We start from the raw sequence: 69225 nt of genomic DNA on the forward strand, positions 1-69225 counted from the left end.
ACCTAAAAATAACCCCAAAATTCCCTTAGGGCCTCTCGTACTAAGGTCATCCTTAATGTTCGTACGAGATTTTTCAAACGTGTTTCTTGCAAATTTTATTTAGAAAAAGTGTTTAGTACCTATTGTGTTATCTGTCCTGCTAAACCGCACTTTGGTACCAGCTGTGGTGGAACACCTCGGATTAACTTAGCTAAAGCACATTTAAGTCGTCTGACATGCGATCATATGCTTTAATTAAGTTAACTCGACGATCCGTCAGATTTCATCCGATGAAACCACTTTACAGGACCGGGTTAGCATAGCTCACACGAAGATGAGTGGTTCCAGAGAAAACAACAGATCATCCAAGTTATACGATTACATTAAGTTCACAACACTGGTTCGGAAATACCAAAGTTTTACAGAGTTCAAGCAGCGGAAAAAGATAAAACAAAACTGCGGAAGCTAGCGCCAGGTCGGATGTCCCTGATGAGGCCGATCAGGACATCAGTGATCCCTTTCCTCACCGTCCGAGAAGGGATCCCACTCGACCGTCCACCCAGGAGGAAGCTGGGGCGTCCAAGTGCCAACAGCAGCATACTCAGAAGCTTCAACTTCACCTGAAAGAGATATCACAACCAAGGCTGAGCTACTAAGCTCAACAAGACTTAACCGACCGGTGGGAAAATCTACTCCACCAACTTCTAGACATGCAAGGCTCTTTGGCTGAGGGGTTTGTTTTGCCAAAAGCGACTACAGTAGATCTTTACTTTCAATATTTTAGCTCAAATTCTAAGTTTGTTAACCAGCCTACATTGGCACTTATGCTAAACAGGCATAGTTTGCAACCAAGATATTTGGAACCAGCATCAAGTTCATATCATCATCAAGTTCCATCTTTACTCAGTGTAGCATAGCGATCAAGCAGTCTCAAACTGTGAGAGCCAGACGAATCAATTCGAGTTTCTTAACCATGCATGGCGAACCTAATCTCACGACATCCGCGCACCACAGAGGGTCGCTTCCTATGTCGGCCGTCCCCATCAATCCCCTGACCCGTGTCGGGCTCACTTCTCTTGGTGCAATGTTCCACAGACCCGGCCTCTGCCGTTCTGTGACCACACTTGCCACCACATGCGGCCGCAAGGGAACTCTGTTCCAGAGACGGTGGATCGAACCGCTCACGTCCAGGTTCAATCAGGTACTAGGCTTACCTATCCCATACTAGGTATGAGATTAGTACTTTCAAACACTTGATCATGAACACCACCACTTTCAGACCTTAATCAGATTCAAGTAGACAGAGAGGGCGATCCACCAACCACCAAAAAGAGTTCACAAGGCCCTGCCCCGTCCATTGTCCTTATAGTTGTAACAAAAAGGAGAACAAGCAACTCCTATAACTCGCGAGTGACAGGGAATCACTCATCTTTTACCGAGTCCTGTTAAGCATTGCAACTACTCGGACTTATCATGCTAGTGTTCAGATCAAGGGAACTGAGTCATGCATCTATGGTTTCAAACAACTCCTATAACGTAAATGCACATACATACAAAAGAAGGCATGCGCAAGTTTAGAAAAGTTGGGTTATGCTCCGGGGCTTGCCTTCGAGCGGGGCAGAGGCAAACTGGTCTTCTGCGGGTTCTGCTTCAGCTCCTGCGGTCGGCAGCTCAGCTACCGCTCCGTCTTCTGGCACCGGATGCAGCTAATAGGTGTCGTCGGCGAGATTTAGTTCTACACGGAAATGCAATGCAGATGTTAAACATTTAGACGGTTCTTTCACAACACTTGCAAGCTTAAGCTCAGAAACTTGTAGCAAAGCTACAGGAAAAGGTGTGGAATTCCAAGCTTCAGTTGATAGAGAACAAGACAAAAGGGTTGGATTGGGAGAAACTTATGATCTGACCCTCAGACCTAAGGAATAACTGTACCGTGGTCCTCAGACTTAACACAGAGAAGTCCTGAAATTTTACACATATACCCTCGGGTCAAAGAAAAAGATACAGTCGAGCCCTCGGGTGAGGCGGACAAGGGTCGGCGAAACAGACAGGGTCGAGCGAGACGTAAAAGGGGTCGGGCGAACTGGACAAAGGTCGGCAACTTACCTGTGGGCCTACTGGTGAAGTCTTGGGATCGGGAAGGAACAGACTCAGGCAGAAAGACTTAAGGCGCTAAGGCTTGGGCGGCGGCGAGGTCCGGCGGTGCTCCGGTGGTGGCGGTGCTTCTTGTCAACAACAAGCAAGCTCTAGCACTGTGCGGAGGACACAAGCGGCTGGTGAGTTGGGAAAAGCGGGTGTTGAGCAGAGAGGGGGAGTTCCTCAAGAGCTGATGCGGTAGCGCTTGAGTGTGAACAGAGGAAGGTGCGGCAAGGCAACAATGGCGAAGGGAACTCCGGTAAAGGCTCTGGTATTCCCTTTTATAGTTGCACGGAAGAGAAGGAGTTCGAGCAGCGCGAGGATAAGGTCGAAGGGGATAAAGTGCTCTGACGTGGTGGCGATTGGTTGACGCCTCCATTGGCCGGCGAAGCGGAGCTTTAGGGATAGGATCTTACAGTCATTGGGCACTGGAGACAGAGCTTATGCAGGCACGGTTTTGCCGAAAGGAAGGATTGGTGAGGGCGAGCGCGGGTCTGGTCACGTCAAGCGGCAGATTGGGGGCGACGGCTCGGCTAGCGTGCGGCAAGAATGAAGGAAGAAGCACTGTAGGTGAGGGCGCTACAGGTGAGGTGACAGGGCGAGCGGCGACGCTAGCAGGCGCAGACCAACAGCTTTACCGGGGCATGCTACTGGCGAGGTGGAAAAAGGAGTTGTCACTACCGGAGCCGTGGTTGGCGAGGGCGGTATCGTCGCGGGGCGCGCGCGCGCGTGGGCAGCGCGACTGAGGGGGGCGACGGAAAAGCTGGAAGGCATTGGGACGCGGCCAGGGATCCGGGTGAGATGATGAGCGCGGGAGGGCGAGGCGGTCTGGCGCGGCAGTGGTCAATCCTTGGTCGCAGCGGTGACAGGGCGTCTGGCGCGGCTGGCGAGGTTGCGGGCGAGATGAGACGAGGCGGAAAGTCTGCAGGGCACTTCTACGCGCGATTGGGAAGGAGGCGCGCTGATCTATCTTGTCGTGGCCGGCGACTGGGCGAGGCGGCGCTCGTCGGGGAGGTTGAGCCACGTGGCAGAGAGGCTCTGAAGCAGGGCGCATGCTGGCTCTGACGCGTTTGACTCAAGAGATCCGTGGGATCTAGTTTTGGGTCCATCTTCCAGTCTCTGGCTCTCCTACAGCTCCAAGATTTGGAGGAACACTGGTTTCGGGACTTAGAGAAAAGCTGTTCTTTGTTGGGTTGGTGCTGTTTTGTTGGGTTTCAGGGGTCGGGCTGATGGAAATTGCAGATTTGGGATTTTTCTTGAGATTAACTCGACTGATTAAACCTGGATCGTTACAACAACACTTAGAGTTGGCTGCATGGACTGAACCTATGGTTCGAAGTATGGATCCTCAAACTTTTTAAATGGGATTTCAGCATGTATGACAAACTCTATCATACGCTCACGACTAAACTGAGGGTCAAACACAAAGTTCTCTATGGGCTTCTTTAAGGTTGCTATGAATCTGTTCCTCTCGGCTTCCCCAATTGCATGACAATATTGAGAAATGTGGGTTCTAAGGCTACTAGTTCTAGATTTGGTGCTTAACTGCATTCGACAATACTTGCAAATAGCTCTAAAACAATTATCCACTTCCACAAGATTTTGCTCAAAATGTTCCCACACCTTGGACCTTTTTGCACGTGTTTTAGTTGAATTAGAGTCATCAGAGCTTTCCGATGTGTTAAGAGACATGTTGAAGAATCCCTAACAATTTTATGGCTTATCAGAACTTAAGTGACAATTTGATATGTAAATATGAACTCTTGAGATAAAGCTAATTCATGATGAATCAAGAATCATTCCACGGCCATAAAGATAACATCATATAATAATTACATAGCATGTTCTATTTAAACAGCCTGGAAACTTAACTTTCACTGTAACACCAACATGGAACTAGAAAACTTTATATTTTGATGAGGTGTCTATTTAGCCTCTGAGCATGTCCACTTGTGACAAGCCTTGTAACTTTTAATTCCTATTCACTTCAATGAAGGAAAAGGAGCACAAGCAAACAGAAATTGTATGTTTACATTTTATACTCCATCTCTTTATTGTGGAAAAAATTACAGTATCACTTGTCAAGAAACAGGAAGCAATGTCAACAGCAACTCACAATGACAAATTGACAACAAGACTTTATAGGATAACTATTTACATTTTCATAACTGATAGTTTTTACTGGTGACAAATGCGAGCTTTGTATCAGGTGATAACTTGCAGCTCAAACCACAACCAAGGCTGCAGCTCAAATGATTACATGAACATATATGGGTGGCAAAAAGCAATTAGTCACAACTCACTTCCTTTTGACCCGTATTAAGGAAGACAAGAACTTGTTCATCAGAAAAGGAGAACATACCACGCGATTCAGGAAGGAGCACGGAGTAGAGAGGCTAGCCGAGGATATCTCGCAGACGATAGAAAGGAGCCTTCGCTGCCGCATCTTGAGAGCTGGAGGAAAGGAGGAGGGAACCGCCGCCGCCACCACCTTCACTGCCTTCACCGCTGTCGCATCTTGAGAGCCTTCACTGCCGGATCTTCCCGAGGTTGGGTGGGAGGCGTGGCCTGGTGCTGTTATGGGTGAGGCGGAGGTGGCGGCGGTGGGATCTCGGGAGGGGGAGGGAGGGAGGCGAGGCGGAGGTGGCGGCGGTGGCCGGTGGGATCTCGGAGAACTGGTGGTGGCCATGAGGGGAACAGCCGAACAGGCGGAGGTGGTAGGATAGGCCGGCGGATTCTTAACGGTTGGAACCCACGGGTACGACCCATTAGAACTCCAATAATAACTATCCCTCACCACACCACACCAAACTGCTAGGGAGGTGGAGCCCAAACCAAGTGAATTTGTTAGCAGCGTTGGCCCATTAGCACCCAAGCTAAGGAAGCCCAAAGTAAAATCCAAACTGTTAAAGTTATTTCAGCCCAAACCATTTGCAGGGTTAAGTATAGGTGTTGCTCAGCATAAGCTTCATGACGTGGTGGAAGGTCATGTACTCTTCCCACTAAACCCAAGAGTGGCCATGGAACCTGGCTACGTCCCCACGAGAAGGAAGCTTGACGCAGAGGACATGGCTAGCTGGCATCGTCATCGGGCATGATCTTACAATTGTACTGTCCCGTCTGCGAGAAAACCGCCGCCACCAGACTGCCGCCTGCGACCCAAGTCCGACCACCGATGAGGTAGGAAGCATATCGGGAGAGAAGGATCAGGAGGAGGTGCCATCCGGCGGCGAAGGCGGGAGCGGGAGCGGAAGCGGAAGCTGGAGCTGAATGTGCATTCGCCACCCTGGCGACCAGTCGGTCGTCGCCGGAGGCGGAGCCATTGGGTGTGGAAATGGCAAGCGCCTATTAGGAGGTTTATTGCAAAAATTTAGATCGCAATTAATGGTCGCGATTCAAATTAGCGTATTTTATGAAACAATTTGGGTCACGATTAATATAGTGACGATCTGAATTAAGATGTTTTATGTAAAATATTAGACCACGATTAATAGTCGCGGTCTAAAGTAGAGGTTTTTTAGAATACAGTTAGATTTTTTCTGAAAAAATCACATCGCCCGCCCCCTCCTCCGCGCACGGCTGCGACCTCGCCGTGGCGTCGATGGCGGCTCTAATCCGGCCACCCACGCCCCGCGGACTGAGGAGGCCGTCTCCGTGCTCAGACCGCATCCACCCCGGGCCCCCAACCTCTGTTCGCCGCCCCGCGCACCCAAACAACGAGAAGCGAAGAAAGTAGGAGACGTGATGGAAGGGGTCCCATGGCGGCGGCGGTGGAGCGGTCTCTAGGCTGGCGTTGTGCCGCGCTCGCGATGAGCAAAGCCCAGCAGCCCAGCGTATACATACATGGTGGGCTGGCACTCGTTTTGGACCCATTTTACTTAACGTGGCAGTGTCCACACTGTCTGTCACCCTAGGGCCTATTCGCTTCAGCTTATAAGCCGGCTGAAAAGTTGAAACGGCTGATTTGTTGTGAGAGGAAAATACTGTTTGGTGGCTGATAAGCCAGCTGAATAAGCTGAAGCGAACAGGCCCCTAGACTCCAGAAACTACGATGTTCGTCGAGAAAACGAACGAGACAAACCAAGATGTCGATGTCACCATGTACTAGCTCCACACCACAGGTATCCACCCAATGGTGATCCGTAGAGGAGAATATCACCACAAGATGATGATAAGCATGCATGTCGGCACGGGATTAGCCCGCACTAACGACAATGATCAGCCGCGAAGGAGGGCGTAAGCATCTTTCTTTCTAATCCCCAGTCCCCCAGATGCGGCGAACTGATCTATCCATCGAAAAGCCAACAATGATGATGATGATGGATTTGTGGATCCTGCCCAAGTGCCCGAGCCAGCGCCTATCTGCGCAGAGGACGCGGATGCCCGCTCCACTCACGCACATGGCACACACACCCGCCTGAAACCACATCCATCTGGAGTTCAGGACGGTGGTGATCTGGATGGGCGCAGGCTTGGCTTGGCTTAGACTTTGCTTTGCTTTGGTCCTGGTTGGATACGTTTCTTCTAGCCACGCTCGATTATAATTTAAGTAAAGATTTTCTCGCTTCTTAATTTTCGCTTCTCATAGTTCAAATATCTGAAGCGGCTTACCACATAAGCGAGAATCGGTAGAAATAAGCTAAGCGTTTGGCGGTATTCTCGCTTATTTCCACCGATAAGCCGCTTATAAACGGAAACAAATGGGGTCTTCCTCCCCTTCCCGAAAGTGAAAGTGCCGAAGAATGAAAGAAATAAATAAAAGAAAAAAGATTTGTTCGCTCGCGTTGCGGTGTTTGCTGATCTCAACGTCTATTGCTTTGCACGTCTGCAGCTTCTCAGCAGAGATTTCGTCATATCTTCTTTCCAGCTTCTACAACTCTACGAGGCAGCACAGCAGCAGAGAATGCCGGTCCATCATATATCAACTCGGCACTAGATAGGATCAAAAGATATGTATAATCATTAATGGGCCTACAACACGACGATGAAGAGCTTGTTTTGTATGCAAGTGCTAACGGATGAAAGTGCTAAAGTTTAGCACCTTTATACATTAGCCTATCCAAACGGGAGGGCTAACGGGAAGGCTAAACTTAGCCCACTCCAAAAAATGCAAAAAACATTAGCTAGTGGAGAGGAGTTAATGGATACTAATGGCTTGTGAAAAGACAAAGGAGGAGAGAAAGAAGGAGGTGAGGAGATAAATGGGCAAAAATGATATTTTATAAAGTTTAGCGCTACCCATTAACTATATTTTCAAACGGGAGTGCTAATAAATGGAAGTGCTAAACTTTAGATGTGAAACTTTAGCGCTAAACTTTAACGATACCATGTCCAAACATGGCCTTACGTTCCTCATTCCTCGATCCCTTTTCGTTCCGCGAAAAGCTTGAAACTACACTACCATGCCACGCACGCGCAGAGAGCATGCTCTGCCGTGCCGTACGTGACGCGGAATGCCAGCCGGGCCGGCGGAGTCACAACACAAAGCTAGGTCCGTCCGCATCGAATTTTAACGGACATGACGTGTGTGGGTGTCCAATCGAGCCACTGCTCCCAGGGCACGCGAAGCACACACAAAGATGACACAGTGGCAAAATGCCCAATAATCTTCCACTTGTGTAGCCTGTCGCCTCAACAAACAATCACCCGGAGGAACGGTCCTCTCCTCTTCTGGCAACCACCCCACCCGGGCGCCGCCAGGCCGGCGTGTGCCCGTATCTGATGCCGGAGCGGCGGTGGAGCCCTTTGCCAAAAAAAGTTTGCGGCGCCCGGCCCGGCCCCGGCCCCTGCTGCAGACTAGTGTTGCCTGTATGAACGCAACCTGTGACCGTGAGGATCGATCAGCTCAGGAGCTGGGGTTGTAGCTAGTGCCGTGCACTGGCGATTGGCGAAGGAACAGTGAACCTGTGCACGCGCACCACCCCGTGCCCGCCCCAGCCGATAAGATGTGGACAGCACAGTACCGCCACTCTCCCGACGGGGCGGCGACCCTGATCGATGGATCGATCAAAGGCGAGCTGGGGGAGCAGCGAATTGCGGCATGTGGTGCATTGCATCGCGTTCGCGCACGCGTCATCTGGAAACGTGCTAGATCTCGGTCTGTCTGCTGCGATAAACAAAAGGCAACCGGGGAACCAGCCATGCAGGTGCCACGAGATTCGACGAGCGCGCGAGCAGAGCAGCAGCATGCCCCCGCAACGGTGCTCACCAACCGCCGGCCTTCTCCTTTCTCCCTTGCGCCGCCTTGCGTGGTGCCCTGGTTGGCAGCACGTCTTGGCTTGGTGGTCGAGCAAAGATGGCGATAACTCCATCAAGAAAGCTTCCCATGCGTGCTTCGTCGTCGTAGCACTGAAATTTAGCGGTAACCTTGTTTTTTAATAAAAAAGAAGAAGTCGTACCAACACAATGCGACGACCACCATGCATTGAACTTGATCGAACAGCGAGTGACCGACCAATCATTGCGCAATGCGTAACGCTCGCTCGGTGGTGTATCTCTTGTAACGAAGAGCGAGCAAGGCTTTTTTTTTTTTTGCGTGATGTAGCGAAGTCGAGATCGATGGACTCGCGTCTAAGCGGGCGTAGGTACATGGACTAGGCCGCCGGCTCATCGTGGTAGTGGTAGTAGGCCATGTTTAGTTACCTCCAACTCCCAACTTTGACACTATGCAAAAAGAAGATTTCCCATCACATCAAACTTGCGGTACATGCATGGAGTACTAAATGTAGACGAAATTAAAAACTAATTGCACAGTTTTGTTGTACTTTGCGAGACGAATCTTTTGAGCCTAATTAGTCATATTTGAACAATAATTCACAAATACAAACGAAATGCTACAGTGCTGGCACAGTAATTTTGCATCTCCCAAATTGGCCAACTAAACAAGGCCGTAGATAGGAAGTACTCCGTACTCCGTAGCTGTTTCTTCCCGGGCCCGTATCTGATGTGCAGCGGCAGCACATGGCTCCCGGGAGAGGCTTCGCTAAAAGCGGCCACCATCATGGCCTCCGCTCTGATAGTCTGATCAGGTAGCCAGGCCCCGGATCGGGGCGCTTTCCTTTTTCTCTATCTGAATCACTTTCCTCCGGCTATGATGGTGATCAACTCATCTCATCTCTTCTCACGTTATATGCTAGCTAGTGGAAGTTGCATTCTGGATCGATCGCCTGTCTTCCCAGAGGCCTGTCTTCTTTCTACGTTATCTGCTACAACATTTTTTTTTTTGGTTTCTAAAGCTGGTCGCCTCCGTCCTTGCTGCGATATCTTCTTCTTTGAACGGGTCTTGATGTGCGATCGTTCATACGGTATGAACAAGGTCCAGAGCCGAAAAATAGAGGAGCAGGCCCACCACCACCAAATGATAAGGAGTGGCCCATCTAACAGCCCAAGTGCACTTTGTAGGGCCCCCTGGACTACCGCCGCCGCCTGTTTCACAGATTCCACTGCCTGCCTGTGCAGTCCCACACTATGATCAGAGTCCATGTGGCTCTTCTCCTCTCCTTTTGCCTTTCTTTCTCTTGTATTGATTGATACGCATCCAACACACTTTTGAAAACCCAAATGCTGTTGCTTCACAGAAAACTAGAGCTACCTCTTGTTTGTTTTTTGATAGGTTCAACATAGGAAAGGAATCAGCCCAACAAAGAAAAACATAGCGCGTTCTTTTTTCGCGTACTATCTTGAATTCTAGGTGCAATTGGCAGTCCTTTTTCCTCCTAATGAAAACTTGTTGCTAAACTTTCATTTCATCAAGTGGCTTCCACTTCATGTTTGTCACTTCTTTGGAACACGTAGGCTTTCCAAGTGGTGCCTTTCTCCACCGGCCTTTTAACTTTTCCATTCGTTTCCAATCATGTAACTAGCGATCTTTTCCCTCTCCAAATGTAAATTTTGTTGCTATGGAAAAAAAAAAGTGCAGCTCCTCCTGGAGACCTAGCCTCGAGTGAAATCCGACGGAGTTTGCAAGCCCTTCCAAAGTGCTGGTTCAAATCAGTTCAAGTGGCTTCTAATTTGTGCCTGTCACTTCTTTCAAACGGGATTGATACACTTTTCCTAAGTTATTCTGTCCTTTGGCTTTTCAAGTGGTGTCTTTTCCACACACCATTACTTTTAGCTTTTCACTCGCTTCCTCGAGGATATGTTTCGCTTCCAAATGATGTTACCTGGGAATTCAGTTGTCTACCCGAAAATGACGACCATTTCAATTCTCGTCCACACCAATCGTGAACTATAACTTCCCTAACAAAGCATAAAATTCTCGTCCAAGTGTTGGGCACACTGATTCTTTTTTCCACACAAACACACACAAGAGACAAAGACAAAAGCCTTTGGGCTGTTTTTACTGTGTGGAAGGAGCCAAACCAACCACAATGACCATTGGAAATGATTCACATCTTTATTAAAAAGAAGAAGAAGAAATGATTCCCATGGCAGCAGCACAGAAACGGAATGCCAGAACGAATCGGAGCTTTCCTCTGTTTCACGGAGGGGTGCTATGGCGCCTACTGTTGGGGTGTGTAGGGTGCGGTAGGGGAAATGATGGTGCTACATTTGGGGTGGCCGGGGTCAAGTTGCGACGACGCAGCCTGAGACGGTAGCCACCCACGCCCCCCCGGCCCCGTCCATCGCCGGTCGCCGTCCAGCCATGTGGGCCCCGAGCTGACAGCGACAGGAAGATGGCAACACGTTTCGTCTCCTCGTTGGCCGCTTCGCTGCCGGGGGTGGGACCCGCCGAGCAGCCTCCCCGTCTCACTCTACTGTCTCCTCTGCACACTGCACTTGGCTAGAGGGCTAGACAGGTTCACAGCAGGGAGCCGCCATGGTTGCCCTCTTCTGACTCAAAATCGATGAAGATAACTCGATTCCAGAGGCTGAGTCTTGAGTTTATCTTCTTCCCTGCAGAATATACATAGGTCTCGCTCGGTTAAAATCAAGATCTTCCCAGTTCTCATGAACCATAGAATCAAGGTGACATGCATAGAAACTGAGCCCTCTGCCATCCAACTGTTGGGGATAGGATAATCCCAACTCACAAGAAAAGAAAAAAAAAGATAATGCATGTATGGGCTGGCAGTTATATTTGGACATGCAGCCAATTGAAGGAGAATTGTGCATACACTCCGTTTAGTTGTTGGATCTTGGAACATATGAAGCAGAGGACTTGTCTAACTTATTTTTGAAAGAAAACAACTATAGTAAGAAATAGAAAGAGCAAATGCAGCCATGGCCAAAACGCATGAGCTTATCTTATCCAACGCCCTCTCCTCTCTCCAACACCGCCATTTTTGTCACATTCACTCGAATGCATCTACTGTGATCACGCGCGGGACCCAGCGGCCACCGAGCTGCCTCATCAGCAACTCATATTCGAGTTGTTCGTGCCAAACAGGACCAAAGGTTAGACAGGTCTTTTGTTACTACTTGCATGTGACAACAAAGCCAACATTTTCCCTCAATTTTCTTCTTTTTTCCAAAACAGATTCTTTATTTTCTTAGAGTGATTCATTTCTTTCTCCACATGTTCTGTTTTTTTAAAAAAAAAACTATTTCATTACTACTCCACGTAAAAGAAAATGAATACAATGTACTTTGCAACCTCAGATATGATCATGTGAAGATCCGTTTGTACCCCCGGTAGGATTCATATAATGCAAAAAGAAAGAACACGGAAGGATAAAGCGATGCCGTCGAGCAGATTCGCTCCACTTTTCCTCCGGTTTATAAGGGCAGCAAGAGAGCAGCACAACACGCTCATCGCACTCCTGGCTCCTGACGCTTGGCAGAGAGGGAGAGTGATCAATTGGCAGGCAACCGTTGCTTGGCGGGGCGGCCAACGACCATCGCCCATCGCTAGCTAGCTGCTTCGTCCTCCTGCCGTCCTGCGTGAGTGCCTGAGTGGGGAGGATCGATGCTCCCGTTTCCCTTCCCGGTGCCTGCTCGCTCCTGCTCCGACCTTGGAATCTTGCCCTGCACTTTAGACCTTGTTCCTCGCCTATCTCTACACCCTACCCTAGCTTCTAGCTACCGTGCAGGCGGCCAGCGAGTCAGCGACCGAGCTGCGAGCTAGAGAGAGAGAGAGGAGCTCTCTTTCCGTGCGAGTGTGCGACTCAGACCTTGCTCACCTGCAGCTTTGAATGCTCAGGGCTCGGTCAGGGCCTGAAAGCACTCGAGCCTTGTCCCTTGCTCGCAAACCCTTGCCGCCTTTTGGTCACCTCGGGCGCCGCGCGGAGCAGCACCTGTGCTCTGCCCTGTCCTCCCCCTGCCCTGTTCACCGCTCTCTTCTTCTCGCTGGCCTGCCAGGCAGGGGGCAGCCTTTCCTCGCCGGTCGCCATCTCCCATTTATAAATCCGCTCCACTCCTGCTTGCCTCTCCTGCTCCGTGCTCTGCTCCTGCTTGTGTGAGTGACCCGTGACCGTGAGCTTCCTTCTGTTGGTGAGCTTGCTCTGCACGGCCTGAGCCCTGAGGTGAGGGAGAGAGATACTAGGGCGGTGACCATGGCATGGCGGGGCCGGCTCGGGGAGACCGCGGACAGCGGCCTCGAGCTCAGCCTTGGCCTCCCGGCCTACTTCGCCAAGACCTCATCAGGTTAGTTTGCCAAGAACTGCTTCTTGTTTCTTCTGTTGCAAATGGCTAGCAGCTCCGTGTTCTGATCTTGACGCCTCTGTTTCCTTGGCGGCCTCAGGGTTGGACGCCGGCGAGGATCCCGGTGACGCTGCTGCTTTTGCTCTCCAGGCCACCAAAGGGAGCGATGGCTCCAAGGCAAGGTTGGCTTCTTCTTCCTGGTCCCAGAGCTTTGATCTCTCTGTTCCCTTTCTGAAAAAAAATGTTAAATTTTGATAATCCGTTGTCAGGGTGAGGCCTGCAGCTGCTGCTCCGGTGGTGGGGTGGCCGCCGGTGCGGTCGTTCAGGAGGAACCTGGCGTCCACCAGGCAGTCGCCGCAGTCGTCGTCGGCTCATCATCAGGACGGCGGAGTTAAGGGAGGCCGCGGCGCCAAGGGAGGCGGCGCCGGCGAGGGCGGGCACAAGGGCGGCGGTCTGTTCGTGAAGATCAACATGGACGGAGTGCCCATCGGGCGGAAGGTGGACCTCACGGCGTACGGCGGCTACGCCGAGCTCTCCGCCGCCGTCGGCAAGCTCTTCCGCGGCCTGCTCGCCGGTACGTACTCCATCGCCGCCTCGTTTGTTCCAAGAACCGTGTATGCGTGCTCGCGTTGTTTGATCATGCGAGAAAAAAAATTCCCTCGATTGCGCAGCCCAGAGGGACCCGCCCGCCGCCGCGGTGGGCCGGCGCTGCGGCGAGGAGGCGGCGGGGGAGGAGGCCGAGGAGCCCGTGATCGGCGGCGAGTACACACTGGTGTACGAGGACGAGGAGGGCGACCGGGTGCTGGTCGGCGACGTCCCCTGGGAGTAAGTCTGAACGGGATCAAAATCAGCTAGCATGTCTGTCCGCATCAGTCACGATGTCGATTTCATGGAATTCTCACGTGCCCAATTGACATCTCTCCTCCGCCGCAGGATGTTCGTGGCCACCGCGAAGAGGCTGCGCGTGCTCAAGAGCTCCGACCTGCCGGCCTCGTCGGTGAGTCCCAAGTGGAACTTCTTGACCCCCACAGCTTCCTGCTTTCGAGTTCATCAGTTCAACCAAACCAGTGAATGAATTGACACGCATATGGTTCTCTTCTTTTTTGCAGCTGAGAGCAGGCGGGGGCAGGAAGAGGGCTGCAGCCGACTGCCGAACAGCTGAACCATGCTCTGCTCCACGCATCACCTGATCACCAGCTTGTAGAGAAGTCACAATCCCAAGTGGAGGATTGGCCTGGCCTGCCTGCCTCTCGGCCTCTGGCCTTTTTTTGATGTCTTTCTGTGTTGCTGCTAATAGTAGTGGGTACTAGTATATGAGAGGGAGGGAACAAAGCCATGACGGTATTAGGGTCATGTAATGCAATATTAGTGCTGCTTGTGCTCCAAACAGCAGCAATGGTAGCAGGACCTGTTCATGAATCTATGGTCTAATTGAATCAATGGCAGGCCATCTCGGTGGGCGGTGGCGCAATGCGAAACTGTATGCGTGCGTCTAATTGTAGCGTCTCGTGCTGGTTGATCCTGAAAGTGGAGTCAGTTCTGAAGATCATAGGTGAAATCTGAATTCTGATGTTCTGAACTTGTATCGTTTGAGTGGAACCGAACATCGCACGAGCTCGGCCTTCGGCCCGTTACGAGGGCAAAATACTATCCCGGCCCAACTAACAGCACGCGGCGAGGGCAGCCCACCCACCGTGCGGCACGAATCTTCGCGATCAATCGCACGGCCCTGGACCGTCACGAGTAGACCCTGTAACCCCCTCGCCTCTGTTTTTCTCTTCTTCCCCAAACTGTGCTGCTGCCGTCGACCCGACCTCGAGACGGGGCCCGAGTTGGTTGCTTCTTCGCTGCACGTCTGATTTGAATCCGTTCTCATGTGCGGTCGCGCGCCATCTCCGTTTCTATACGCGTTTTTTTTTGGCATGTACGGACGGTTCGCATGGCGAGGTAGGGTTTGCCTTGCCCCTGTGCTGTTCCCGCTTCCGTGCTTGGATTCTGTTGCCATTGGCGGAACAAAGCAGGTGAAGGTGCTAGGTTTCCTCGATAGTTAGGTTTCCATTCATCTGATCGATTCGCGTATGTTGAAAGTGCGGTTCTTATGTATGCTCTGGAGGATTTGCCTAAGAAGTTCATAAGATGTCTCCCTTCGTTGTTTTTTTCGATTTTGTTATTATTTTAGATGTTGTTCGATTTTAGATGTTATTATTTTTCGCGTATGTTGTTTGAGTGGTGGTGAGATTGAGTTAAAGACCGCTGCCCATGTAATCTGAGTCTATAAACGGAAAAAACGGAACAGCAAGCATTACTGGAATTTTATTTGCATAGCCTCATTGCTGGAATTGAAGCGAAGTTGTAACGCCATAAGGGAAGCCTAGGATAAGGTTTACTGAAGTGTTTTGGTCGCTGTGCAGGATGGTTGTGTCAATGGATGTCCCTGCCAAGGGAGGCTTCAGCTTTGATCTGTGCCTGAGGAATGGCATGCTGGAGAAGGAGGGCCTCAAGGGTCCTGGTTTCAGAAAGACTGGGACTACTATTGTCGGTCTAGTTTTTGCGGTATGTATGGGATATATCCACTGCTTTCTTGATATCTTCTGAATGCGATTCAAATTATTTTTAAGGGGATATAGTAGGGAGAAGCCCTGCTTCCGGTAAATCAGGTTCCATAAGCCTGAAAGTACTGCATAAGTAATGAAGTAGGAATTTCATCCGTTAATCAATTTACTTTTTTTTTTTGGATAGCGATATGGCAGATTAGTTGATCCTCTCATTATGTGCCGGTAGCAGAGTTGAGTTGTTTTAATAGCCTGCATTCCATTCAGTATTAGTGATTTTTAGATGTCAGGAAAATAGAGCCACCTTCCAGTCTGAGCAACTTCATTGTGAACAAACATCAATGGTTATCATTTTATCTCATCTCTTGATAATGCCATTTAACAATGATATGTGCTTGTGAAGTTGAGCTCCTTAATATATAAGGGCTATCATCCAAGTCACCTTCACTTTAAATCTTAATTCACAGATTAAAGTATTTAACAACTGTTGCTTAGGGTGGAAGGATAGTTAATGCTGTGAATAATCTCCGCGCTCCATTCCAAATACTTCAGCATATTTATCTGTTGCATGTTATAGTTTATGACACGGCATAGCCAGGAAATTAGCTGGTGTAAATTTTTAATTTGATGCACTGGCTGGCAAGTTGGCATGCAGCTGATTGATAGAACTACTCATACGCTTTCTGTTCTTTCCATGTGCATTATGGTTTTACCTTTTAGGCACATATATGCCTTGCGCATTTGTGTGATATATACCTTGGATCATTGTATGTTGTTTTCTAGGATGGTGTTGTTCTTGGGGCAGACACACGGGCAACTGAGGGACCTATAGTTGCTGACAAGAACTGTGAGAAAATTCATTATATGGCACCAAATATCTATTGCTGTGGAGCAGGAACTGCTGCTGATACGGAGGCCGTAACAGGTAGGATTAGTCATACTGCACTTGTTTGTTGCATGTCATCTGTTTCATTGACAAGAAGATAATTATTATACCTTTTTTCCCTAGATATGGTTAGTTCCCAGCTGGAGCTCCACCGATATGCAACTGCTCGTGAATCAAGAGTTGTAACAACTCTTACACTCTTAAAGTCACACCTTTTTAGGTCATCCTCGCTCTCTCACACTCGAAAGTTCTTGTGTATGTTAAGTAGTACTACGATCAATTTCAGTTTGGAGTTGACATCTGACTTGGTATGTTGTTTGATTGAAGATATCAAGGTCATATTAGCGCTGCCCTTGTTCTTGGTGGAGTTGATTGTACTGGACCACATCTACACACAGTGAGTACAATTATTTGCCTGATCCACCACAAAGAAAGATTCAAATATGGCATCGTTGACTTTGTCACGCACAGGTCTATCCACATGGCTCAACAGACACTACCATTTGCCGCAATGGGTTCAGGGTCCCTTGCTGCAATGTCAGTTTCTGAATCAAAGTACAAAGAAGGTCTGACAGTAAGTGCCACAACATTTTAAGCTATGCAGAATATTTTTCTCTTTATATTTCCTTTTTTTTTGTGTCAAACCCTTAGCACTATTGTTTCTCTTGAGTGGAGGCACTTGGTTCTTTTTTATTTGAGAACTTTTGCTTTTTAAAAAATTCTGACTTCTGTTGTCTAATTGGCCAGAGGGAGGAGGGAATACAACTTGTATCAGAAGCAATTCGTGCTGGTATCTACAATGACTTGGGTAGTGGCAGCAATGTCGATGTCTGTGTAATCACCGAGGTATAGGCGTATGGCTATATACGACGAGCTGCATGTGATTAAAATGCCATGTTCTGTAGAGTTTACGAAGGTAGTGATGTGATTGTCCTGCAAGGCCTCAAGAAACAAAGGAAGCAAAATGCTTACGATTAAGGATCAATAGTATCACAGAAAATTTTGATATAGTTTTGTTTGATCAGTGATAACTTGTGTCATGTATGGCCTATGGGGCATGCTTGACGAACACAAATCCTTTACTAGGACTGTTTCACAAGCGCATCGAATGATGGACATAATTCCTTTACTAGGACTGTTTCACAAGCACATTGAATGATTGAATGATGTCTAGATGTGCAAATGTTCGCCAATATCCAGTAGTAGCATCAAAGTGTAAAGGCATACCAGGGAGTCTAGAAGTATTGCCACAATGGTCCAATACAGAGGCTGGGAATGTTTGTGACTCAGCTTGGACTTTATCTGACAAGTGTCTTATTGATGTTTCCAGGGTAAAACTGAATATTTGAGGAACCACGAGCTGCCAAATCCAAGGACTTACGTCAGCTCCAAGGGATACAGCTTTGTCCAGGGACAGACTGGTAAGAACTTGCATCACTTCTTTGGTGTTTCATGTTTTTTTTGGAAATAGTTTTGGTGTTTCATGTTATTAGCACATAAGGCTTTGAGAACTATAGCTCATTCTCTTGTTTGCACTTTGCAGAGGTACTGTCGACGAAGATCACTCCATTGAAACCAAAGGGTGAGGTTACCGCCGGTGATGCTATGGAAGAATGATCAATTGATCATGTATGCTGGCTCTACATCTGTGGCCAGACTATATGTTTATAGGGAACTTAAGCAATGAAGGAATCACTTCTACTTTTTCTTTGTTGCAAGTGCTGGATTAACGCTTAATGGTGCTTTGAGCACATTTTTTAAAGAAAAGCTTGGTGCATTTGCCAGCGTTAACTATTATCCAAAATCCATGCTTGTTACTAGATTTAACATGGGCGTCTTTGTGTAGCTTCGATAAGGATGAGAGAAAAGAAAGTGGAAATCATCTTGTTCAGCAATTTTACAGCCGATGGTTCATGCATAAAATAAATGGTTAAAAGGTCAAAAGTTATGAGATTTCATGATTAGAAAATCTCTGCAACTCCGCTGTTATTGGAACTATGCAAAGTCACTTCGTCAAGCCTCGTTTCGGTTACAGATTGCTTCAGCTCCAGCATTGTGAACTGCACATACTGGACTGTTAAGATGTGGGAAAGAAATTCCAGCTGCTTTGCTAGTTAATCTTCCCTACATGTGTGGCAAATACTTTTGCCAGCTATTGCTATATCACTCAACATTTCTGTACTGAGATTGCGAAGCTGCAATCAGGGCAGCACCTATTCCTGAACCGTCATCTGCATGCTTGACGGCCACTGACTTGGAGGCATACTCTGCAAGCAACTCGCCCAGTGTGATCTCCAAGCATTCGCGGAATTTGGTGTAGTGCTCGAACAGTCCTCCATCAATGGCGATGACTGATCGTTGCTCCTGGGCATTGCCATCTCTCCCAAGCTTCTTGAGGATCCCTGCAAGACCTGCAGCAGCCAGCCGGGCTGCCCTTCTTGCCACGATATCACAAATTTCGACGACCAATTTTCGAGTCTCCAAGGATGTACCTGTTATCTGCACATGAGCACATATTATCTTAACTCTGTTACATCAGGCAAAGGAACAAAACTGTGGCACAGAGATCACCAAGTCAACATACCTCTAGGTTTTCTTCCAGTTTTTCAGCAACAATCTTGAGATCAGGCGTTTCATCATGGTGCATTGCAGAAATATGTGGGGTCCTGTGTGTGAACCACAGAAACCAACATTTATCAGCACAAGTCAAGGTTGAATTGAATTTCAGGGTCTGTTCAATTAGAACATCAAATTTGACGAAGTACCAACAGAAACATGCATTTAAAATCAATGTTTTGCATCCCTAATTCCTGATTATAACATCAGCATAAACTACATAGAAGCCAAGCAGACAACATACCGCAAAAGGAAATGGGTTTTGAGCTTAGTGTGATCAATATTGCCGAAAATTGAGGATTGCAACGACATTTTAAGGAGAACCCTCCTTACAATTTCGCCTAAATACATTCCTGACATTAACTTCTCGTAGATCTGAAAGGAGTCGAAAGCAAGACAGCTACATGAGAAACCAACAGTATGAAAAAAGGACTTCATCTTCTATACGGATAGACCTGCCTGCTCTCCCGGATTTAAGCTCTCCTTATCTAACTCTCGATCATATTCAGTGACAGGAAGATGGGATGAACAGAAGTTACCCCATTCCATGTTGATAACCTGAGACACAGGAAAAGCAGTAAAGAAGTTATTTACAAATTATTTTTTATAAAAAGTAGCACAATCTAACAAAGATGTATTCTCTGGTTACTAATAGTTTAGTGAAAATAATGGCCTCAAAGCTTACCATATCCCCCGAATTGGGCAATTCACCTTCCCATTTTGGAATGGAGTTTGCCTTCTCAACATATGCTGCATTTGTGCCAGTTCCAAATATCACACCAGCAACAACATCTCTGTCATAGTATCTTGCTCCAGCTAGAGTTCCAACAGCATCATTAATCTGCTTCATCAAAAGATCTGTTGAAACCACAAATTGCTTGATTTATTGAAGGCAATCCGATATACAAAATCTGTTGACACTCACCAGTGCAGCCACATGCATGTCGAGACCTTGCTTCTCCATAGCTGTTTGCAATTCAGCCACAACATCTTCACCTACCTGATTTCAGAGAAATTAATGTGATGGAAGGTTTTCAATAAACAACCAAGTTCATAACTTTCACTGCAGATAATTGATCCAACAAACACAGTTACTAAAGCAGCTTCAGAATAGAAAAAATCATTACGATCATAAGGTAGCAGCAAGCCAGCAATGCAGGATCTTTGAGGTGCTTAGTAGACATGATTTTTACAATGAACGAAGACTTGGCTCATGGGCACATGGAGACTTACAGCATCATCAATGGAAAATGCCTTTGTCCACTTGACAAGGGTACCCGAAGCAACTGAACGTTGCTTCACTGGGAATGAAAATGTGAACCCTAGCTCTCGCTTTTTTCCATTTGATAATACGTTAGCGCACTTCTCCTCATCAGCAACAAACTTAGCCAATTCAGAAGCAATGAAACCAAAAAGCTCCTAACATTTTGCAAATGCATATGTCAGATCCAAATCAACCGCGGTAACTGAATCTGAACATCTATACTTACCGAGGAGCTCCCTGACATCAACTGTGGAGGAATACTGACTTCTCTGGACTCACGGTTAACAACATGCTTCTCAATCCCACCCAACTGCACCCTCAAGACACGGAAATTTGTTCCTCCTAGGTCCAATCCATAGAACAAACCTTCCTCTCTCCTGAATTCAGTAGTATAAAAGTAAACAATTGTAATGGCGCACTCAAGACAAGGATAAATTTGCATTGAAATCTGCAATCTTTGCCAACCACCCTTAGATTATACTAACAAAAGCACAAAATTAACCATGCTTCTTCTAGTTTGGCCCCCCTCTGAATTTCTTGCCAAGCTCCGCCACTGGCTGAATCAACGTTTCATGCTAAACAGGAGCGCAGTCAATTGACCATGAGAACGTAATTTCTTTCCTAGTCGTATCAGGGGGCGTTTGGTTCCTTTGCTTATTTTTAGCACGTGTCACATCGAATGTTTGGATACTAATTAGGAGTATTAAACGCAGACTATTTACAAAACTCATTACATAAGTGGAGGCTAAACGGCGAGACGAATCTATTAAGACTAATTAATCCATCATTAGCAAATGTTTACTGTAGCAACACATTGTCAAATCATGGACTAATTAGGCTTAATAGATTCGTCTCGCCGTTTAGCCTCCACTTATGTAATGGGTTTTGTAAATAGTCTACGTTTAATACTCCTAATTAGTATCTAAACATTCGATGTGACGGGTGCTAAAAATAAGTCGGTGGAACCAAATTATATTGTGTTGTACTGCTGTAATTTATTCATATCAAATTTTCACCAAGAAAATCAGATCAAATAACAACTTGGTACTTTGTTCTTGAAATTAGTGGTGACAAGCATGCAAGAATAATATCAGGTGATCCTAGAAACGTTTTATTATCCAGCTATAGCTAAAACCAAACTAGTAGCAGAGCGCCAAAGCTTCCTCTGATCAGACAAGAAAGCAGAGACACTAACCCTGTTGGTAACTTATCGACGTAGGAGAGAAGCATATTGACCCTGCTCCCGCCATCCTTCTCCAGCCCCGCGCCCATCTCGTGGGCCATCGCCGACGCCACCTCGCGCAGCAGCTCCGGCGGCGTCTCACACTTCTCCCGGAGGTCCGCCACCACCTGCTCCGCCATTGCCACGGCCTCGGCTGCCGCCATGACCCCAACTCCCAACTCGCCAATCTAGAATCTTGGATCCGGGAACTCGAACGGGGAGGGAACAGGCAGGAAGGTAGCAAAAGGCGGGATTTTTATACTGGAGAACCGAAGGAAGATGCTCAAGAAACCGGGGAGAAATGGCAGGACATCGAAGAGCTCAGACCAGCTCGATCAGGGGAAAGGCAAGCAACAAGCGAAAGTCAGGATCCTCGGGATTTTCTTGGGGATGAAAATGTGAAAGTGTGGAATATTTGGGGTTCGGAACAGCGATTTATGGATCCTCATCAAAAGACAGCGAGACACGTGAAATTTGGCAAGCTTTTGGCGACTGATTGATCAACTGGAGTGCTGGACGGGGGGAAAAGGCAGGAAAAGGACGGCGGCGCCGCGTGTGCTCCTGTGTGGGTGGGTATGGCCTTGTTTTGTTGCTATACCTTCTCGGGACCTGCAGAGCGACATGCGCAGGGGCGGATCATGCTAGCGCTCTCCGGGAATAGATTCCATCCAGGGGCGAGCCGGTCGGCGGATTGGGTTGGGGATCACATGGAGTCTTCTGCGTCAGGTCGGCGTGGGGGTGAAAGGAGAAGTTGGCCGGGAATGCTCGCCCTCACCGCGGATGTATGTGGCCACTGGCCACCTGACTTGGGATGAGTGGAACTGTGGAGGGGAAAGGCTCTCTGCCACTGTGGCGGTGGTTTCGGTGGCCGTGCCCGTGCGTGCGAGCTCGGCTCGGTGGGTTTGTGGAAGACTTGAGTGCAGCTCGAGTACTCCTCTGATGAGTAGTGAGGTTACTGCTTCGTGGGAGAGAAAAGGGAGAGGGATTTGTGGGCTGTTTCCTGGAGGAGGTGAAACGTGGACAAAGGGCGAGGACACGTGGCACGTAACTTGGCCCCGTGTCCCACTTGGTGGAAACAGGTAGCGAGGGATCGTCGGAGTACAAAAGTACAAAACATGTGTCGTGCACGCCTGCATTGCCAGCCGCTGTCTGTCTACGCACTGCATGTACAGATGTACGTCACGTACTGAAATCAGGGTGGCTCGGGCCGGCAGGGTGGTGATGGGCCGCAGATGTTTTAGGCCCAAAAATGAGCCCACTCAAACCTACCGAACTTTTCAAGCCCAGGAAGAAGAGAAAGGAAGACGCTTTCTAGGGCCTAGCCCACAATTAGAATATGTAATACTCGGCTCGTCTTGCGAGGTCGAACGGCAAACGGCCAGGACGTGTCTGTTCTCGCCTCCACTGTAGGAATCTGAGTAGGAATCTGCCGCCCGCCATCACCTGTTGCCGTACCACATTGCTATCCCTTCCGCTTCGAAAGTTCCAAACCCGACCGTAGCAGCGATGGGGCGCGGGAAGAGGAAGAGGAAGACGCGGGACCGTCATGGAGGAAGAAGGGCCGAGGTTTCCGCAGCTAAGCCCAAGCCAGAAGCACATCCGGGGCCAGAAGAAGCGGAAGTCCCCGACCAGATTGAGATTCCGGATCCCGAAATCGCCGGAGAAATAGACTAAGGAAACCTCACTCGGGAAGGGCAGAAGCGGATCACCGGAGGTGTCTCGCAGGAGAAGGGCGACGGGGAACGGCGGCCGACGGAAGAAACGCACGCCGGCGATGGCTCGGACGAGGGGCGAGGTCCGTCGATCTACCTTGTGGCGTGCTACTGGGACTGGTCTAGGTCTCGCAAGCCCTTCAGCGTGTACGAGATGACAGACGCCGCCGCCTGCGTCGGCTCGGGAGCCTGGAGACTAACGCCGGCGGGAAGGTTTTCACCTCCGTGCGGTCAAGCCGCCGCGCGTGGATCGTCGGCGTCGGGGGCGACCACGGCGACACCGTCATCTTCGACACCGAGACGAAGGTTTCCATCCAGGGCCCGCGCCTCAAGTCATCAGCGAAGTGGTGCCCTGTCCTGACGATCGTGGGGGACAGGGTGTACGCCATGTCCAAGTTCCCGCCCTGGTTCGAGGTGCTCGATCTTTCCAAGTCCAGAGTCGTCACCGTCGGCGGTGGCTGCTCTTACCTTGAGGATTGCTGCTGGAGCGAGGTGCCGATTCCGGCCTGCTTACCTTGGAAGCTCCATCCGATAGAGTACACCATACTGCCTTTTGTGAAACTCTGGTCGTACGCGGTGGTCGGACGCTACATTGTAGTATCGTTCAATCAGCCTTGGGGGACTCATGCGCTTGACACTGATTCGCACGAGTGGCACAAGGTTGACGACGAGAGGCTGCCTTTCATCGGCTGTGCTGTCAGGCACGGGTGCATCTTCCTTGCCATGTCTAAGGAGAATGGGCCCCTTAACGCTTATTCCATCTGCGTCGCGCCTTCTGGCAGGGACGATGCTCTTAAGTTATCTGTCGATGCGCTCCCGGTGAAATAGAAGAGCATGAAGTTGATGCACGGCCATGCTTCTGTTCCCTGGATGACGAACACTTCTGCTCGCTGAGTCTTTGGATTGACACCCACAGCTTTGATTTTAACAGGGACTACAATGAGTGGTTTCCGAGAAAGTTGCTTGTAAAATTGAAAACCTATGAAACTGAGGACACTTCAATCCTGGAAACATCGAAGGAAGCCCTGCTAGCGGTGAAGCAGACGATTGCAGTGTCCAGCCGGCGGGAGGACTTTAAGATTTCCAGTTCATCACATGGGTTCTCTCCCTTTGGCTTCACTCTTCTATCGATATAAGAAAGTCCCATTGGCACCTTTTAACCAATTTCGCAGTAAGTTCCTTATTAAGAACTCATTTAGCTGCAAATTCAAATGCCATATGCCCCTATGCATGCCTGTTTATTTCTCACTGGATGTTTTTCTTGGTTGTATCATTATTTGCCCTGCGGCGTTAATTTCCTATGATGGCTTAAGTTCTTTCTTTGGGCATTCTTTCATTACATGTATTAATCGCTTCAAAAAAATACATTACATGTATTAAGGGATAATTTCAAACTTTCTAACATTGGTCACCAACTCTATTATGCTCTACCACACCCATACTTTATGGAAGCATTTTTGCTGTCATTCTTTATGGAATCAGGGTATGTTCTTTATCTCGGATGCTTGAAAATTGCTTATTGTGTACTCCCCCATCCCAAATTACTATTTATTTTGGTTTTTCTAGATACATCACTTTTACTTATGTATCTAAACATAGTATATATCTAGGTGCATATCAAAAAGTATGTATCTAGAAAAGATAAAATAAATAGTAATTTGGGATGGAGGGAGTACCTTTCAGAAGGCTGAAAAACCTATACCAGTGAAGACATGCTGACGATTGACGGTCGTTGCTACTTTTGGGGTAAACATGGCCTTAAGAGGGTGAAAAACAGCATGCCTTATTGATTGATAGTCTATGTCCTTCACTTTCCCCTGATCCCCTCGTGCTTTATACATTAGGATGCAGATCTCCTTAGACCATTTTGAAATTTCCGGCCCATTTTGCTCCACTACATTCGAAAGTTCGAACCCACCACCACCCACACAAAAGTACAAAACCTGGCGCTAAAATCCAGGAGCACGCGGCTAAATTTCCGGCCCATTTTGCTCCAATACATTCGCATGGCCCAGAGACGACTGTCGGCCTGGCAGCCTTCCACCTTCCGTCCAGCCCACCAGGCACGTACGGATTGCTTCGGCCGTCGTGGTCGTGGAGATGGACTCGTCGTGGTGCACAAGACGAGAGCGCGTCCGTACCCGACGCGCCGGAGTTTCAAGTTTGAACAGCGGCGCACTCGATGAACCGATGGGTCCGCGAGCCCCGCTGATTTCAGCATCGTGGGGGGCGCAGCGCGTGGGCGCGTGGACACGGGAGAGAGAGCGATGGCGTTGCGTGCTCCTGGATTTTAGCCGCGCCGCGCGTCGTCGTGGATTGTGACCGCTAGAGGGAAAAAAGCCGAGCTGCAAAGCTCCTTCAGTGTAGTCCGACACCTGATAGTTGCCATGTAGACACCCTAAGCATCCGACGTCCTGCTACTCGCAGGCTTCCTCCTGCCAAAATTAATCATGCTTGGCTCGTCTCCGACCTCCGAGGCTCCGACTACAGGCAAACGCGGCTCACGACCCTTGGTTCACAGGAGATTGAACTCCCATGTCTGTTACGCAATCTGATGGCCCATCGAACGTCATACTCTCACGATTGCTTCAGGCACGCGTCAGTTAGAGCGAGCAGCCGTCGGTGGTGCGACTCCTCTCCTATCATCCTAGACAACGTAGTCACCATGGTAGGAGTCCATGAGGATGAGATAGCCATCGGGATTACAGTGCCCTCGTCTCATCTGATGTCGTCCTCTACTCTAACATCCGATATGGGAAGACAGTTGTTGGTACCTATTGTGAATAATGATGGTGTGATCGTCGGGGATCCTGAAATCTACGGGAAGCCGATAATACAAGTACATACACCTATTTCTTCTATATTTTGATGGTACATACACTATGCCTAGTACTAATCAGTGAGCACATACTAGGTTGCACAGAATATCGAGTTGATCACTACAGAAGCAATGGCGAATGAAACATCAGATAAGATAATTGAAGCAACTTATAACAATTCAAGTGAGATCATAATATTTCATATTTTTCTAAGGCATTTTTTAATTCTAGGCTCATTATACAACAGGTGGCTGATAAAGTTCGACAAACTTTGATTGTTCCTGAAGGTGGAATGTCTTTCTAATCCGAGCAGAAAGCTTATGATATGTACAACACATATGCAGGCAAGATTGGGTTCAGTATTAGAAAGAGCGATATAAAGTGCCGAGGAGATGACAGTATCTGTCACAGACATATAGTTTGCAATAGTCAAGGTCATCGACAAACGGAGTCATCAAAGGACACTACAAGGATAGGTTGCAATGCTCATGTTCAATTTAGTGTTAGCAATGAGGGGGTTTGGACAGTGTATAAGGTTGTTCTTGATCGCAATCGTTACCTTGCTAGTCCAAATAAAAAGCAGAAGCTGAGGTCCCAACGAAATGTTCAAGAAGCAGACAAGAAACTAATTGACCAAATGAGGGATGGCGGGATGAAGCCAGCCCAGGTGTTTGAGTTTATAGTACAATTTTATGGAGGAACTGACTGTAACAGCCTAGGTGCTTAAACGGTATTTTAATCTTAAGAGCAGGTCCTTTGTGCTTAAAGAAAAGCTTTGGCAACTTTTAGGCACAGTCCAAGCTTTGGGGCTCTCTATTTAGAGGTTTCCAATATCATCTTGAGCTAAGCCCTATACCAAAGTTTTAGAGCTTCGGGACCTTAACAACTTTGCTTTACGTAGCAAGTTCGAAATCTGCCCCGAAAGCCTTCAAAATCCATGTCAAAGTTCCCTAGTTTGGTCAACTCAGCCTCCTTCAGCAACTTCGGCTAAGTCTGGAAATCATCCCGACCTGGCGCCTTAAGGTGGGTTTCTCTTTGGAAAGTTGAACCAAACATCAAGAAACCCCTTTATAGAAGTTGGAGAACTAAGTTCCTACAACAACCTTGCTATTTGGACCTTGGTCCAATTCACCTCCGAGCTTCCCAAATCTGTAGCTCAAATCAGGCCCGACCCCTAAAAACCAGTCAAAACCGCCTCTTTTCTCTAAGTCCTGAAACAGGTGTTCCTCCAAACTTTGGAGCTTTGAATCTCCAAATTCACCGCGTTTTTGAACTCGCTCAAGTTACAAAAGTTGGACCTTAGTCTGCGTACTACAACCCTTGTAAAGCGAGTCAACGTGGCGCAGTTTGAAAATCGGGAGATCAAGAGACTGGGAGATGGGCCCGGCAAAAGATCTCGCGGATCCGTCGGCCAGACAGCGCCAGAGCGCGCATGCGCCGCGCTCCCGAGTGCTGCCGCCGCGTGGCGTGCCCTCGCTAGCGAGCGCCGCCTCGCCCAGTCGCCGACCGCGACAAGATGGGTCGACGCGCCTCGATCCCCAGTCGCGCGCGACGACGACCCGTGCTCCTCCAATCTGTTTTGTCTCATATCGCTCGAGGCCTTGCCGGCCGCGCCAGGCGCACTGCCCGCAGCTCCGCCATCGCCCCGGCCACTCTGCGACCGAAGACCGGTTGCTGCCGCGCCAGTACCGCCTCGCCTCACGCGCGCATCCGCCTCACCCGGATCCCCAGCCACGCGCCCCAACGCCTTCCGGCCCTCCCGTCATACCTCAGTCGCGCTGCCCGCGCGCGCGCCTGGCGACGCTGCCGTCTCCGCCAACCACCGCGCAGGCAGTGACAGCTCCTTCCCCCGCCTCGCTAGTAGCGTGCCCTGGCAAAGCCGCTAGTCCCGCGCATGCTCGCGTCACACCGCTCGCCCTGTCACCTCCCCTGCAGTGCCCTTCCCTCCCTCCTGTCCGCCAATGGCGCCGCCGCCAGTAATGGTCGTGACCACACGCGCACAGACCTAGCAGATCCGCGTGCCCAACAAACCCGCTTTACCCCCAGCCCCAAATCCTTGCTGCCCAACTAGGGCAAGATTGCGTCCGAGCTCGCCAATGGAGACGCCGACCAATCGCCGTCGCGGCAGAGCACTCGTTTTCTCCCTCAATCTTATCCTCTCGCCGCTCGAGCTCATTTCCTTCCTCCGAGCGCTTCTGCGCAACTATAAAAAGGGTACCGAAGCCTCTTACCGGAGTTCCCTTCGCCACCACCACCTTTGCCGCACTACTTGCTTTGTTCTTCTCCACCGCATTCGCCACCGCACACTCCTCTTCTTCGCGCTCAAGCACCGCCGCGTGAGCTCTCTGTGGAGCTCCTCCTTCCGCCCAACACCGAGCCTTGCCTACCCTACCAGTCGCTTTGCCATCCTCTTGCGCAGATCTAAAGCTTGCTTGTTGTCCACCAGAAGCACCGCCGCCGCCGAAACGCCGCCGTTCCTCGTTCCGCCTCGGCCTGTTTCTTCCCAACCCCGAGACCTCGTCAGTAGGACCGGAGGTGAGCTGCCGACCCCCTTCCAGCTCGTCCGACTCGCCCGAGTGTTGTCCGCCTCGCCCGACTCGTCTAAGTGTTGTCCGCCTCGCCCGAGGGCTCGGTTGTGTCTGTTTCTTTTGACCGAGGGTATCTGTGTAAAATTTCGAGGTTTTCTCTGTGTTAAACCTGAGGACCCCGGTGCAGTGATTCCTTAAGTCTAAGGGTCAGATCGTAAGTTTTTCCCGATCCGATTCTTTTAGCTCATTTGGAATCAACAGAAGCTTGGAAATTACATCTTAAATCGAGGAAAAATCAGAAAAATATGAAATCACTTGGGTTGGAATCCTCGTTTTGAGTATAATCCAATAAAGTGGGTTTTCCACCTTTTCCCTATAGTTTTGCTACAATTTTGGGTTTACATCTTTACAAATGCTGTTGAAATCACCGTCTAAGTGTCTCACCCTTGCATTGCATTTCGTGTAGAGCTGAACCTCACCGACTGCACGTACGAGCTGCACCCGGTGCCCGAAGATGAAGTCGTAGCTGAGCATAAATTCCTATGTTTTAATTACTTGCAATGCAATTGCTTGCCTTGTTTGTGCATTTACGTTGCAGGATTTGTTTGAAATCATAGATGCATGAATTAGTTCCCTTTGATCTGAACACTAGTATGATAGGCCGAGTAGTTGCAATGCTTAAACAAGACTCAGTAGAAGTTGAGTGATTTCCTGTCACTCGCGAGTTATAGGAGTTACTTGCTCTCCTTTTTGTTACAACTATAAGGACGATGGACGGGGCAGGGCCTTGTGAATTGTTTTGGTGGTCGGTGGATTGCCCCGTCTGTCTACATGAAATTGGTTTAAGTTCAAAAGGTGATGTTGTTCGTGATCAAGTGTTTGAAAGTACTAATCTCATACCTAGTATGGGATGGGGGAGCCTAGTACCTGAACGAACCAGGACGTGAGCGGTTCGATCCACTGTCTCTGGACTGAAATTCCCTTACGACCGCATGTGGTAACAAACGCGGTCATCGAACAGCACAGGCCGGGTCTGTGGAGCCTTGTACCAAGGAAAGTGGGCCCGACACGAGTCTGGGGATCGATGGGGACGGCCGACAAAGGAAGCGACCCTCAGCGGTGCGCGGATGTCATGAGATTAGGTTCGTCATGCATGGTTAAGAAATTCGAATCGATTCGTCTGCCTCTCACAGTTTGGGACTGCTTAATCGCTATGCTACACTGAGTAAGAATGGAAGATGATGGTGATCTAAATATTGTTGCTTGTTTAATTGATTGGAAACCATTGCTTGCTTAGTATAGCTGCTAACTTAGATTGGTGAAATAAACGTAGAACTTGTGGCTAAAATATTGAAAGTAAGAATCTACTGTAGTCGCTTTTGGCAAAACAAACCACTCAGCCAAAAAAGTCTTGCATGTCTAGAAGTTGGTGGATTAGAACCACCCGTCGGTTAAGTCTTGTTGAGCATAGTTGCTCAGCCTTGCTTGTGGCATATCTTTCAGGTGATGTTGAAGCCCCTGAGTTTGCTGCTTGTTGCACTTGGCCTCCCCAGCTTCCTCTTGGGTGGACGGTTGAGTAGAATCCCTCCTTGGACGACGAGGACAGGGGTCATTGATGTCATGATCGGCCTCATCGTCATGTCCGACTTCGGCGCTAGCTTCCGTTTGTTTATTTCCGCTGCTTAAGAACTCTGCAAACTTTGTTTGAATTTCGAATCTGGTGTTGTAATAAATTAATGTACTGGTTTAATTTGGATGATCTATTATATTCTCTGGAACCACTCACCTTCGTGTGAGCTCTGCTTCTCGGTCCTGTGTAGTGGTTTATCGGATGAAATCCGACGGACTGCCGAGTTAACTTGATTAAAGCATATGATCGCGTGTCAGGCGACTTAATTGTGCTTTAGCTAAGTTAATTAGGGTGGTTCCGCCACACTGACAAAGTGTCATTCTCACGGATGGATTGCAACAATGAGATTGGTCGATAACGCAAGAAATATTTAAGATCCAGTGACGCATAAACATAGAGGATCCATCATTCTTTTATGCTATTGAAATAGATGAGGAAGATGGTAGAATGGCTAATTTCTTTTGGGCAGATGGTTAGTCTATCATGGATTACACATGTTTTGATGATGTCGTGTCTTTTGACACCATGTTTCAGACCAATAAGTTTGAATTGTCTTTTCCTCCACTACTAGGAACCAACCATCACAAGCAGACAATCATTTTTGGGGTTGCATTATTGTTTAATGAGACTATTGAATCTTTTGTTTGGCTACTTAAAACCTTTCTAACAGCAATGTCAGGCAAGCATCCTAGTACAAATTTTATTGATCAAGATGTGGCCATGGCGGACGCAGTAGCTTATGTATTCCCAAACACCAGCCATCATCTTTGTTTATGGCACATTTATTTAAATGCTGCTAAACATCTCAGTCATGTAATTCAAGAGCATATGGAGAAGTTTCTTCCCAATTTTAAGAGATGTGTCTGTGAAGATAGATCAGAATTTTACTTCAAGAAGAAGATGAATTGTTGCGTGAGTACAAACTTGAGGACAATAAATGGATGTTAAACCTATATGATTTGAGAGCAAAGTGGGCTGCTGTGCATCGTGACTCATTTACAGCTGATATGAACTCCACTTAAAGGAGTGAAGGTATGAATAATGTATTCAAGAAAAGATTTCATAGAAAACTGGGTCTTTCGGAGCTCCTTGTAGAATGCGAGAAGGTTTCTATTAGTCTTCGTGAAAATAAGTTGGATGAAGATTTTCAATCACGTCAAAAGAGCCCAGTTACTTGCATCCCTCTATTGAAGACCGCGGCTGATTCATATACAAGGAGGATGTTTAAAGAATTTGAGGAAGAATTTAAGGAAAATTTTCATTTTCTTGTAAATTGTTACCCGGCGAGGGGTCAGTTTTGAAATGTATGGTTACACATATGTACTCTGATTATGGAGCAACAGTTATATTCAACAAAAATAGATTTGACCATTGTATATGCTTGCTGAAAGTACGAATCCATAGGTATGTATACAAGGTTTAAATTGTAATAGTATAATTTTTAATACAAATTGCTGAAATATGATGTTCACATCTTATAGGTATATTGTGCAAGCATGCTGTCAAAGTGTTGAACGATGTTTTCATGTTACCGTCACAATATATACTGAACAAATGGATAAATATGCAAAGAGAGGATTATATATTGAGAAACAAGGATCTGAGAAGGAAAGTTTGAAAACCCAAGTTGCATGTATCTCACGAAAGGCAACAACAGTTGCATTGAAGTGTTCACGGTCAAAAGGACGTCTTGATTATTTGGAGAATGCAATAGCTAATTTGGATTTGGAAGCATATAATTCTCTAAGCAAGATGCAAGAAAAAATAATGAGGTTCCTCCAACTTCAATTGACTATGCTATAGACACGTTCAGAGGTAAAATATCATTTAGAATTCCTCGGGTGGTAAAAGACCCAAAGAGTAAACGAGGGACCATCTTCCTTGAAAAGAATAAAGGGAAGAAAAATAAAAGTGGTAAAGAGAAAGGTATTGATCCTACCCATTCTACGATGTTTTTCCCTTTTTGATGTGTGTGTAGTTAACTTCATATGTTTGAATATAGAGTAAGATTCAATAAATGCAGCAAATAATAGATATGAAGGATATGAACGTGCTGACCTAGAGCAATTTATCGTAAGTCATATGACTTGGACTATATTCACTTTTTATATTTGATTTGCTTACATGCAACTTTTTATGAACAGTTTCATATTCTGTGATACAGGATCTTAACGATGGTAGCATTGATACTAGCAGCACAATGCCAAACTTTGCAAATGATGTGTATGGCCCATCTTCATCCATGGTCGCTCTTTTGAATCAAGAAGAATATGCTAATGCTATGATGCCACACTTTAATATGTATGGCAGTTCTTCTACCATGGATGCTCCTTATATCCAAGGAGGATATACAAATCTCTTACTGGGAGTTGATCGAACCGCCGCATTACAGCCAGCTATTAAGAAATTAAATTTTGATGGAGTGCCAAATCAAGATGATGGAGTGCCAAATCAAGATGATGGAGTGCCAAATATAGAAAACATGTAACCTTTTTGTGAAAATATATCATCATTCCATATTTGTATTTTTGTTAGATTGCAGACATATTCCTATTGAGGACATTCAGGCTTGTATTACAGTCTCATTCTTAGAGCACATCCAAACTTCTGTTTTAGAACCTTCCAATTATATTTATATGTTCCGATGTTCAGCCTTTGTAGTTTAAAACCTCCAAATGAGATATACAAACTCAATTTCACAATATGCATCTATATTGTATTTCACATCCTCCAAATGAGAGACGCAAACTCAATTCTTCGGAACATCCATATTTATTTCATAACAATCTCTTTTTTTAACACACCCATATATTGAAGAATTTCATAACTACCCTGTACATCGGAATACAACAGCATCAACAAACTCTTTATAAACTCTTTATGTTTAGCACATCCATACATTTTACTTTTTGAAACTACACTATGCATCCGAATAGAACAACATCATAATCTTATCGTGGTCCTTCCAGAACTGCAACATATTGCTTCACTGCACACCATCTTCACCTCTGAAATAATTCATCACTCGTCTCATCCGCATCTGAATCTTGTACTACTAAATTTGTACTTTCATTTTCCTGTGAGAGATGAAACACAAACAAGAAAGACTCATGTCTGTGAAAGATTGCTCACGGTACGGACAATAGTCATATGAAGATTCAAAATAGCAACAAGTTAGGAAACATGAATAGGACCTGCATTAATTTGGATGCACAAGTATGTACAGAAAGCTTGTCTAATGGAATCAAACATTCATCAGGGTACTCAAATACCACGACTGTGAGACAATAGGACATACATAGGGACTGAAATACCATGACTATGAGACCTGTTATTTTTAGCATCTACAATGGACAGAGATGTATGCGGAAAGTAAAATTCACGAATAACTGATGGGAAAAAACAAGTACCTCTGTGGGTACAATTGGTCCATCCACCTGTGTGGTCTGCATCAACTAAACAACATCAATTGCTCATCCTGATGTGCCACATAGAACAAATCAAAAGGTACTAAAATTAGTTTAGATTGAAGCATATAACCTTCTATGACCCAGGTGTAGGTTGAGGTGCCTGCTGATGTGGTTGCGAGAGGGGAGCCAGTGGGCGAGGTGATTGTGGCGGCGGACGGCGAACCAGGGAGTAGAGGTGCCTCTTCAAGCGGTCGGACGAGAGGGTCACCGGTGGGCGAGGCGACTGCGTTGGCAGCGGAGGACGACGGAGGATGACGGAGGCCACGGTAGCGGAGGATGACGGAGGCCATGGTAGCGGAGGATGACGGGAGTTAGAGGTGTCTGTCGGCGAGAACGGGGGTGGGGGATGTGCGGATTGCGATGGACCACAACGGCGACGGCGGACAACGGAAGCAACGCGTTCGTATGAGATGCAAGCGGCTTTGATAGGGAAGCAAAAAGGAAATTACTCTTCTGCCTGCGAGTCCAGCGCTGCGAGACGCGTCTTGCACATGCGAGTTGAGCGCTAGCTGCGATTTTCAGGAGTCGTGTGAGCCGAGCGTGATTGATCTCTGTGGGAGGAAGCCAGCGAGCAACAGGGCGTCCGATGCTTGGGGTGTCAATGCGGCAACCATCAGGCGTCGGACTGCACGGACGGAGCTTTGCAGCCCAGCTGCACAAAATTTTCTTCCCGCTAGAGCCATCACGAGCGATCACGATGACCATTTCCTCCTCTCCGCAAGAAGGATCCCCCAAGCGAAGCAAAAGCCGTTGGCTGCGAGCGCGGATGGATGGGTGGGATAGCTTTTGATTTGGATGGATGGATGGATGGGGGCGAGGGCTTCCGTGCATGCAGGGCCGATCCTGAGATTTCAAGGACCCGGGTGAGACTAAAAGCCCGGACCTTTTAGTAATAGTAGTAAAAAATAGTTGTTCATAAGACTAAATATTTTAGCAAATGAATCTTTCTTGAAGAACTCGTACTACTATTAAAAAGTTTGTTAATGACTCATCTGATTGTTTCCTCTTTTCGTTGAACTCTCAAATCCAAATGACATCCATCCCTTGCCAGTGTCCAATACTCCAATTAATATAATATTAACTACCTTTTTGCAATGAACATGCAATGTCGATCGTCATTCATAAATCGAAAATGAAATACTAATTCGCCTAATTAACTTGAGCCGAGCCGGAGTTAATTAAGGGCTTAGAGCAAATTGAAAAATAGAAAAATGCTACCTCCTCCAGCTCCGGTTGCTGGCTTGTCGCTTGCTTTGCTGCTAGGCGCTAGCTGCTTGCGTTGGTGCCTGGCGTCCTGGTGCTCGTTTACTCTCTCTACTACACTCGCGACGGGCCATGTAGCTTCGGGCGCAGCAACACAGGCACGCAGCATAGCATATAATACAGCAGTACTGCATACTACGTTGTACCTTTGGCACCCTGTAGCTTCGGGGGCCCAGGATGGCCGCCCCTCACGCGCCCCGCCGCCCCCCCCCCCCCCCCCCCCCCCCCCCCCCCCCCCCCCCCCGGGGGGGCCTCCGGTGCACGCAGCTCCAGGCCCCCAGGTTGACCGGCCCGGCGATTGGTGGCGCGGGGAGCACGGCCGCATGGTCCGGCGGGCGGGCGCGCACGTGGTCGCGCACCGCACGGGGAACCCATCCATCCACACAACAAAAGGGGTCGCATCCCTCTGCTGCATTTTTTGGGTTAGCCAGGGTGTGTGCGTGTCAGCGTGTGTGGTCCGTGGTGGTGCGAAATCTCATGGAGGGTGTGTGCAGGAGGACCTGGGGGTTCAAACTCGCATGATTGGGTTGGCCTCTCTCTTTTTGTTCAAACCCAAGGATTCGTACCGGTACGTGACAACCGAGAGGCGCCAAAAGGGGATCATTACAATACTCACTCGCTCTCACTAGTGATGGTGCTCGTGCTCCTCCCCGCCCTGAAACATGACAAAACGAGCTCGGAAACACTGCCACGCACGCTCGACGCTTCTCCTCCTCCTGGAACAAGAGCCGTGCCGCGCGTGTATGAGTGCATCCAATAAGCACGGCGCACTGTGCGCCACCCTGGCCAAGGAAGCTCCAGCTCCCGACGGTGGCACGTCGGAGTGCCCGCCGTGCAACTCCAGCGCACCGTCCGAAACCTAATCAAAGACCGCGCGCTCCTAGCGGCACTGTGACGCCTCCGTTTATTTCGGTCTCCGAAGCCTGAACTCTGAACGAACATGATGACGAGTCGAAGGTTCATGCCCTGGGGAAACGGCATTTTTTATCTGCCCCAGTCACCGCGAGCTCGGGATGAGGGGAGCCAGCGGTAAACTCCGGATTGTTAAGGTGTCACGACTCAGAGAACGGCGAGCAGGCACGGTCAAACGCCCCCCGTAGTAAATGGGAGGCGATCGAGCTCGCTTCGTTCGCTAGCACGCATTTCATCCAGGCCACCACCTCAGAGTCAGCAGCACGGATGCACACACACAGTGACACAGGCACACGCAGGAACAGCGGCCTCGCCCGGCTGAGTTGACTTGAGCCATCGCCATCTGTCCCGCACGGGTTTGAAGATGCTCGCATCGCGGCCGGACACTTGTACGATGAAACTCCTGTGCCCCGTGTTCCGGGCTTCCGGCCGCATGATGATCAGGTGCAGACGTGCAGCGCAGAGTCCTTGCCTTGCCTGGCTGCGTGCTGCTGCTGCGTGGACGCTACAGCGGTTGTCTGCATGTCATGTTCAAATCAAAAGCACAGCAACAGTGGCGTGGTTTGTGCGTGCAGAGGCCCGATCGTGATCGTGGTTCTGCACGCACTGCACTGCACGTGTGGCCTTCGAGGACGACGGGCGCGCAGACCCACGCGGCCTGCATGGCTGGCCGGCCGGCGACGGTCATGCTTGCCTCAGCATGCATCGGCCTCCGGTCCCGCGCGGCCTCGCCACCAGCTCAAACCGCCGCGCGCACTACCTAGCTCGTTTCCTTCCTCCATGGCCTGGTCAAAGTGCTCCGCGCGAAGACGATTCCCTGTGCACGAGCGCACGGGAGACGACGAGCTCCATTGGCGCCCGGAATTTGACGAGGGTTTTCGGGGAAGGCACAAGCCTATTCTCCGTGAAAGTTTTATGTACACTAAGTGAACAGCCACGTAAGCAATTTTGATGACATTGTATATTATTATGAGGTGAGAGAAGAAAAGTAGTTTTTTGAGATGAAACTATATGTACACTGTTTTTAAAATATTTGTGTGTTGTATGTAGTTTTGGAAATAACAAAAGATGAAACTATATATTATTTGAGATATTTCATCTACGAATTAAATACATTCTTAACTATGTGGCATTTTTGAAAACATAACTATGAAACTTTGCATTGAGAATAGAAAGCCACGTTTGAAGATCAGTGGTGCAATAAAGAGAAGGGAAAACGATGCGGACGCTGGGGTTTTGAATGTTCGGCACCGCATCGCGGAACAGTCGAGCACTGCCGATTCGAACGGATGGATGGATGATTCTGCTGCCCGCGAACAATCGTTCGTGCGCAGCATGCAAAAGCCCCCTCCGAAACATGTGCGCGCGCGGTCCCTAGAACCTTATCATCATGGCACACCTCCTTTCCCCTGTTGCTGCAAGTCCCATACGGCCGTGGGCCGTCGACCCCGCCGTGCGCCTGTACGTCCACGGCGATCCGGTGCGCTTTTATCCCGGTGACGTCGTCCTCGCAAAAGATCCTTTCGCGCAACCCCGGCGAGGCGCTTTTTGCTTTGCCGCGCACGCCCACCAGCCCTCCACCGTAGCCGTGCCATGGTCATTTTTGAACGGACCTGAGATACGAGCTACAAAGTCAAATGGTGCTCACGAGAGAGAGCAGCCGGCCGGATACACTTGAAAGAAAGCTGCTGCTGCTGTAGTGCTGCGTCACCGGCCGCGCTCAACTTTCACGGAGAGGATCAGATCCCCTCGTGGGCCGTTGATTAAGTTACCGATGCACCGTACGCCCGCACCTAGTGGCGTACACGTACACGCACGCACGCACTCCGCTCCTCCCTCTCTGTCTAGCCTCTTCCATGCAACGTTCTCTCTCTCTCTCTCTCTCTCTCTCTCTCTCTCTCTCTCTCTCTCTCTCTCTCTCTCTCTCTCTCTCTCTCTGGATCTCCTGCACCGTGTCACGCCGAGCGATCCGTTAGTACGGGGAAGCCTTGTCTTGTTGCATGCTTGCAGCGCCATGGCATGCTACTGCCGCCGGGAGGATCGGATCGGGGCGAGGTGGGCAACCGGCTACGGCCTACCAGTCTCTGCCGGCCAAAGTTGCCGCGCGCACTGCGAAAAAGATGAGAGGAAAAAGGGTCGGACGTGAGGTGTTTTCACCGTTCCTGCCCCTCGTGCCACGGAGCATCTCCGTCCGTTCCTTTTGCACGACATGACACGTCGGACACTGCAGGCGCCCGGGGGACCTCGCTTTGCATTTTTGCGTTTGCATTCCATGCACGCCCAAACCCTGCCACGACCGAGGACAGGCGTACGTGCAAATCACACGCACCTTCTGGCTGACTTTTGTATCTTTGCAGACAAAGTACTCGCGCACAATGACAGCAGTTGTCGATCACGTACGGGTACGATTAGTAGATTACCATGTGTTTCTTTACTCTTGTTTACGTCCATCACATGCAGCTGGGGTGGTACTGCAGGTGTGGCGCGGACAGCGACGACCACGCCTCAGTACACGAGAGACGACGTCACTGCGGCCACTTGATTATAGTACAATACAGCACCGGCGGCAGCTTCCTCGCCTTTTTGAACTGATCCTGCCGCTTTTTGAACGCCGGGCATCTCCTTGCCAAACGCCATCCATCTCTTGCTCTTAGATTTGGATCGCAGTGCAATTGTTTAATCCTGTAGTTTCTTAAAATAAAACAATGCAACCCTTTGGTTGCATCTAGGTCCAGCGTTTGTGCAAGCATGTTGCTACCATCAGTTGCAAGTGCAACAAAAAAACCAGCAATATTGTTACTAGTGCGAGAGGCCCCCCTCTGAGAATTCTTGCATCTTTCCGGCCGGGGCACCGTGTCTTTTGTCTGCTACTGCGGATATCCCCCTCCCTTTCTTTTTATTCCGAACCCGCCCCTGCCCACACCACGCTCTCCCGTTTCCCTCTCTTATTCAAACTTGGGAGCTCCCCCTCTTTTTTAACGCCGCCGCTCCCCGACCCTCGCGCACCTCACTTCCCTCCTTCAGTTACCACTGCTCTGCTCCGCTCGGCCTGGTTTGGAGCGCGCGCCGCCGCTTAGCGAGGTCTGCTCTCTCTTTCCCGGCAGGCGGGGTCGCAGGTGGGCTGCGAATTCCGGGGGATGGGCAAGGCGTCGAGGTGGTTCCGCAGCTTGCTAGGCGGGGGAGGGAGGAAGGACCAGGGGAAGGACCAGCAGAGGCGGGCGTCCACCGCGCCGGCGCCGGGGAGCGCGGCTTGCGCGCCGCCCGCGGACAGGAAGCGCTGGAGCTTCGCGAGGTCGTCGCGGGACTCTTCGGAGGCCGCGGCGGCGGCGGCAGATAGGGCGAAGGAGACCGAGGGGTCCGTGAGGGGCGGCGGCAACGCGGCGATCGCGCGGGCGGCGGAGGCGGCGTGGCTCAAGTCGCTCTACAGCGACACGGAGCGGGAGCAGAGCAAGCACGCCATCGCGGTCGCCGCGGCCACCGCGGCCGCGGCGGACGCGGCCGTGGCCGCCGCGCAGGCCGCCGTCGAGGTCGTGCGCCTCACCAGCCAGGGCCCCGGCTTCGGCGGCGGCGGGGGCGCCGTGCTGGACCCCCGTGGCCGCGCCGGCGCCGCAGTCAAGATCCAGACGGCATTCAGAGGCTTCCTGGTGAGTAGTCACCGAAAAGACTTCTTCTCCTTTGCATCCCTTCTTGATCCATTCGTCTTCTTTGGTCACCACAGGAACACAGGGGACCATGCGACAGTCAGCTGGTTCTGATTACTGTGCACTGTTCATTCAAGATTCTTTTAAATTCCTTTTTTTGGGTTCATGTGCATTCTTATCTTTTGCACAGAAATATCGAAATTCGCGCAAAGCTAAACCAATTGCTAATCCTCTTGCTATCACGAATCCTTGCAGGCGAAGAAGGCGCTGAGGGCGCTGAAAGCTCTAGTGAAGCTGCAGGCGCTGGTGCGCGGTTACCTGGTGCGGAAGCAGGCGGCGGCCGCGCTGCAGAGCATGCATGCGCTCGTCCGGGCTCAGGCCGCAGTCCGCGCCGCGCGCGGCCGCGCCGTGCCACAGCTCCCACCGCTCCACAGCCACCCTCCCGTCCGGCCGCGCTTCTCACTGGTAAGTCAACAGAGCAATCCTTTCTCTTTCAGTTGAAGCAAAGCATGGGCATGGTGCTGCTGCACTGATGTCTTCCTCGTCGTCCGAGGTCCTGTCGTCCTCTAACGAAATCCATGCCGGTTCCTTGTGTCGGCAGCAAGAGCGGTACGCGGACGACACGCGGAGCGAGCACGGCGTGGCGGCGTACAGCCGGCGCCTGTCGGCGAGCATCGAGTCGGCGTCCTACGGCGGGTACGACCGGAGCCCCAAGATCGTGGAGATGGACACCGGGCGTCCCCGGTCGCGCGCGTCGTCCCTGCGCACCGTCGACGACGAGTGGTGGGCGGCGCAGTCGGTGTCGTCGCCGCTGCTGCCATGCGGCCTCCCCGGCGGCGCGGCGCCCCCGCGCATCGCGGTGCCGAGCTCGCGCCACTTCCCGGACTACGAGTGGTGCGCGCCGGAGAAGCCCCGGCCGGCGACGGCGCAGTGCACGCCCCGGTGCGCCGCCCCGTACCTCGCGCCGCCGACCCCTGCCAAGAGCGTGTGCGGCGGCAGCGGCAGCGCGGGCGCCGGCATCTACCTCGCGTCGCCCAACTGCCCCGGGTACATGTCGAGCACGCAGTCGTCGGAGGCCAAGTCCCGGTCGCAGAGCGCGCCGAAGCAGCGGCCGGAGCAGCAGCCGCGGAAGCGGGTGCCGCTGAGCGAGGTGGTCCTGGAGCCCCGCGCGAGCCTGAGCGGCGTGGGCATGCAGAAGCCGTGCGGCCGCGCGGCGCTGGAGGCGTTCGACTTCCGCGCCGCCGTGGTGAGCCGCTTCGAGCGGCCGCCGGACAGCGACATGTTCTTGCAGAGGAGGTGGTGAATCGGGTCGATGAAGCCGCCTGGCTTGTGATATCCATGGCAAAATGGTTAATTAGTGCTGCTAATAGGGATTAGATTCTCATTAATTCCTTGCTATCTTCATCTCGCCGTATGCGACCTTTGTTCCTCTCTGGCTTTCGCTACTGTTCTTGCTTACAAATAAGTGTGGGGCAAGTAGGGAGATTTCATTTCATTTTCATTTTTCTTCGTAGTAGCGCACTCGGACCAGTTGTACATTCCACCATCTCCTATCAAGAGAAACTCTGCTTCGTTTCGAAATCGAATCAGCGTTGTAACAAGGATCCTATCATATAGCATTTAAAATTTGAAACGGTCGTGGGGTTTGATTCCACGCGCGTCTGGTTGACAGTGACCTACGGATCCGATCTCGTCCCTAAAGAGTTCCGAGGGAATCTTAGGACGTTTTCGAACCGGAAAGCACGTAGCTGATGTCCGACATAAAACTCCAAAAAGAGCAAGGCAACAACGATGAGCCAGAGCCACGCCCCGCGGTTTTGATCGACGCGAGATGGGGGGTTGCCTTGCCTCCCTGCCGGCTGCCGGGCGGGAGTGGCGCGCATGTGCCCAGTGCCCATGTGGGCGGCCGGGGCCAGGAGAACACACGCACTGTGGAGGCGAGGCGACACCCCCGATCGCGTCCGGTCCACGCCCCGGCCCCGGCCCCGGCCCCGGCCTGGGTGCTCCCCAGCGGCCTCTCCGCTCATCACCACGCCGGAAGAGTTTCTCCGTCGCACTGTGCCGCCTCCGTGGTGGTTTGGCGTGACCAAATTCCACGGTGAGGCGTACGCTGATATGGAGTAAGATTAGTCACGTCACATGCAATGCAATGGTGTGATTGAGTCACGCCACACCGATTGGCGCGACGGAGACAGTGGGAGAGAAAAAAACCGACACGGGCGCTGAGGCTTGGGGAGGTTCTGCTGCTGTGGCTCTATCTGCTCTCCAACTTCTCTCTGTGCAGGCTACATGCTGGCGTCTATCTCTCTTCTTTCTATGGTGCATGCATGCATCTGCTTCACCTCATTTTTTGCATAAGGAAAGCATACTCCGTATGAATCTGCACAACTAGTAGTGCCAACTCTAGGAGCCTCTGACTATAAACATTAATCTCATATACGTTAAATTAGGTTGGACAGGCAATTCTGGGCGAGGTAAAAAAAAATTCTATTTTTTTTCACGAAATCTATGCACTATATGAAAAATTGCACTTTCTATTCATTTATGCAAATGTAGCAATGCAAGATTGGATTTAGGGGTTCTACTCGTTTATGCAAATGTAGCACTTTAGCGAGATTGGATTCAGGGACTGCTTGGATAACCCTAGACCAGCGTTAGGTATAAAAAAATTAAGAACAAATAGATATTTTTTTTGTATAAAAATTAATGGTCCATGCGTCACACCAGTCACCCTTTCTATTACAAAAAAGGTTTTGATTGAGACGTGTACCATCAGTTCCTATATATATTCCATAAATCTAAGCACTAATAAATAAATGTGTGATCTTTCCCTCTCTAGGATAGTAAAATGATCGCCAATGAAGCAAAGCTGCACATGATGATGTATTACGTTCGGAGAGAGATTGAGAGGGGTCGTGCCTGCATGCGCCATAAAAAAAACAGAGAGATGCCAGCATGCAGAGAGAAGATGGAGAGCAGGCAGCCAGGCAAAACTGCAGACCTGAACCCCAAGCCCCACCCCAAGCCTTGGCGCCTGTGTCACTTTTTGATGTGCTATTTACAAAGGCTCAGTCGCGCCATCCGGTGTCAGCAAATCATGATTAATCTCAGGAGGTTTGATACGAGCAGCTAAACTTTAGCTGGATTATATTAGATATTCGGATCCTAATTAGGAGAATTATATTAAATATAAGCTAATTATAAAATTAATTGTAGAACCTCTAAACTAATTCACGAGACGAATCTATTAAGCCTAATTTATCCAATATTAACAATGGTTACTGTAGCACCACACTGTCAAATCATGGACTAATTAGGCTTATTAGATTCGTTCCACGAATTAGACTCCATCTGTGTAATTAGTTTTATAATTAGACTATATTTAATACTCCTAATTAGTATCAAACATCCGATGTGATGAGTGGTAAAGTTTAGCACATGGGAACTAAACACCCCCTTATTCCATGTTAGCATGTGTGCCACGATTTGGTCACGTCAAATCATATGGCGTGACTCAAGTATTAGCCACGACAAACGGCTTGACGTGGCTAAAAGGGTTAATTTTTTAAAAATAGATTGACGTGAGTTATTTTTAGAATATTAATTTTAAAAGGGTTAAAATAAAAAAATCCTGAGCGCTCCCCGGCAGCCCCTCCGCTCCCCTCCCCATCTCTCGCCGGAAGAGTTTCTCCGGCGCACTGTGCCGCCTCTCGCTCTCTGGTGCGCTCCGATCTGTGCGGTCACATTTTGTCTCCTACTCTGGAACGTACATTTCCTGGATCAAGACGCAACAAATTAGCAACGGTGAATCTTTTGCCAAACATGGCCAGTTAAAACAATCTACCGCCATGATTTCATTTCAAATAAACGATGCAAACATGTACGGGGGGCCGTGGTCCAGCGACGGATATGGATCATTGGATCCCTGTGAATTAAGGGGGTGTTTGGATACCCCATGCTAAAGTTTAGCACATGTCACATCGGATGTTTGGATGCTAATTAGGAGTATTAAACATAAACTAATTGCACAGATGGATTCTAATTCGCGAGACGAATCTATTAAGCCTAATTAGTCCATGATTTGACAATGTAGTGCTACAGTAACCATTTGCTAATGATGGATTAATTAGGCTTAATAGATTCGTCTCGCGAAATAGCATAGGGGTTCTGCAATTAGTTTTATAATTAGCTCATATTTAGTCCTCATAATTAGCATCCGAACATCCGATGTGACACTGCTACCGTGGCGCGTATTTATGGGTACGTGGACACTAGACGGGGAAGAGGGGGGGCGGCCGGCCGGGGGAAGGGGATGAGGCAGTCCTAGAAACTGTGCGGCGAGCTGACCACACAAGCAAAGCAACAAGGAAGTGATGGGGTTCCACTGTTCCCTAACGCCCCTGAACCCGCCGATGCGACGCGGATATTCCCGGGGACGGAAGAGGCCAGCAGCCACCAGCGCGGCGCGGCGGCCTGAGCCCCCGGCCGGCCCCAACTCAGCCGTGCCGCGCATCAGGCAGGGGCATCCACCCATGATCCATCCCAATGAAGTCCTGGGCGCGGCGGCCGCCGGACAGGGCGCCACCGCACAGTGCCCTCGCCTCGTCTCGTCTCGCACGGAGCTAGCGTCTGCCCATGCCGTACGCGCGTATGCAGACTCACTCAGCGTAGACCCGCTCCCAGGTCCCGATTCTCTCCCAGTAGCAGATGCGTGGGTGGGCTCAGCTCAGTAAAATTTTTGAGCGTGTTTGAAAGAAGAAAGATTGCACTAGAAATTTCACACGAGATCAATTCAAATGATCAATAGAAACGGCTGTGCAAATCCTGCTGCAGGAGTCCTTTTCCCGAATCCAGATGGTACTTCTTTCCCGGGTAGCATGTCAAGTCTAAGCTCTAATAAAGTCTGCTCGCACATGTATATTCGCTGGGAGCTACTCTACGTCTCTACTCCTCCTAGCTAGACCTGCCTGCCGCCGTCGCATGATCCATCAAACGAAGATGGGCAGCGCTCGTACGCGCGCGCATCGACCAGCCGCGGTGACAAAACAAAAGACGACGTGCACGTCAGTTGTCAGGTCAATCGGCGAGACGCCGATGCCGAGAGACCCCGCCCGCCAGCCTCCCTGTCCCTCCGTCCCCGTCCTGGAACACTACTCCCTTGCATTGCATCCCTTGCAAAGTACGCGTACCAAGGCGATCGAATCCCTTGCATTACATGTGATCCAGCCGCCCAGAGAAGCGTACCGTTGCAGCGATGGGCGTGTGTTACTGTGAACTCGAGATGCATGCTTGCGTGCTTTTGATGCCTGGTGCGGCGGTGGTGCCACACTGCCACGCATGGCACCGCCTTGCTGAGGCGCTGAGGTCGTCAGCTCAGCTCAGCTAGCAAGTGGCGATGATGTGAAAGTTCCTCTTTTCCGGCGCGGTCTACGAGTACTAGCTTTTCCTTTCGGCAATGATTAGGCTCTGATTTGATGGGTGAGAAAGGTGACCACCAGGGCACTCGATCGACTCGACGCCCTGGCATTGCTCTGCTTTCCTGCTGCGGCGCGCTGCTGCTCTACTTGACGATTCTATCCTGCGCTCGCATCTGCTGGGGGACTCGGGGCCCAGTGCTCAGTGTAGGGCTAGCGCCTTGAGCAGGGTGTCGATCGACTATTCTCCCTTCTCATTGGGCTTTGGCATGCTTGCATTACTGACGACTCTTGCATACGTGAGACGTTCCCTTGTCATGACGCTACGACTAAATTTGAATATTTCAAGGTTTTTTTTTTTGTTGGAGCAACAAGTAGCCTAGGCTCCACGAGGAAACTTGTATTGTTTTGCTTGTCATGAGTGACTAAATTTGAAATGCTGAGTTTTGTAATTGCCCCTACGAAGATAAGGAAATACGAGTTAGTCGTGAGTCGAATTATTGTCAGAGCAAAGAAGCCATCAAAATATATTTTGTAATTTAAGAAAAATATACTGAGGCACTGTCATGAAAAAAATTATTTTGTACGTAATGGATCTAATGATACTCGTTTGGTACTAATATTATTGTTCTTTTCTATTGCCTATCGATTTAAGACAAACTCATCTTTAGACTAGTACTGCTAGTGGTAGTAGGGAGAGGAGAGCCCTCTGACTTGGGCGCAGCTGGCTTTTTGTTTCGTCGCTCTGCATGCTTGCATCAGCTGATTATGCAGCTCGTCATGCATGCTGGTCGGGCCGCTGCGGCTCGCCTCTCGAGCCCCGTCGTCGCCCACTCGCCCACCATCGCTCAGACCGAGTGGGGAAGGCATCGATCGCTACTGGCCAAGCAGCAACTGTATGCGCTGAGAGAGTCAGAGGGAGGAGGGAGGCGGACCGGAAGAGATGGGCATGGCGCCGAGACGGCAGCGCCCGAGCAAATGCTTTAGCACATCGGCGCGCGCGCGCGGCCGCGGCCGCCGTGCCGACGGAGCCAAGCGTTATTCCCCGGCGTCTCCGGCGACGCATGCATGCAACGGCAGCGCGCAGCAGCGCAGGCCGGCCGCCGCGCGTCGTCGCCTCGATCCGGCCAACAGAGGCAGCAGTGAATCAGCAATCAGTGATGGAGCGAGCGACGGAGCGCTTATGAAGGCTACAAACAGGACTTTTCCCCTGGCGGCCTCGCTGTGCCACTCGTGACTTGTCACTTTGGGCTCCCGCCTGCAGCTACCGGCCAGCCGACTGAGCACGCACGCCTCTCCACGCCGGAGACGATCATGCTCGCTCGCTCGCTCGCCTTCTCGTTCACGGCCTGCACGTCTACAGTGAACAGTCCCCTGGCCTGACGTATGGTGCCGTCGTAGCTTAGCTTCGAGACACTCGCTGGTCCTGCCGTCCTGGTGATGCATGTACATACCGTAGAAACTTTCCTTTTTACCGGTGTACACACACAGCATGTACAGTGTGCTCCGACACGTCGTCGTGTGCATGATGCATGCAGTCATGCAGATGCAGGCATCAATGCGCGCACCGTACACACGCGCGTGCTGCTGGCATGCACGCGGGCATTTCGATACGATGGCTTCTGGCTACAGGCTACATACAGGTTACTCCGTACGCCCAGCTCTACTGTAGTGTAGACTGTAGAGAGGACGGAAGGTACGCTGCGGCGAGATGATGGGCATATATTCTATCCCCGTCCTGTATTCCCATCGGTATCATAAAAACAAGAAGAGGCCTTATCTGCGCATCTTGTCCCTCAGCTAGCTCCCTCAGTCCCATGTGTCCTTGCTCTCTTGCACGTCGTCTTACTAACGGTACCGTCCACGGGCAGAGCTCGAGCGACGCAGCTACAGTCGCCATCGTGTAACCTAGCTAGCTGGGAGCTTCCACTTCAAATTTCAAAAAGCAAACGCAGAGGGCGAGAAAAATAAAACACTCCTGCAAAGATGACGATCGGAGTCTCATGAAACTGCACCTACGGGAGATGCTCGATCGCCTCGAGATCCGCACGCGGCGACGCACTACGTCAGAAATAATTTATACTGGCACCTTAATTTTTTAGTGTTGGCGGGCATGAACGCCACCTGCCAACACAAAAGGTGCAGTAGTCAGCCTGTTAAAACCCGTCACCACAAATGTATTTGTGTTGGCGAGTGACATAACCACCCGCTAGCACAAATGGATGCCATTTGTGCTAATGGGTGCTTATGTCACCAGTCAGCACAAATGCATTTCAATTTATATTGATGAGGAGGGTCAAAAGTTTCTAACTAGTCAAAAATTTAATCGAACATATCCTAATATATTTTTAACATGGATTAGACTATATATATGCACGTGTAGGGGTTTCGAAATTTTTAGAAGTGATTTGCAATTTTCTAAGATTTAAACAATTATAACCATGTTTATTGAAATTAACTGTTTCACAAATAAGATTAAAAATTGCATAAAAATGACAATAAGGAAATATGTTCCATTTTAGCTCAAATCATGAAGGTACATGTGAAATTTCACAAGTTTGTTAATGTATTTATCACTTCTATTGCAATTTTTGGTGGAAAAAAATTCTAATAATATGAAAATATGGTCTGAAAATTATATAAATTGGTAGGGAGTCATTTTGTGAGTCTACAACCTTGATATACAGTTTCAATATGTTTTACAAAAATTAGACTCTACAATATTCACAAATATATACTTCACTAACAATATTTCATATAACTCAAGTCACACTTTAAGCTTGTCAACTAACTTAGCAAAAACAAATATCATATATATATATATATATATCCTAATATAATTTTTGCATATATAATACTATATATATGTATATATATTCTATTGTAGAAGATTCAATAACTTTTAAACTAATTTAATTGTCTAAAAATAAAAAAATAAATGTATATAGATTTGTGCTGGGTGGCGATAATGTCACCCGTCAGCACGGACACATCACCCGCCAGCATGAAAGATCAAAAAATTTTATGGATACTGAGCACGGAGCTAAAAAATTGACGCTACAGCAGAGCCACCTCTCCCTTATCTTTTGTCTCCCTCTTATCACTTTGCTCTTCTTTATATCTTTTACCGGCTCTTCCATCCTCACATCTCTCTCTCTCTCTCTCTCTCTTATCTCCAGGAGTTGCATTAACAAGGACGGCAGACGGCGCGAGCCATGATCGAGTGGCCGGCTCGCGGGAGTTGGGGCCACGGTGACCGGTGGGAGCGACGACCAAGCGGATGGCTGTGAGAGCTGGGGCCATGGTGGCCGACGCGGCTGGGCGGCGGGCTCGCGAGCGCCAGGGCAGGTCCAGCGCGGGGTAGATGTAGGCCGCGCGGCCTGCTGACGGAGGAGCCGTGACGGCGCGAGCGTTGATGCTAGCGAAGCGTGCCGGGGGAGGTCTGTCGCGGGGCTGATTAGGCGGCGGGGCAGCTGGTGGTGGCCGGCGCTGTCGGGGCAGGGTGTGCGGGGTGGCCGGTGCCGGCGGTGCGTTCGGCTGGCGGGTGCAGGCCCCGGCGGGGCAGCCGTGGACGAGGCGAACACGAGCGGCCGGCGGTGGCAGGGCCCGACGGAGTAGCGGGTGGCGGCCAGCGCCTGCGGGGGTAGGGCCGGCGGGGTGGCCAGCGTCGGAGGCGCGTTCGGCTGGCGGGGGAGCCGACAAGCGAACGGCAGATGGAGTGACCGACATGGATGGCGGCGTGAAGCGACGCAAGCAACAACACCGGGTGGCGGCGCATGCTGGCGGCATGGCCTCTACGGCTAGCTTCCTAAAAATATCTTTGCTGGCGGGTTTACTAAGCACCCGCTAGTCCAAATCGTGATTGCGCTGGCAGGTAGATATCTGCCAGCAAAGATGATCATTTGTGCTGGTAGTGAATTGCCGGCAGAGATGGGTTTTGATCGCCACCAGCGAAGTGACGTCACATGCAGTGGCGATGAGCTCGCAGCGCAGAACCTTCCGTTTTGGGGTAACAGGTTACCAATTGGCCACACACGAATCCGCAGGCCACCACTTGTCTGCCTACCTAGCGCTAGTGTACCTTTTTCCAATGCTAATCCTTGCAAGAACGCCAAATTACGCAGAGATCGATCGCATGCATGCCTGTCTACTCTTTTTCTTTAATGGCTTGATCAGCTCCAAATACTGGTATTAGTAAAAATATTTTTTTTGAAAGGACACTTGTGTTATTGTTAAATAATGTATGATTGGTCAGGTCCAATTCGGCCCTGTTCTTTTGTTGCTTCATTTTCGTCGTATTGGCACTTTGCTTCTCGATCGTATCCTACTCCTGAATAAAAATACACATGATCTTTTGGTGCTTGCCAAAGGGGCAAATGTCTTGCACACCTAGTAACCTGACACCTGAGAGTTTGAATAGATTTCAATCAACATTTGGGGTAGCTTAGTTTTCAAACAACGAAACACGGACAATGTTCTCAGCGATGTCAGCGAGCCGTATGTTGCATCGAGCCCAGCAATGCCGGCAACGGCAGTTTAGTTTCCTGTGTCGGCGCAGTGCAACCATTTGGTCGCATTTGATTATTGAAATCGACTTGCAACGCCCTTCTGATTTTAAATTCAGGTTAAACGTTGCCACTCTAGTCCTAGTAACATATACTGGTACCTGTGGTAAAAAAATACGTAATGTTTTGGACATCAACATGGTCTCCAAAACACAATTCTGGTTACTCGATATTTTTTAGCCAAATATTTACAAAAGATAGCAAAATTATATCTTTACAAAACTACATTTCGAGATAAATCTACATATGTATGATCACCCAGGCTCAATGTACCACCGTTCAATTTCTCGGGATGGACAGCTCCTATTTTTTTCAATCACTCTAAAATCTCTCAGAAAGTGAAACCTAAGTTCGGAGTGCTTGACTTAAGACAACAAACAACACTCATTTGTGCCATATCTCCTCCATTTTTTTGAAGTTCAAAAGATGAGGCAGAGATAAAAGTGCCAGGATGCCAGTTACCAGTTACCACATGCCTTGAATTCATACACTTGATTTTTGAAACTCCTATGCATGTGCGTCCTAAATACCCCGCCCAAGCGAATCCTGCTACCTCACCACCAATTTAATCAGCGCGCCAAACGAGACGTCTTGACGTAAGTTTCATGTAGCCGTTTGTCATTAAGCACCCACCTTATCTGTGCCCTAATCCCAACCGCTGCAGCGCAGTCTGGCCCGTTTCAAAAAGTTTGAATGCTTTTGGTAGACCAGACGCGTGCCCTGATTTCTTTAAGTCAAATGCAGGCGGCCTAATCTGTCATCATCAGTTGAATTCTTTTGGAGCAGCGGTGATCCTCTCCATTCATCAGAGAGGATTGGTTAGCTGAGAGTGCTACTGGTAGTTTAATCTGTGCTTAAACCGCATTGGTTAGCTGGGAATTGTTGGGGAGCTAGCACTAGCAGTTTAGAAATGCCACTTGTTCTTGATCGGGATTCTGTCCAATGAGTGAGCCTAGTACGGGCAGTAGCCGGCCTACTCCTACATATTTCCCGTTACCGTTGCGAAGATACGGCCGTGCTTTCAGGTTAGGCCTGTTGACTTCCACACTTCACAGGGAAGGAGTAAGGAGAGTTGGAGGATTCGAAAGCTTGGAGCTTGCATTTGTTGTTTGACCTAGCTACTGGTAGCAAATTATGAGTACTCCGGCAGCTACCTGTAGGCAACATTGGATCAGCAGACAATGGCGAGCTGCATCTTGGAGCAAGCAAAGTAGCAGGTGTCCTTGCGATCTTCCGTGAGAAACATGAACGGGAATTTCTCAAACGATTGACAGTACTGTCTACTGTGTACTCTGGCTGTGCCTGTAAATAAATGGAACGCTGGATAGTGAAAACCCTGACGTTGTACGGAGCGTTCAAAGCCATCGGATGCAGCAGCTGGATTTATGCGCCCAAGGAAGAGATCGCCCCCGCCACTGGTAGGATTACTGCAGACCAGAGCGCACAGGGCCTCGGCGACCTGCATGTTCTGCTGACGACAGCGGATTCCTGCAGCCGCCCGTCGGCGCGTTATGGGCGGCGCAGAGGCAGAGCACTTCAAGAGAGCCCGCGGCGCGGAGGGGCCTCACGCCGGCGCGAGGCCGCCGTGCGAAACCTGGATTCAGGATTCCCCTCCTTCCACGGCTTGCGAGATCTGAAACATGTGGTGGAATTCTGAGGTGCATTAGAGGGAGGGGGACACCTGAACCTGAACTGGGCCGGCCGATCCTCCTGCGCTCCCCCATCATCATTGCTCTAGGCCGTGGTCAGGCACATTGATTCCCAATTAAAATCGCGAGAGCTCCCCGTCACACGCGGCTCATTTGCTCTGTCTTACCTCTGGACCACCCTTCTTCAATCTTGAGGGAATCAGGGGTGGTAGCGCTAAACATTTCGTGGGAAAGTTTCAAACGGCCTGTTCATTTCTGAAGGCATGCCGTTTTGAAATGAGCCGCTGCCGAGCTCAAGGCTTTCGGTCCGGGTTCCAAAGCTCGGGGAATTCCACGTACGCTGCGGGCCCTGGAGTACTAGGTTGCTACCGAGGCAGTGCTTACAGTTAGTTTCAGAATTCAGGACTCGCTCTCGCAGCGAACAACGGGGACAGGCGTTTCTTCAGAGCGAAAAGGATCGATTCTCCCGGATACTACGTCCTAACAGTAGACGCCCACCCTCACGGGAGTAGCGAAAATCGAACCCTTTCAGGGATGGAATGCGATCCGAGGATTGGGACAAGTTTTCTTTTCTTTCTTTCTTTCTTTGTTTTTTTTTTGCTGAGGGATGGTAAAAAAAAGAAGAAGATTGGAACAAGTTTTGCTGAGGGCAAGAACAGAATTTCCTCGGACATGGGCTACCGGGCACAGAAACAGGTGCTCGCATTTGCAAAAGGAGGAAAGCCCTCGATTTCTAGAACAACATCTGGCTGATGTCTCAATGCTATAGTTGGTTGTCCACATGTCAGATTTCAAATGAGATGCGTTGCGGCTGCCATTGAGCTACATAAGCAATGGAGAGAGAGGAGCTGACAATCTGTTCACTGTTTCTCTGAACGGTCTGTTCACTGTTTCTGAATGATCAGGACGTCACAATTGGCTCTGGGAATGTCAGGCTGTGGCCGCCTCAGATACTGCTTTCCCATCCAGTGAGGGAATTTATTCCAAGGCACGAGGTTCAGTCCCTCTCACTCTCAGGGCACGTAATTTCACGCCCTGTTTCGGATCCAAAACGTGCCCGCTGGCTGCCACATAAAGGAATGCTCAGCGAGGCGCCAGGGCTCAGGCTCCCACCCAGGGAGTGACGCGATTCTTGTAACTCCGTCCAGAAAAGGATGCCATGCGATTCGTTCTGCTTGCTGGATTTAAGAGGCATGGTACGCTGACGCGCCTGGAGCAACAGAAACACGCAGTTAATGAGATGTAGCCTGAGAAACATCCTGATAAATGTTCTGAATGCCAATGACAACGATGATATGGCGTGCTTATGAGTACAAGTGCACTGTTTTAACCTGACGTCAGAATAGTAAGCTCCAGTAAGAGGATAGACAGAATGATCAGCATTTCATATTTCACAACCATATGAAGGTTACATTAAGCCGCATAAAATGCAGGAAGCAATTCCGATACGATGAGGAACCACCCGCGTGTTCGGTGTCCATGCAAATATGTGCTAGTTATTCTGTAGGATGGATGACAGATTTCAGCAAACACATACCGGGCTGCAACAAATTACATACAGATTTCAGGTTCAAAAGCCCTGATCAACAAGGTAGTCACCAAGCCTCTCCACAACCATGTTGCACTGGCCAGGAGTCATTGGTTCCTCATAGATACCTATGATGATAGCCATATTGGTCTTCTTGATTGTAACCCCACCTGGTCCCTGCAAACAATAAAAAAACACGGGACGGAGCCCAAATCAATACAGCTTACAGGTAACATTTAAATCATTGCACGGGAAACACCTATCTTTCGAAATAAAGTCTGGTCAGTCTAGTTCCAGGAAGGAAGAGGTTTCAACCCCACCCGCCAACAAACAATATAGGAATCCATAGAGGTCTTGATGAATTTCAAGACGCCGAAACTCATTAACTACAGAGATGATCCCTTTGAATCTGAACAAATCTAATTAACTGAGACCAACAAATACTTAGACAAGTATTCTGGTGATTTCATCTTAAAATGAAGATTGTTGCTCTTCCTGCACGTGTTTCCTTCAGTTTCATACCTCAGGCGTAGGCTGATAAATGCAGTTTTTGGGTCCGGCACTGTGACCGATTGGCCAGTGCAGTGCTATGTAAAAACTATAATTCCAGGTGATAGTTTGAAAAATTGAAAGCTTTGGTTGAAGCCACAGTCATTACATCGATCAGTATAAGAAATAGAACGTCGACAAATTTCCCACTTGACAAGTTTAATGAGTCATAAAAGGTAAACAGTTGATTATCTTCTAATTGCATCTCAAATTCCAATTTGCAAATATTTATATATGATAACTTTTCTACATAGGATCTCCAGGTAATGATTTTTATCCATGAAAGGTTGTGCGACTGCATGATATAGCTTCTCTCAATATTGGAAAGCATCAATCAAATGTTCTCCCAGTACCTATGTGGATAAATCCTGTCTGGAGTTAATTTTTCCCTCAATTTCTTAATTTGATTGACTACCACCCAGGTGGGTCAAAAACAAGATGAATCCATCAGATGACCAATAACTGAAGAATCTATGGTTAATGATGGGAGTTAGTGACCAACTACAGAAACCAGCTCAACTAATAATACGACAACCCAAAAATAGCCCCAGGATTTCGCCCCTCGGGCATTCTTCTTTATTAATAAAGCAGCAGCTCTCCTGTTGGCTCGTTTCAAAAAAAAAAAAAGCCCCAGGACAACGACACTGGGAAACAAGTGATCATTATAATTCTCCAATCCATATGCATACAATGTGAATATTATTTATTCTTTGCTATTTCTGCATAAACTGGTTGGCATTGTAAACCAACAAGGAATCTGTTATGTTCAACGTTCTACAACTGTCAATATAATCTCTCAACAAAACTGTTTCTTTAATAGAAACTAGTGGCAGATCATTTACTTGGGAAAATAAGGTCATGAATTTTAACTGAATAGTGCATCCTTATATAATATGCTAATGCAATAAGAAATGGAATCCAAACTCCGATCCAAACCTTCTTCCCTCGAATGACAGCTCCAGGTTCACCTTGGATAACCATGTATTTGCTACCCCCCAGGTATAAACCAGTGGGTGCTAGAGAGCCTGGTTCATTGAAATCATTCATTATTGCAGCAACCTGCAAAATGTAGGTTTTGAATATTCATAAGATTGCAATAAAAATGAATAAAAACTGTTGAAAGTATTTGTATGAACTGAAATGGGAATCAGTACCAAACATCTTAGAAGTTAATATACATCGGAAACATTTCTGCTCATATTTCCAGAAATTAGAGTTGCAGAAGAATATGGAAACGATCATCAGTTTAGAAAAAGCCTATTAAGCCGTGGAATGATCAATATCACAAATTCACAAATAAAGAAGCCACTGTTCTACCCCTTTGCTTTCAACAGCAGAGTTTAGAAAATAGCAAATTTTATAAAGTTCAGTGAAGGCCGACATGATAATTAGCATAAATAAACTTTAAGTTTTTATAATCAAGTACCAAGAGGGCAGATTTTACATAGCAAGTTAGTGGTTTAAATTTGGTGATTTTACTAATAACTGTTTACAAGAATGACCTGTGCCTTCGTCGGGGAAAAAAAAGGTAGAAACATCCTGAGCAATAAAATTCATTGCAGCACATAATGCTTAAATCAGAATCGACATTACAAAGGTGACGGCAAGAAAAAAAAATCTTCTGTACTTTGAACTCGTGCCCCGACCAACAGAGAGATTTATAAATTGCACTGGTAGTGGTAGATTGATCGATCTTCACTTGGCCACAATATCAAGACCTGAAGTTTTCTGACGAAACTGAAGAGCTGCAGGTGTAGTGCAGTTCTTCAGTTTTGTCAGAGAACATAATTGGCGGAATGAAGGCAACATAGCGCGCAGCGTCCACAACAATCTGGCTAAGGATCTGCTTGCTTACCCTATTCACTGACCTGCGGGACGGCGTCGGACTGGGCCCAGACGGCGCCGTCATGGCCGAGGATGGCGGCGGCGGTGAGGCGCTGGCCATCGATGTCGCAGAGCATGTGGTCGTCCACGTACGCCTGCCACGGCATGCCGCCGCCTCCCTCCGGCTTTCCTGGCCTGGTCCGCTTCGGGTCGCTCGCTCGTGGACTCGCCGTTGGCTCCTCTCGGTCCTCTGCTCTACATATGCGAGCGCAGCAGCGCTACCTGGCGGCGGCAAGCTCGGCGATGCTGCTCCGTCGACCGTCCACATGCTCCCCTCCTCGCCTCCGCTCAATGTGAGCATCGTTGTTCCCTGACGCATGGTGGTGAAAAAAAGCAGGCATTTTTATTTCTCTCCCTCCCGGATTTGCTTCCTGAATGGCTGAACTGCATTTCCACGATTCGATTCGATGCTTCTGTTCCGTGCCTCCATGGACGGCCGATATCTGGTCCGGCGTCATCTCCGAGAATAGGTTGCTGCATGCTGCGTGAAGAGGTCAGGGCGCTCGATCCTATGGCCGGTGCTATCTCGGTCTCACTGTGTTCCCCCAAGATTTGATCCGTTTTTGCTTTCGGCTTTCGCGTCGCGGTCGAATAGAATCCCTTTCACATGGCCTTCCCAGATTCAGCCGGAGATGTTTCGCCGACCTCAAGTCCTGACTCCTGAAGACCATGAAAATTTAGTCTGTCTGACGAAGAAAAAAGGGAAAGGCTTAACAAAGCCGTGGACAGAGGAACGAGCAGGCCATGGGCCACGGCCTACCAACTGGACAAATACGTGCGCTAACACTTGCGGATCGTCCGCCTCTCTCGGCCCAGTTATCAAGGATGGCCAGTGCGGCGATACAATAGGAGTATCAGTTTGTTCCATTGATTCTAAATAGTACCTGGGTGCGTATTCCGCACCCGAGCCCTCCCACCGAGCCAGACTCGTGCCGCCAGCGCCTGTCTCGCTAGTTTTTTTTAAAGCTTTTTCCGGGTTTTTTACCAGCTCAATCCCACCACGTTGCGAATAGATCGTGGGTCCGCCGTCCAGACGCGATTTCGCCAGTTTCAGCTCTGTAGCCACACCGCCCGCCCTTGAGTCCTTCCATCACCGCCTCCCTTGCTGTTGACGCCGCGCAGCCTCGACACGTTCCGTCGGCGCAACCGACGCCGCACCGTTTGCCGACCTCCGTGCAGGCGGGGCGTCGCCGCCGGCCCTTGCCTTTTCCTGCGCGTCGACGCCGCAACAGCCTTTCGGCGTTAGGTCTCCCAGTTGTCCTCGGCCGCCTGATTCTCTGCGCACCGACGCCGCCGGTGAGGCCCTCCATCGAATTGTGCTTCTAACCTCAGCTCATCGGCAAGCTGTCTTCCAACCATTCTCCCAATTAGATACAGGTAATCGGATGATGAGGTTTCGTGTTTTTTTGTTGGGGATTAGATCGTGCATTACAAGGTTTAATTTCTCGTATCTTCTGATTTTTAGTCGCAACAGCCACGGCTTGCAGGAGGGTAGCGGCTGTAGGCTAGCAAGGATACGGCATAACAACGGCTTGTGGGGGTGCTCGGCACCTACATCAGCAGGTTTGGGAGGATGAGGTTCCTGACGGAAGAGGAACCGGAGAAGCTCAAGGGTCGTGGACGAGGTTCCTGATGGTGGGTTCGGCAATGGCTTCGTGTCCTTCGCCTACCTCAAGACTCTCCGTGTCCACTGTAGGACCCTACTTGCTGAGCTCTTCAGTTCCATCCTCAGCCTTTCATATCATGTGATGGTTCTGACCATGATGGGCCCTCTAATGGATTCAGGTGAGCTTATTCATCCCCATCCATGTGTATTAAGGATTGCTAAATATGCAGTACATTCTCTAATTCTGAATTAGAAATGCTAATTAGAATAAGCTGTGTGCTAGAGAAATCACAACAACGCTGAGATGAAGTACTGCATGTTTTGTTTTTCCGTATCCTGATTTCCTTCTTTTACTCTGCAAGTGATTTTTCTATATATTCATAATTTCCCTGGTTTGTGCTGCTTGTTTCCTGTAGCCATGCAATTAATTATTTTAGGATTATCTCATAAGAATAGAATTGTACCTTTCATTTCCTGAACTAGCTTTAGAAATATTGGGAATAATTCCTTTTTGACAATGTTATATGGAGTTTTGAGCTCCTTCATAACATTGGAGACTATTCCTGAACTTTGCACTGCTCTTTTATTTTTTGGCAACAACTAAGGTGGAGGTGAGCTTAATTTCCTAGTAAAGCTAGCATGTTTTATAACTTTATGTCCATATAAATGCTACTGATTTTCATGAGCTATACGGCACACCAGTGTATTATCAGCTCATCTTTAGCTAATGTTCCAAATCAATGCCATCACCGTTGTTTCTTAAATGTTGAAAATACTCATTAGTGATTTGATTAAATAAAACTCATTCAGGTATTCAACATGTTTACTTTCAGAGACGTAAAATATATCTGATAAGGTTTCTTTCCTGAAAAACTACTTTTATTCAGATTCTTCAGATGCATAATGATACTATAGTTTTGGATCAGTTAGAATAATAATGATAATTTGCCAGAACTAGGGGTCGTTTATCTTTTGTTTTCCTGTACTTGAACGAACGTTATCTTCATCTTAACCTTAGCATGGTATCCTGAAAGAAATATGGGAGCTAATGCCACCGCTCCTAAGACATATATACTGATTAGACTTGCCAATCCAAATCTGCTAGCCTACTAGGTGCAGACCTGGTTGGTTTGATTGACTGATATTAATAAGTTTGGATCAATATACTTTGCTAATCATTCCAAATGTTCTGAAGCTTTGGACTTCCAAACATTGTGAATTTTTTTTGTTGGGAAATAAGCTTGTGGCAACTTCACCTACAACAAATCATGTCAGATTTGTGGTGTAGTCTCCGAGGAATGTATTGTAGGATCTAGTCATGCTTACTCTATAAATTTTGTGTTCCTCATATAATTTTATTTATTAAATATTACAATTTCACTGTTCCTCATTTGAGTTTCTTAACGTGCAACAGCTCTGATTCTGACCTCCATCGTGGTGGAAGTTGCATCAGATCGACGGTATTCGGCCCCTCAAATCAGCCTGTTGTTTGAGTTTTACTGTCAGTGCAATGAATCCATACAAATTCAAGGATGGCTAATCCACTTTTCCATTCATCTATGTTGATTTATATTTTGGTTAAGATTACAATAGCATGGTGGAAGAACTTCGCATTTGCTGGTACTGAAGCTATATTACTAAAGAAATTGTTTTGATGCTATTAGTCTTGCAAGTAATTTTGGTGCAATATACTAATCCTATTTCCAATTCTAACTTTTACACCTGCATCAATTAGTCCTAAAATCTTCCCTTATTCAGAAAGTTCAGATAAAATACTCTTATTCAGAAAGTTCAGATGCAATGCAAAATGGTAATGTTAATTATTCTGAGAACTTCTTTTTTGTTTTATTTCAGTTTGCACATGGGTGTCATGGCTGCTTCCCTTGCAACGTCACTGCCATCACCTGTGACCACCATGGTAGCCTTCTACTCATACGTAAGAAGGTAGTAATTTCTGATCCATTATGTTAAGAAGCCCAGAAAACTGGCAAAGGCTTATTAATCTACATGGATTGAATCTGCTGTTGTATGGTCATATTGGGCGACTGACCATTCTGCCGAGTCATTAGCTATCTATTATATATGCGTTGTTCTGAACTATTTCCATCTTCCTGCAGCTCCAAGGTAACATTCGAGCAGATTGCTCAAAACAAAGAAGCTTGAGTTTTGATTGCATTGCGAAAGACATCCAAACAAGCTGTTAGATGATGATGAAGGCTGAAATAGCTCAAGGGAGTGTAGAAAATTCATGTTAGTGTGATGGTTTATGTCCTTCTGAGACATCCATTTGTATGCTTGTAATATGACCCTGCTTCATATGGCGCGATTATGGATCCCAAAGAAATCATATGCTCATGTGTCATGCAGGTGAAGGTCAGAGTACGCATGTGGCTTATTTGCTTTACTTGTATGCCAATCACTTGTTAGATTGTAGGTTTAAGATCTGTAAATTATTTCTATACTTAGTTCTATAGATTTTCTGGATCCTAATCCTTTATTATTTTATTCATATCATTAGCTCTCTTGATTTTTGGAGGTTTGAAATTTTTTGTTTTTATACCGTCCATTCATCTTTTCTAGATTTTTTGTAATTTTTATTCTGTATAAATATGCTGAGCAAGTTTAATGTGTATTTTTTGTGATTTTGTTAAATATGCTAATTTTTTATACTTTGTGTTGAATGTATGCGTCAGATCTACACACATCACAAATTGCAATAATATGCTGAGCAAGTTTAACATGTATTTTTTTCTAACATGTACTTACCTAGTAATATGTTGAATAAAGCACTTACAAATGGCCTAAAATTATAAAACCAGAACCCTCGAGACTCGAATGAGAAAAGCAAAGTACGTAATTCATAATACATCCTGCAAGCATAAAAACTACTCACCACTAAAATTTACTAAAATATATGAGAAAAATAATGAGAACCAAAGAGGTCACCACCGCTCACTTCACTCCAAATGAATCTTTTATCTAATTGATATTGTTGCCATTATAAATAGAAAGATTTTTCAGTATATGGTGTGTTGAGCACAAACAGTTTTGTTAGGATCTGTAGTATCAAATGATGACACCGGTACTTCATTAGGTGTTGATTTTTATATGGAGAAAAATTGGACATGGGGTGTGGAGGTCCGGTGCCTAGAGAAAAAAAATAGAGTTGGATGGAGAACGTAGCCACGTGAGGTGCTCAGGTGCACTGAAAAAACGGGTGTTGGTCAAGCTATTGTGCGGTGCAAAAAAAATAAACCGGGGGTGGGCTCGCACCGGAAGCCTCGGGCACGTGGGTGGGGACGCGGGTGCGAGGAAAACCGGACGCCTAGGTTCGTGGAGGGTAGGTGCCCGAGCGCTCGGCGCGCCTCAGAGGAGGGCTCGGGTACGGAATAACCTAGGATACCGAATCACGGAGGCATACATACATACATACATACATACATACATACATACATACATACATACATACATACATACATACATACATACATACATACATACATACATACATACATACATACATACATACATACATACATACATACATACATACATACATACATACATACATACATACATACATACGTAAATACATACATACATACATACATACATACTGTTGGCGCTAGAAATCGGTCAGCCGAATCCCCAGCGTCTGACACACGACCCGGGAGAATCTGCTTAACTCCTGTTCGGGTGATTGCCCTGGTGCGGTTCGCGCGGCGTGCCAGCCAATCTGACCTGTTGATTGGCAAGGAAGAATACGTGTCAGGTCCGGAAGTCACGATCGGCTAAATTTCCGATCTCGAGAGAGCTTATCAGCGAATCGGCCGATTTGCCTTAATGAAGAAATCGGCTACGAAGCAGCCGATCACTGTAGCCGTGTAAACAAGAAAATACTGGAGTAATCGACACGATGCTATAGTAACAACACTAGGAATAGATCTGATCGGCTATATGTGAAATAAGCGAATTTAATAGCAGAGTGTAAAGAAAGCCGAATCCGCCGATTCCTAGGCTGATAACTGGTGATAAAACTAGAAAGACAGGTAAAAACCTATGATTCTAGTAAATATCGATAACTAGTGAATAAATCTAAACGAAACGACAGCGATGCGCCCGAAGTTAAAGCTTAGAATTTACTCGGTAAACGGAACTTACAAAATCGGCCGGAGATCAAGTTGATGCAGCCCTGCCAACCCGTACGAACTCGTGAAAAAGGAGAAAGTATTTGGCGAAGTCGCCTGCTCGAAAGTAAGTACGAGGAAATAGTAGTTGGTTGTATTGATTTGTTGATGATTACAGATTTACAAAGGTAGCTATTTATAGCCCCGTACAGGTGACTCTTAACTGACTAGAACTCTATCCCTAATTCAAATAGAAAACGAATATTTACAAGCACGATTCGTACTAGGTTGGTTATTATACACTTCATGGGCTGATTTCCTCTTCATCCTTCCGATCCTTTTCAAGCCCATACCGGCCCAATTATTCCAGCCCCCTAATCGGCCGATTCCTTATCGGCAAAGGATAACCGATTCGGGAATCAGGCGCGTCCGATCCGAACCCCAAGGGTTAAGCGAGGCAGAAGTCATCGGCCGATCCCGTACTGTAGCGCCATTCGGCCGATTCCCAACTGTACTTTTCCAATTTCCTCTTCCCTTGGCGCCGATTCCACTGATGACGAAATCTGGCGTCAACACATGCCCCCCAGTTTCGGAGTAAAACATAGTCTTTTACTTCGAAATTCTTTTCAACTTCTCCTCCGAAACAGCCGCAATGAAAATATCCTTCCATTTCGCGGTCTTCCAGCTGATGATTGCAATCTTTTCGAAACGGGCGCCCACGACAACCACTACTCCCGAAAAACTCGAAACGCCGGCGCGGTAATTCCATTTTTACCCCTCTTCAGGCGCCCTTTAAATAGCAGTTCACCCCGCACTTCACCTTCAAGCTCACGTCCTTCTTCCTCAACGCGCGCGCCTTCTTCTTCCCTCAGCACTTTCCCTTAGCGCCGAAGCTTCCCAGCGCCATCCTCCTGTTGCTTCTTCTCTTCCCCTCCAATGGCGGCCCCTTCAGGCAGCTCTCCAGTGCGCGATGCTCCGAAAATGGCGCCTCCGGCGGTAGTGGCGACAGCAGTTGCTCCGTCGTCAGAAGAAGGAGCTTCATCGGAGATCCCAATGGCGATCCCCATGGCGGCCTCATCCTCCGCAGCTGCACCAACGGTAACGCCGACTACTAGGAACTTCATCCCAGAGGTTATTACCGAATCCTCCCTTTATCGGCAATGCATTTACTTTTAGATCTGTTTCTTACTTTTGCACCCCCTCTTTCCTTTTTAGGCGATTAGACACCGCATCACCATCCATCTTACCGGAAATCCTGGCCTTATTTGTCTCGGACCCATGGGGAACCCAGATCCAATAGAGCTCATCAATTTAGAAACCCACAGAATACCCTTCAAACAATCCACCATGGACCTGGATCATTGGTTGGGCACCTTTAGGTCCTGGCCGAATGAAACCCCAGGTTGGAGGGAGTGGTACCAACGGATAGCCGAGCCGAAGAGGGTCCTATGGGATGAGCTCAAAATCGGCCAATGTATTAACCTATCTTTGTCCCAGATGGAGCGAAATGAACCGTTGGTGATAGCGGCCTCCTACTTTTGGTCTGATGCCCTCAATGCTTTCTTGTTTGCGCATGGACCCATGACTCCCACACTGGCCGATGTGGTTCTGTTGACCGGCCTCGACATTTCCTCCCCGGACACACCTTTTCTCCTCTTAGCCGCAACGTCACATCGGCTGGACACAAGAGGAATCGGCGGGTGGAAAGGTTTCATCAGATGCAACAGAAGAGCCGGGTCTGTCGAGAACAGGGAGCATACGGCCTTTTTAATGATGTGGTTAGAAAAACATTTCTTTTGCAGAAGAGCAGCTGGCCCATCAACCAACACCCAGGCTTTAGCCGAAGCACTATCGGCAGGAACCCCTGTTCCCCTCGGAAAAAAATTGCTAGGGGCGGCGTACCACATGCTCCACCAAATCGGCATCAAACTATCCAAGGGGGAGCCGATTGGAAATCCAGGCGGACCCTGGTGGTTATTCAATTTATGGCTGAACCTTTATATGAGCAAGATCACTTAGCGGAGGGTGGACCATATGATGTTCCCCAATATTGAATCGGCAGAAGATCCTACCGCTCGTCGCCGATGCACCTCTTATGGCGAAGCGGCATCGGCCTTTCCAGGTTGCACGTACTCTGCTACAAAAGTGGCCGAGTACTTCCGATGCTTTTACAACGGCTTTAATGAAGATGCAACCGTATGGTTTCCTTATCAGCGGGATGACCCAATCTTTGAACTCCCAACCTGCTTCGACTCGACCACTGGCCGATTCGATGAAGAACTCACCGATGAGTCAATCAAGCCAGGAATCCTGCCAGCCAACTTCTTCTCGGGGAAAGATGCCCCCACGTACGAGTTCTACAACCCTTCTGCTGCAGCACGCCAACTCGGCATGGGTCAGCTGCCGATTCAAGTATATTTTGCTGGCCGAGTCAAGTTCAGAGATGGGCTCACAATAGGCCTGGACTACAGTCGGGTACGAGACCGGATCCCGGACTCCAACACTATTGATCTGAACAACTGGATAGTAGCCCCCTTCGCTGTCCAGCCATTCAAACTTTGGTGGGCCGAATGGAAACAATTCCTCTTCTGCAATTCGGCATCGGCATACTGCAATCTCCTGGATCCAGCCAACATCGACCCGAATGCCGAGGTATTTTCCTTAGCTGATTTTTACTCTTTTTTCAACGTGGTTGAACACTAATGCTTCGCTTCATTTCTTCAGTCTGAGAATCGTACTCCTCCAACACACAGCCGGAGTGGTCGGCTAATAGAGGGTCATCATCCATACACCTCCTACCCTCTCATCGGCTATGATGCTCCGTCTGTGGACGTGATTGCTGGCGATCGAAACAAGCATAGAAGAGAGTTACTAAGAAGACCAGCCGCCGAGTCCGAGCCCGTATAGAATCGGCGGATCCTCCCATGCTTGTATCGGCAGAGACTTCGGCCGCGCCACCCCCTCAGGCTATCAGAGATATCGATACTCGAGTCGTCGTACAAGCTGGGGCAGCCGCCGCGTCATTGTTGTTATAGGCCGTTCAGGTAACCTTATGTTTTAATCCTCCCGATTGTCGTTTCGATATTAATCCTTCTTATCTTAGACTGCACAGAGTACTCCCATGGACACACAACAATCGGCAACAACCCAATCGGCCATCGACGCGCCCCCGCTTCCATCCGTTGAGGTGCAACACTATTTCACCGATTCCCCTAGTATTTGAATAATATGCTTACTCAACCTTTTTGACACAGGTCATCGGTACGCCAAGCGCTCCTCAACCACTGGTCCCCTCTCAGGAGGCTGGTCCAAGCACCGCGCCGATCATCGTGGAGTCTTCCTCTTCTGATGAACCTATGGTACAGGCCCCTGAGCAGGGAACGACGGCTTCCCGAACGCAACTTGAAGAGATTCGCTTCAAAGTGGTAAGACATCTTTCAGCTTTATTTAGCCGATTTGCTATCACCGTCAGCCGATTTATTTTTTCTTCTTTATTATTTCCAGGAACAGGACACCCCTGACAATAGCCTCTTCTCTTTCGCGGTCGCCCTCTCTGACGATGAAGAAGTTGCTTCTCGCCAGGTCGCCTTGAGCTCCATCCCTGACGACGTCCGAGCCAAGCTTACTAGCATCCGATCCCTTTTTCAAGGAGACATCGGCCGATTAGTAGAAGATGCCTCACCGATTCGGCAGCTTTTCGGTGACATCAGCAGACGAGTGCCAGAAGAAGCGGAGGAAGCCTTGGCGCCGGCTGCATTCATCGAGTCCATGAGGATCCCGGTCTTCAGAGCCCTTCGTCACATGGCCGATCGTGCCAAGTTGGCCAAGACCTGTGAAGAAGAGGACGTGTACAAACGTCAGGCTCAAGAGGTACACCAACGCATCCACTTTCTGGAGGATTCCCGCCCAGGGATCGTCGGCGAAATAGACCGCCTCAAACGCCGAAGGGCAGAGCTCGCCAAGGAAATGGAGCAGGTGACCAAGGCAATCAATGCCGAAGAGAAAAGGCTTCAAGAACTCCCTTCCGTCATTGCCGATTTAAAACAGGAGAGGTAGCACTTGGCCCATGAAGCCCTGAAACTCCACCGTAGCGCGTCAGAAGTCCCCGGATCGGCGGATGAAGACCAACGGGTCTTGGACTCTGCCGATCAGATCCGGCGCCGGGCGATTACGGCTATCGATGCCCTTCTGGGTAATCTGTAAAAGCACCGACTATTTTGTACGAACCTTTAATAACTGCTTTGACCGTCCTTCGCGACGCCTCTTTTATTTATTGCCCTTGTTACTTCCGATGGGACGCACCCTTACCAAATTTCCACGCCTCTTTCTCTTATAAATACCGGCCTAGACTCCCCCTTCCGAAAGCACCAGTTTGGCTTCGGTCTTATTTTCTCAACCTGTTCTTATCGGCGCGACCTTCTGTCATGTCTTCGTCGTCTTCTTCTTCCTCTGTTAACCAGGTGAAAACCTTATCCTTCTTCTCCGTTCAACTTTTCTAAAGGAGATCACTTTTTTACTCTTTCTTTCCCCAGCCTCGACGCCTTAGCCCCGGACTTGAGCGCGCCATCGAGGTTATACACTCTGATGAACCCTTGTCGTCGGAGGATAAAGATTTAATCAGGGCTCATCGTGACGAACTTCGAGAACACGTCTCTGCCGACGCCCGTCGGGTACTGGACTTTCTAGAAGGCAATGCCCGTCGGCGACCTCAAGCCGACAGAAGTCATCCGCTTCCTCCGCGAGTCGCCCTTGAAGACGCGACGGCAGGAACGTCATGCCCGACGGTGGGCTGGAGCCACCCTCTCCCCCGTCAAGTCGAAGCGGAGGCTTCAATGAAGGAAATAGAAGAAGAGTACATCCGTCTCATGATAGAGTTAGGTCGGACTGAGAGAGAGCGCAAGAAAAAGAATAATTAGTTATTATATATTTTTTGTTCTAAGGGCGACTTGTACCTTGTTGGCCGTGTAATCCACCGTCCATACCGAATGAATACATCGGCCGATTTGGACGATTCATGTTTTTTTTATAGATGAACCGTTTTTGTATCGGCTGTGTGCGATTGTATTACGGTCAATCCTTTATGCTCCGACCCATATACTAGGGTAGTATCTTTTTAAGTACCTTCCGTTCAAAGCCCTAGTAAACTCTTCTCCCTCGATTGTTTCCAAAATATAAGCGTTCCCCGGAGCACATCTGCCGATTTTATACAGCCCTTCCCATGTAGGGGACCACTTTCCGAATTTAGGATCTTTCGACCCAATCGGCAATACTAACTTCCAAACCAAGTCCCTAGGGGAGAATTGTTTAATTCTGACCTTCTTATCATACCACCTGGCTACTTTCTTTTTGTTTTCCTCAATGCTTATTAAAGCTCTCAATCGCTGGCCAGCTAAGTCATCAAGTTCCCTTTTCATGAGTGACGAGTAGTCGTCGGCCGTTAACTGGTCCTGGAGCGAAATGCGTCTCGATCCCGCCCTTGACTCCCACGGTAGTACTGCATCGTGACCGTATACCAACTGATAAGGGGATAACTTGGTGGCCCCATGACAAGCCATCCTGTACGCCCATAAGGCCTCAGTCAAACATAGGTGCCATTTCTTTGGCTGCTCCTCAATTTTCCTTTTGATTAACTTAATTATCCCTTTGTTGGAGGATTCGGCCTGGCCATTGGCTTGGGCGTAATACGGAGAGGAGTTTAACAATTTGATCCCCATATCGGCTGTGAATTCTTCGAATTCCCCCGATGTGAACATTGTTCCCTGATCGGTTGTAATAGTCTGCGGAATGCCGAATCGGTAGACGATATGATCCCTTACGAAGTCGGCCATGATAGCCGATGTTACGGCTCTTAATGGAATTGCTTCCACCCATTTGGTGAAGTAATCGGTAGCCACCAGAATAAATTTGTGCCCCTTGCTTGATGGTGGGTAAATTTGGCCGATAAGGTCTATTCCCCATCCTCTGAACGGTCATGGTTTGATAATAGGATTCATGGCCGATGCGGGTGCACGTTGGACATTCCCAAATTTCTGACAATCCTGGCATCCCTTATAATATTTGAAACAATCTTCGAGGATCGTTGGCCAGTAATACCCATTATTCCTGATCATCCATTTCATCTTATGGGCCGATTGGTGTGCTCCACATACCCCTTCATGGATTTCTCCCATTAGAGTCTTGGCCTCCTCTGTTCCCAGGCATTTGAGTAGGACGCCATCAATCGTTCGGTAGAACAGGTCGTCTTCGAGCAGTACGTACTTGGTAGCATGAAAACGCACTCGTCGTTCCACCTTCTTAGACGGATCTTTCAAGTAGTCGGCAATTTCTTTCCGCCAGTCATCGGCCTCGAGTTCCAGAGCCATAGCGCCTAGAATTGGCCGATATCCAAATGTGTGCTGGGCGAGCTTGTTGGCATCCTCGTTGTGATCCCTTGGGATGTGCTCGATTACTGCCAATTTGAATTCTTTTAAGAGCTGTAGGCAATCTTCATAATAAATTCTTAATACATCGTCCTTGCATTCGGACCTCCCGGTTAATTGATCCACAATAAGCATGGAATCCCCGAAGACTTCGACAGAATCGGCCTTGACTTCTCTCAGTAGTTGTAAGCCCTTCAATACAGCTCGGTACTCCGCTTGATTGTTAGTGGCGGTGGCTTCTATCGGCAGAGAAAAATCATAGCTTGCCCCCCGAGGCGATATGAGAACGATGCCGATTCCTGATCCGACCCCACATGACGACCCATCAAAGTATAAAGTCCAAGGCACCGGCTCTACGAGGGTAATCTCTGGTCCGCAGTGTTGGGCGACGAAATCGGCCATGACCTGACCCTTGACGACTTTTGCCGATTCATACCGTAGGTCAAACTCTGACAAAGCTAAGATCCATTTGCCGATTCGTCCTTTCAAGATCGGCAGTGATAGCATGTATTTTACTATGTCGTCTTTGCATACGACTACGCATTCTGCCGACAGTAAATAGTGCCTGAGTTTGGTGCATGAGAAGTAAAGACATAGGCACAACCGCTCCACTGGAGGATATCTTGTTTCAGCGTCCAGAAGTCTTCTACTGACATAATAAATCACTCGTTCTTTTCCTTCGAATTCCTGGACTAGAGCCGACCCAATATCCTTTTCATCAGCTAATAAGTATAGTTTAAATGGCTTACCAGTTTGAGGAGGAACCAATACCGGTGGTGAGACCAAGTACTGTTTGATATCTTCCAATGCTTTGCGTTGCTCTTCCCCCCATATGAACTCCTGGTCAGGCTTCAACTTCAACAGTGGTGTGAACGCCTGAATCCGCCCAGACAGATTAGATATGAATCTTCTGATGAAATTCACCTTGCCGATTAAAGACTGTAATTCAGTTTTATTCTGCGGGGCCACGACTTTGTTAATAGCCGCTATGGTCTTCCGATTGATTTCTATTCCCCGCTCGTGCACCATGAATCCTAAGAACTGTCCGGCGGACACGCCGAAGGCACATTTATTGGGGTTCATCTTCAGTCCATGTTTCTTGGTGCATTCCAGCACTCTTCGCAAATCGGCCAGATGCTCTTCGTGTCCTTTGGACTTGACTACGACGTCGTCGATGTAGATCTCTACTAGAATGCCAATGAGTTTGTGAAATATGTAGTTCATGGCTCTCTGATACGTAGCGCCAGCGTTCTTCAAGCCAAAAGTCATCACCACCCACTCGAATAAACCAAGGTGGCCTGGGCATCTGAAGGCCGTTTTGGGTATGTCCTCTTCGGCCATAAGTATTTGATTGTACCCAGCGTTTCCGTCCATGAAGCTAATAATCTTGTGTCCCGCGGTAGTGTCTATCAGCACGTCGGCCGTCGGCATGGGGTATCCGTCCATCGGTGTGGCCTGATTAAGATTCCTGAAATCAACGCACACGCGTAATTTTCCATTCTTTTTGTACACTGGTACAATGTTGGAGATCCATTCGGCATAACGGCATTGCCGAATAAACTTTGCTTCGATTAGCCGAGTTATTTCGGCTTTTATGTCTGGTAGAATTTTAGGATTGCAGCGCCGTGCGGGCTGTTGGTACGGCCGATACCCTGGTTTTATAGGTAGCCGATGTTCAACAATAGATCGATCTAAACCGGGCATCTCATGATACTCCCAAGCAAAACAATCCTTAAATTCTCTTAACAAGTTTGTCAATTTACATTTGTATTCTGGGTCTAAATTTGCACTAATATAAGTCGGCCTTGGTTTGGTACCATCGCCTAAGTCTATCATCTCTAGTGAATCGGCCGACGTGAACCTGTGCCCTAGCTTCCCATCTTCTCGGGCGAACTGATCCATTTATTCTGAGTCTTCTGAGCCGACTGCTCGGATCGGCTGTAGGCCAAAATTGGTCACCTTCAGGAAATTGGTCTCCCATACTCTGCCGGATATGCACCTGACGGTTTCGCAACTCCACTGCTGCGTGTCGGCTGCCGCGATGCTGTATGCGGAATCGGCGTTGACTACCTCGATGTTGTCGCCGACCCATTGTACAAGACATTGATGCATTGTTGACGGGATGCAGCAATTTGCGTGTATCCAGTCCCGGCCGAGTAGCATGTTGTAGGATCCCTTGCCATTAATAATAAAGAAGGTAGTGGGAAGGGTCTTACTGCCGATGGTGAGGTCGACGCAGAGGGCGCCGCGAGCGGGAGACACGTTGCCTTCGA

At 48.6% G+C, this 69225-nt stretch overlaps 5 protein-coding genes and 1 pseudogene across 7 annotated transcripts; 4 read left to right on the forward strand and 2 right to left on the reverse strand.

The window, feature by feature from the left end:
• The first annotated feature begins 11843 nt into the window (after window positions 1-11843).
• On the forward strand, window positions 11844-14174 carry LOC117857829 (auxin-responsive protein IAA16). Of its 2 annotated transcripts, none has more exons than XR_004640874.2 (6): window positions 11844-12699; window positions 12797-12878; window positions 12966-13270; window positions 13368-13554; window positions 13630-13693; window positions 13806-13882. XR_004640874.2 is itself a non-coding variant. In XM_034740703.2 (6 exons), exons 1-6 carry the CDS (start codon window positions 12609-12611, stop codon window positions 13884-13886), a joined length of 777 nt encoding a protein of 258 aa, XP_034596594.1. In that variant the 5' UTR covers window positions 11846-12608; the 3' UTR covers window positions 13887-14174. The 2 variants fall into 2 exon arrangements, 1 of the variants encoding a protein (XP_034596594.1); XM_034740703.2 differs by having other exon boundaries at window positions 11846-12699; window positions 13368-13521; window positions 13806-14174.
• A 946-nt stretch (window positions 14175-15120) lies between these two features.
• Window positions 15121-17751, forward strand: LOC117857831 (proteasome subunit beta type-7-A-like). Its single transcript, XM_072293916.1, has 6 exons — window positions 15121-15249; window positions 16032-16095; window positions 16656-16708; window positions 16882-16980; window positions 17465-17555; window positions 17678-17751. The coding sequence occupies exons 1-6, from the start codon at window positions 15121-15123 to the stop codon at window positions 17749-17751; spliced, it is 510 nt and encodes a 169-aa protein (XP_072150017.1).
• Window positions 17752-18095: 344 nt separating this feature from the next.
• On the reverse strand, window positions 18096-22142 carry LOC117857828 (hexokinase-8). Its single transcript, XM_034740701.2, has 9 exons — window positions 21210-22142; window positions 20241-20391; window positions 19984-20169; window positions 19676-19750; window positions 19436-19591; window positions 19210-19308; window positions 18995-19125; window positions 18719-18800; window positions 18096-18633 (listed from the first exon to the last, which is right to left on the reverse strand). Exons 1-9 carry the CDS (start codon window positions 21398-21400, stop codon window positions 18298-18300), a joined length of 1407 nt encoding a protein of 468 aa, XP_034596592.1. The 5' UTR covers window positions 21401-22142; the 3' UTR covers window positions 18096-18297.
• Window positions 22143-22742: 600 nt separating this feature from the next.
• On the forward strand, window positions 22743-24084 carry LOC140222782 (uncharacterized; annotated as a pseudogene).
• A 13844-nt stretch (window positions 24085-37928) lies between these two features.
• Window positions 37929-40792, forward strand: LOC117855228 (protein IQ-domain 26). Its single transcript, XM_034737535.2, has 3 exons — window positions 37929-39214; window positions 39467-39676; window positions 39813-40792. Exons 1-3 carry the CDS (start codon window positions 38708-38710, stop codon window positions 40512-40514), a joined length of 1419 nt encoding a protein of 472 aa, XP_034593426.1. The 5' UTR covers window positions 37929-38707; the 3' UTR covers window positions 40515-40792.
• Window positions 40793-51447: 10655 nt separating this feature from the next.
• On the reverse strand, window positions 51448-55694 carry LOC117855288 (profilin). 2 transcript variants are annotated; one of them, XM_072294241.1, is made up of 4 exons: window positions 54785-55694; window positions 53853-53975; window positions 52377-52544; window positions 51448-52049 (listed from the first exon to the last, which is right to left on the reverse strand). In XM_072294241.1, exons 1-3 carry the CDS (start codon window positions 54905-54907, stop codon window positions 52410-52412), a joined length of 381 nt encoding a protein of 126 aa, XP_072150342.1. In that variant the 5' UTR covers window positions 54908-55694; the 3' UTR covers window positions 51448-52049; window positions 52377-52409. The 2 variants fall into 2 exon arrangements, with proteins under 2 accessions (XP_072150342.1, XP_034593490.1); XM_034737599.2 differs by lacking the exon at window positions 51448-52049 and having other exon boundaries at window positions 52204-52544; window positions 54785-55681.
• Between the last annotated feature and the right edge of the window lie 13531 nt (window positions 55695-69225).

The sequence above is a fragment of the Setaria viridis genome, chromosome 5 (genome assembly GCF_005286985.2).
Source record: "Setaria viridis chromosome 5, Setaria_viridis_v4.0, whole genome shotgun sequence".
NCBI lineage: Eukaryota > Viridiplantae > Streptophyta > Magnoliopsida > Poales > Poaceae > Setaria > Setaria viridis.

What these genes read in the sequence shown, in the direction of transcription:
- LOC117857828 (XM_034740701.2), bottom strand. Translation starts at nt 21,400, where the DNA reads ATGGCGGCAGCCGAGGCCGTGGCAATGGCGGAGCAGGTGGTGGCGGAC. An exon ending in CATTTTCCATTGATGATGCT is followed by an intron (nt 19,751 to 19,983) that starts GTAAGTCTCCAT and finishes CTCTGAAATCAG; the next exon opens with GTAGGTGAAGATGTTGTGGC. An exon ending in AACTGGAAGAAAACCTAGAG is followed by an intron (nt 18,634 to 18,718) that starts GTATGTTGACTT and finishes GCTCATGTGCAG; the next exon opens with ATAACAGGTACATCCTTGGA.
- LOC117855288 (XM_072294241.1), bottom strand. Translation starts at nt 54,907, where the DNA reads ATGCCGTGGCAGGCGTACGTGGACGACCACATGCTCTGCGACATCGAT. An exon ending in AGTCCGACGCCGTCCCGCAG is followed by an intron (nt 53,976 to 54,784) that starts GTCAGTGAATAG and finishes TACATTTTGCAG; the next exon opens with GTTGCTGCAATAATGAATGA. An exon ending in CTGTCATTCGAGGGAAGAAG is followed by an intron (nt 52,545 to 53,852) that starts GTTTGGATCGGA and finishes TATTGTTTGCAG; the next exon opens with GGACCAGGTGGGGTTACAAT.
- LOC117857829 (XM_034740703.2), top strand. Translation starts at nt 12,609, where the DNA reads ATGGCATGGCGGGGCCGGCTCGGGGAGACCGCGGACAGCGGCCTCGAG. An exon ending in GTCGGCGACGTCCCCTGGGA is followed by an intron (nt 13,522 to 13,629) that starts GTAAGTCTGAAC and finishes CCTCCGCCGCAG; the next exon opens with GATGTTCGTGGCCACCGCGA. An exon ending in CCGACCTGCCGGCCTCGTCG is followed by an intron (nt 13,694 to 13,805) that starts GTGAGTCCCAAG and finishes TCTTTTTTGCAG; the next exon opens with CTGAGAGCAGGCGGGGGCAG.
- LOC117857831 (XM_072293916.1), top strand. Translation starts at nt 15,121, where the DNA reads ATGGATGTCCCTGCCAAGGGAGGCTTCAGCTTTGATCTGTGCCTGAGG. An exon ending in TATAGTTGCTGACAAGAACT is followed by an intron (nt 16,096 to 16,655) that starts GTGAGAAAATTC and finishes CAATGGGTTCAG; the next exon opens with GGTCCCTTGCTGCAATGTCA. An exon ending in CTTTGTCCAGGGACAGACTG is followed by an intron (nt 17,556 to 17,677) that starts GTAAGAACTTGC and finishes TGCACTTTGCAG; the next exon opens with AGGTACTGTCGACGAAGATC.
- LOC117855228 (XM_034737535.2), top strand. Translation starts at nt 38,708, where the DNA reads ATGGGCAAGGCGTCGAGGTGGTTCCGCAGCTTGCTAGGCGGGGGAGGG. An exon ending in CGGCATTCAGAGGCTTCCTG is followed by an intron (nt 39,215 to 39,466) that starts GTGAGTAGTCAC and finishes GAATCCTTGCAG; the next exon opens with GCGAAGAAGGCGCTGAGGGC. An exon ending in TCCGGCCGCGCTTCTCACTG is followed by an intron (nt 39,677 to 39,812) that starts GTAAGTCAACAG and finishes TTGTGTCGGCAG; the next exon opens with CAAGAGCGGTACGCGGACGA.